This window comes from Toxorhynchites rutilus, chromosome 3 (genome assembly GCF_029784135.1).
Source record: "Toxorhynchites rutilus septentrionalis strain SRP chromosome 3, ASM2978413v1, whole genome shotgun sequence".
Lineage (NCBI taxonomy): Eukaryota > Metazoa > Arthropoda > Insecta > Diptera > Culicidae > Toxorhynchites > Toxorhynchites rutilus.
The window spans coordinates 86,524,611-86,596,699 of NC_073746.1; the positions used below are offsets into that span (position 1 = coordinate 86,524,611).

The 72,089-nt window shown below is 36.8% G+C and overlaps 1 protein-coding gene across 2 annotated transcripts; it reads right to left on the bottom strand.

Annotated features, from left to right (window-relative positions):
• Window positions 1-15,767: 15,767 nt before the first annotated feature.
• On the bottom strand, window positions 15,768-47,126 carry LOC129779368 (protein quiver). 2 transcript variants are annotated; one of them, XM_055786795.1, is made up of 4 exons: window positions 46,309-47,126; window positions 41,039-41,089; window positions 39,513-39,659; window positions 15,768-34,505 (listed from the first exon to the last, which is right to left on the bottom strand). In XM_055786795.1, exons 1-4 carry the CDS (start codon window positions 46,340-46,342, stop codon window positions 34,273-34,275), a joined length of 465 nt encoding a protein of 154 aa, XP_055642770.1. In that variant the 5' UTR covers window positions 46,343-47,126; the 3' UTR covers window positions 15,768-34,272. The 2 variants fall into 2 exon arrangements, with proteins under 2 accessions (XP_055642770.1, XP_055642769.1); XM_055786794.1 differs by lacking the exon at window positions 41,039-41,089 and adding an exon at window positions 40,350-40,403 and having other exon boundaries at window positions 46,309-47,123.
• Window positions 47,127-72,089: the final 24,963 nt, after the last annotated feature.

Here is a 72,089-nt window from a genome sequence, read left to right on the forward strand (position 1 = left end):
TCGAAATTGTATGTATACAATCTGTATGCATATCTGTATCGCATGAACAGGTATATGAATAAAAGCTTTTTTTTTTTCATTTTACCATTTTAAAAAAATCGGGAAACGTAAGAAAAAACGTGTTTCAGATAACCTAAAGAGCTGGAATCGTGTACGCCATGGCACAACATTTTTTAACCCCCTTACTTCAGCTTGTAACTATTCTAATTATGAATATTTTTCTTCCATTCAGTTTTTGTTTTATTGTTAAAAGATAGTCAAACAAATAATGATATAATGGATAGTAAAACATGCTTTGTTTTATTTCTTCGGAGCTCGAGAAAACGTGCGAAACTCGTGCCTCTACACCCAAACTAGCGTTGGCAGAAAACATGTCATTTTTGGCAGAAATGATACCGTTTAGTGTGTTGTTGAGTCAAATGCGCGAAAAATGAGTTATTTTGAAAGCTTAAAAATGGTTTGTATGTATGCGTGCAGACATCTCTTTCTGTTCTCTTTTCTCATTTCATTTGGGATTGTGCCAAAAAAAAAGTCCATACGACTTCAATGGAGATCGAAACTAGGTCGGCTGGAATGCAAAGCTAATTTACACGACCACGCTATCCACATGGCTAATGATGCTTAAGAAGTTTTTCAGCAAATACGTGATAATATTACACCTGATTATAAAATGAAGTTGGGAAGTGTTTTCTAAGAGTAAAAAAGGAGCGCATGAAGGAGAACGATATCTCTCTCGGTCTGGGCCGTTTATGTGCCAAAGCATGCGGAAAGCTTATTTGTTTTTTGTTTCGCTCGCTCGTATTAATCTTATATTGCTGTACCATGTAGATTATACAAATGCTTACCAGTATTTGTGAGTCATGACATTTTCTGTTATGTTATGTCTCATTTTAAAGGGTGTGTCACATCAAATTGCATCACGGAAAAAACGCTGTAGAAATTTAATTTTTAGGAATTATATCTTCAGCTTTCGCTTATAATCAGATAAGAGTGTATAGATCACGTTGGCCATGCTTCACTGTCAATTTTTCGTAAATTTGGAAAAATGTCGTCGAACGAAAAAGAGCGTCATGAATTAATCCTGTGCACTCATTTCGAGAATCCGGAGTTGTCACATCGGGACATCGGTAAGATGCTGGGAATCGTCCAATCCACGGTCAGCAGAGTACTAAAACGATACTTCGAGAACCTAACCATCGACCGGAAGGTGAAGAACGGCAAAAATGGATGCTCCGTCAGTGAAAAAGATCACAAGCGCGTAGTTAAGCAGTTTAGACGTGATCCGAGAAGTTCGGTCCGGGATGTCGCTGAATTTGTCAAGTTCATTCGTCCAGCGGACCAAGCAGCGGGAGGGCCTGCGTACATACAAGGTTCAGAAGGCTCCTAACCACGACGAATGGCAAAACATGGTGGGGAAGACGCGAGCCCGGAAGCTGTACACCGAAATGCTGACGAAGCCGCATGGCCTGGTAATGGACGACGAAACCTACGTCAAAGCGGACTTTCGTCAGCTGCCGGGCCTGTTGTTCTTCTCCGCAGAGGACAAATTCAGCGTTCCGGAGGAGATTCGCAAGCAGAAACTATCCAAGTTTGCCAAAAAGTACATGGTGTGGCAAGCGATCTGCTCTTGCGGAAAGCGGAGCGCCCCCTTCGTGATGACCGGCACGGTAAACGGGCAGGTTTACCTTAAGGAGTGCCTACAGAAGCGCTTACTACCACTATTGAAGCAGCACGAGGGCCCGACCATCTTCTGGCCGGATCTCGCTTCGTGCCACTATTCAAAGGACGTGTTGGAGTGGTACGAAGCCAACGGGGTCACCTTCGTGCCAAAGGAAATGAACCCGCCCAACGCGCCGGAGCTTCGCCCAATAGAGAAATATTGGGCGATTATGAAGCAGGCCCTCCGGAAGAACCCAAAAGTTGTCAAATCGGAGGCGGACTTCAAGAGAAAATGGATTTCTTTTCAAAAAAAACTTCAACCTGACGTTGTACAGAACCTTATGGGCGGGGTAAAGAGGAAGGTGCGAGCATACGGGCTTGGGCTCGAAGTATGAATAAAAAGAAAATTCCAAAAGTTGTTTAATAGTTTTTTATTTACTGTCTAAAATTTTCAAAAGGATCGGTCTACTGGGCGAATTTCTACAGCGTTTTTTCCGTGATGCAATTTGATGTGACACACCCTTTATGTCATAAATTGGGATGACAAACATGAGCTAAAAATCAATTTTGGGTGTACACTAGAATACCCTCTTAAGTCCGAGTACGATTCTATTCCGAATCGTTTCCAGTGGTAAATGAAATGTCAAGGACTTCATTTGGTCGACCAGAGGTTATCATCAATAAGTTGATTCGAAATGTCCACGAAACTCCCTCTTCAAAACGCGAAAAGCTGGAAACATTGATTGAGTTTGGTATGACGGTCGAAAATCTGTCACAGGATCTCGTCGTAGCAAGGCAGCATCTTTTGAACTCTGCGCTCCTCCAAGAGCTAGTTGAAACGTTGCCTGTCAATATTGATCTCCAGTGGGCACAACATTTCGTGTGCCAGCTAGAAGCGAATTTGCAAATGTGCAGCAATTTTATGGCAATGGTGGTCGAATTTTAAGTTAAACGGTTTCATTGTGATTAAACATAATAATACAGATAACGTACTAAAAGCTAAAACATAAAAAGGCAAGTAGCAGTTAGCAATTATCACACACCTTCACCCAAACTAGCGTTGGCAGAAAATATTTCATCTTTGGCAGAAATGATGCCATTCCGTGTGCTAGAGAGTCAAATGCGCAAATAATGAGCTGTTTTAAAAGCTTAAAAATGGTTGTATGTATGCGAGCAGACATCTCTTTCTGTTTTCTTTCCTCATTCCATTTGGGATTATGCCAAAAAAAAGTCCATACGGCGTCAATGGGAATCGAACCAAGGCCGGCTGGAATGCAAACCTATTTTACACGACCACGCTATCCTCATGGCTAATGATACGTCAGCAGTTGTTCAGCAAATGCGTGATAATATTGCACCTGATTATATAATGAAGTTGGAAAGTGTTTTCTATGAGTAAAAAACAGGAAGTGGGTTATATCTATGGTATGACCGCAAGGGTGACGTAGGACTATCGTTGATTTAGAGATCATTTGTTTGAAGTTGAATCTAAATCCATTCTGAATGAATGAGTAAATGAGTATTTGGGGGACTTCGAAAACGAGAGCGTTACGTTGGAGGCACAAGGTTCTTCACAAGGATAATCTTTAGAAGCTTTCCTGCTAACTGCACTTGATTGACAAATCACAAAACCAAATATATTTGGTCGCAGCATCATATGAATAGAAAACATTAAAATAAACTCTTTCGCTTGAATATTTTGAGCAACGATGACATCTTTCCGTACTTTTTATAACCAGCAAACGAAAAGAGTTGCGCACGTGTATGTGTGTGTGTGGCGGCTGTCTTCCCGGCGAACCGTTTTTCGATGCTGATACTCTCTTGGTCTCTTCTCCTTCTGATCGATCGGCTTTTCTGTGCTCCTTCACAGTTAAAACAAACTGGTTGCGTTTCAGGTCAGGTCAGGCCAGGTAATGAATCCCTCGATCCCTCGTCGTCCAGCTCGTCCAGCACGTTAAACTCGTTCAGTAACGATGTTGTCTTGTCGATGTCCTCACGGAAAATGAATGCGTTTCACCACCAGAATATCGCTTAAGTATGCTTTTTGTGCGTGATTGAATCGAGAGAAGGTATGGTTTACGATAGCAATTTGGAAGGCAAACTAGAGGGGAATGAACTCTCTGAGTTTGAAACTTTCGGAGACTGAGCAATAATCGATTGAAAATTATATAATTTTCGCGATACGAAACATTTTTCGTTGCGCACGCATACAATATTGGATACGAAAATATCCTACTGATGGGGAAGAAGCTTTCCTGCTAATTACACCTGATTAAAAAATTACAATATCAAATGTATTTGGTCGCTGTGTTATATGGTTAGAAAACATTAAAATAAACTCTTTCTCAGATTATTTTTCAGCAACGATTAGATTTTTCCATTCCATTCCTTCTTTAAGCGTGATTCATTCTGCTTCGGATCAACGGAACAGAATGATAATCATTTCATACAAAAGATAAAATGTCCAAGAGTTATATGATTGCTATTTATTGACTCGAAAAAATGTTTCAATAGCTTAATGATAGCTTCGAAAACAGGTTATTCAAATCATTCGTATGTAGCGCGCCCACTTGGAAACCCATTAATCTTATTGGAATGTGAGATGGGGAAGCTCATACTCACGTCCAAGGCGCGTAGAAGTATATCCTAAGCTGGGCCAACTTGCTAAAACCACTCTTCAGCCATCTTGGAAGTCTACTGTGTTTTGTTTGTAAACAAAACACAATGCGCTAGTGCCGAAGCTCGTTCCTGATCAGTCTGTCTCTTTCACGCTTCAAGCATATAATTCCCCTTCTGCTTTCTTCCGTACTGTTTTCATATACCGCTCCCCTAACCAACTTAGTGACGAAACAGACTCACCTAGTACCATGGACCCATCTTGCTCACGTCTATGCTGTACTCTTCCAATTAATTTCGTTTTTGCAGGCCGAACTGAAAAAATTTCAGTTGAGTTAACTCTCTTTTACAGTAATGCTTTTGAATCCGGACGCTTTTTAATCCGGACACTTTGCATTACATTCAATATCATACCACAGCCATAACATTTTTTTCATGTTCCGCAGGAAGCGTGAAGAAGCCACATCGCTATCGACCGGGAACTTTGCGTGAAATTCGTCACTATCAGAAGTCGAACAAACTGCTGATTCGCAAGCTACCTTTGCAGCGTTTGGTTCGTGGAGTTGCCCAGAACTTCAAAACCGACTTGCTCGTCAAACTTCGCGGTTATGATACTGCAGGAGGCCTATTCGAAGATACCAATTTGTGTGCTATCCACGCAAAGCGCGTCACATTATGCCCAAGGACATCCAGCTGGCCCATCGTATCCGAGGAGAGCGTGCTTTTAGCTTAACATATAATCAACGGCCCTTTTCAGGGCTCCTAATTTGATGGATTAGAGTTCAGGAAAGTTTTTTGCAGGCCGAACTGAAAAGAGCATTTAGCGAAAATCGTGTTGTCGATGACAATTCGATACCGATAGGTGTCATGGATATGGATTTCGATAGTGAAGAATATGAAATACATGACATGGTGTAGTGAATATTTCCCCATATCGAAGAAATCACTTTGATGAAACTGCATTATAAAATTATTTGTGTACGAATGCCGCAATCGATAGTCGACTCGAAATTTGCGGTGGGTAATGTCCTCGGAGGACTCGATTCCTCCTTTGAGCATTAATAATCTCTCTCTGGCAAAACGAAGTGGTATGATAATCACATTATTCAAAAGATAAAATGAAGATGTTTTCTGCCAATTTGCTTCAACCTCCAAACATCTCTTTCTCCCGTTTGTCGTTATTGCGTTCGCTAATCCTTTCTCACAACACCCATTTCTCGTTTGAGAAATTGTTGAGTAAACATCGTTTGCAAGTGCACGTAGAGCGGGATTCATTTCACCTAAAATAAATTGCCGAAAGACGTGGTCTTATGGCGGGTTTACATTAGGGAGATCTATAGCTATAGATGGATTTATTCACGTGAAAATAGGTGTAAACGGGTGAGAATAAATATGATACACTTATTCGAGGTATATATAACTTGAATAAATTCAGCATATGTAAACGCTTGTGAATTTCTCACTGGTGAGAAATCACTAAAGTTGGATGCAGTTCTACTTCAGGTGAATAAATTCACCGAAAATATGAATATATTCATTATAGAAGTTCACGCTAGTGTAAAGGGTTGATGCGATTTCTATAAATCTCATCATATTTCTTCACATGAATATATCCCTAGTCTAAACCCACCCTTACTTTGATCGCACTTGATTGAAGAATCCAAAACGAAATGTATTTGGTCGCAGCATTATATGAGTAGGCAGCAAATAATCGCTCGAAAATGACATGGTTTTCGCGATGTGAAACATTTTCCGTTTTTCATGTTATGTATCCAATCTTGGATACGAAAATTTTCAACTGATGGGGAAAAATAATATTCAGAAGCTTTCCTGTTAATTGCGATTGATAGAAAAATCACAAAACCAAATTTATTTGGTTGCATTGTTGTATGGATAGAACACATTAAAATAAACTCTTTCACATGAATGTATTTTTCAATTCCCAGGGGAACTGGTAGATTATTTTTCAGCAAAGTGATGATAGCAACGAAGGTTCCGCGCGTGTATGTGTGTGTGTGTGTGGCGGCTGCTCCGATGTTTCAAGCGGAACCGTGGCATCACTCTCCTCCTGATGGATACCCTTCTGGCCTAAGGTGCACAAACAGGCTCTTGGTGACAGCGTTCATCCGCGCTTTCATGATAAACGAAGTTAGCTTCATCACAACAGCGACAACATGCTCCAATCGCTGTTCAATTATAACTGAGTGAGTTTACGAGCGGCGCTCGCTTATATACCGATTGGTGATTCAGATAGCCTGTTTTGAAAGCAATTTTAAGGCTATTGAAACAAGTTTTTGGATGAAAAAGTAACAAGTATATAACGCGTAGACATTTTATCTTTCGAATGAAGCGTTTATCATTTCGTTCAATTGTTTAAGAGCTATTAACGCTCAAAATCTCGGTCTCCGGCGTAACGCTTTCGTTTTCGAAACTTTGATTTTACACCCCGGTATAGAAATGAAAGACGTAGTCCTACGTCAAAAGGAGCGCATGAAGGAGAACAATATCTATCTCGGTCTGGGTCGTGTATCTGGCAAAGTATGCGGAAAGTTTATTTGTCTTTTATTTCGCTCGCTCGTATTAATCTTATATTGCTGTACCATGTATATTATACAAATACTTACCAGTGTTTGTGAGTCATGACATTTTCTGTTATGTTATGTCTCATTTTATGTCATAAATTGGGATGACAAAACATGAGCTAAAAATCAATTTTGGGTGTTCCTTCATCAACATATTTCAGCCCAAGCGTTCGAAAAATCGAACAGCAACTTTGATAATTTTCCATGGCTTTGGAAAGCAACCATATGGTAAGGTTTCGGCATCAAATGCTAGAGCTCAGTCTATTAGCTACCACTTAAGATCAATTTCATTCAATTTTATGTAACTTTGTTGGGTAATAAATTCGGTTTAAAGCAACTGTGTGCGAAAAATGCATAACCTCACATAACCAAACAAAAAACAAAACCTTATAAAATACAAAAATATATCAATTTTTTTCCATAGTATTACTTCAATAAAAGATCACAAATTGCGATGTGGGAAAAAAAATCATTGGATTGAACCTCCTACTTGAACAAAAATGCAATGTTTTTGTTCGGCGATTTTTAGATTTTTTGTCATTGTCATTTTACTCGTCAAACATTGAAACCAAAATTAATTTCATTCATCAAATCCAAGGAAAGTAAAACGCTTTTTTTTATCTAAAATATATATTTTTATTAAGGCTCATATGGCGTCAACCTGATGGGGCCGGGAGTTCAATATTTCGACATTGTTTGCCTTTTAACTATGTTAGTAATATCTAACCGATTACTCGCGGTTAGCTCGAGGTTAGTATTACAAGTGTTTTCGTAATTGTGATGTTGCTGTCTCCAATGCTCTGTACCTCTGCCCGACACGGGATACTTCCTATTGGGATGCAGCTGACCATTAATCAGCAACGCCCCCTAGTCTGTACCCCATATCTAGCGTGGTGCGTCTTCTCGACTCGAGGAATCCAGGATAGAATGGTCACTAGCCGGCGAAAACATCAGCTCGTGTAGAGTTGTCATGAGCGGTACAACCTTTGGCTCTTGTTGAATGATCAGTGGACTGCACAACCTTTGGCACGTGTATCTGTAAAGAGTGTGTGTATGTATTGCCGCGACTAAGTAAAAGTTTATAGATCGGATAGGAGGGATATGAAATAGGGACACAACGAAGGAAACATCATTAAACGTTGACATCGGCGTTTCTGAGGAACAGGTATAGATGAAGCAGAAGATCAGGATCACGGCTACCTAAGACATCCCGGACGGGGATATCTGATTGTCTGCCTTTTGCTCTCAGTGCTCTAGAGAGCTGAGAGCGAGCAGCATGGAATCGGATACACGACCAGATAATATGCTCGATGTCGTGGTAGCCATCGCCACAATCACATAGATTGTTTGCTGCGAGCCCAATGCGATAGAGATGCGCGTTTAGGTTGTAGTGATTGAACATAAGCCGAGATATCACGCGAATGAAATCACGACCGACATTCAATCCCTTAAACCAAGCTTTCGTCGAAACCTTAGGGATAATCGTGTGTAACCAGCGACCGAACTCATCTTCACTCCACATACGCTGCCAACTAACGAGTGTGCCCTGACGAGGAATGTGAAAAAATTCGTTATAAGCAATTTGCCTTTCAAAAAGTGTGCCTTCTGAAGAATCGAAGAGAAGTTCTTTTGTCGCATGGACAGATCAAAATTGACAGAGGAATTGCAAAAGTATGGGAAGCAAACTTTGTTGGAGATGCCCGGTGAAGGGTGCACTTCATGGGTAAGGAAATCATGGTACAAAGACATAAAACTTGACTGAGGAGTCAGTTGGAGTAGATTTTCGAAGTTATCAATCACCAATGGATTCATGATCTTGCAACGGATGAGAAATCTGTTGATAATTCTGTGAACCGAAGAGTAAGCGGGGGTACTCCTGCCAAGACTTCGAGACTCATCGTATGTGTCGAATGCAAACACCCCATTGCTATACGCAAGCAACGATATTGTATTCTCTCCAGCTTGAGAATATGAATCCTGGCAGCTGATCGGAAGCAAAAACTGCCATATTCTAACACTGATAATATCGTTGTTTTGTACAACTGAATGAGGTCTCCTGGATGAGCACCCCACCATGTTCCGGTTATTGTTTGGAGAAAATTGATTCTTTGCTGGCATTTCTGTTTCAAATACGCAATGTGTATTCCCCAGGTACATTTAGAGTCAAAATATACTCCAAGGTATTTGAAAAACATCGAGTGCCTGATCGCCTTACCGGATAGGTGAAGCTGGAATTGGGCGGGTTCGTGCTTCCTAGAAAAAACGACCATTTCAGTTTTCTCCGTAGAGAATTCGATACCCAGCTTGAGGGCCCACGTGAACAGATTGTTCATGGTATCTTGCAACGACTTTTGCAGAGCGACGGGATTAGTACCCGTGATGGAAATAACTCCATCGTCTGCAAGTTGTCTCAGCGTGCAGTTTCTAGTTAGACAATCATTCATATCATTGACGTAGAAACTATACAAGAGGGGGCTTAGGCAGGAGCCTTGTGGTAGGCCCATAAAACTGTATCGAGAAGATTTCAAGCTGCCATGATTGAAAAACATGTGCTTTTCTGAGAGTAAATTGTACAGGAAATTATTTAGAATTGGCGAAAGTCCACGATTATGAAGTTTCTCTGAGAGAATTTCCATGGAAACTGAATCAAATGCCCCTTTGATATCGAGAAAAACGGAAGCCATTTGTTCTTTACGAGCAAATGCGATTTGAATTTCAGAAGATAGCAGCGCGAGACAATCATTCGTCCCTTTACCTCGGCGGAAGCCAAACTGCGTATTTGACAGCAAATTGTTCGTTTCGACCCACTTGTCCAAACGAAGTAGAATCATTTTCTCTAACAATTTACGAATACAGGATAACATTGCAATCGGCCTATACGAATTGTGATCGCAAGCCGGCTTGTTGGGTTTTCGTATGGCTATCACTCTCACTTGTCTCCAGTCATGCGGGACAATATTCAGCTCCAGAAACTTTTTGAACAAGTTCAGCAAACGCTGTTTTGTCAAGTCGGGAAGATTCTTCAACAAGTTGAATTTAATCTTGTCCGACCCCGGAGCTGAATTGTTACATGAGAGGAGGGCAATTGAGAACTCTACCATCGAAAAATTCTCATAATCGCCTTGGAGCAGAATGTCGCGTACGACGTTTTGTGCAGGAACGGAATCGGGACAAACCTTTCTTGCAAATTTGAAAATCCAACGGTCAGAGTATTCCTCACTTTCATTTGTATGGTTCCAGCCACGCAATCTCCTAGCCGTATTCCAAAGAGTGCTCATAGCTGTCTCCCTTGACAAACCATTGACGAACTTCCGCCAATATCCACGCTTTTTTGCTTTAATCAGACCTTTTAATTTGGCTTCTAGAGCTTGGTACTTTCGAAACCATTCCACTAATCCAGTTTTCCTGAATTTTTAGAAAGCGGATGATTTTTCAAGGTAGACCTTTGAACACTCCTTGTCCCACCAAAGTGATGGAGGACGACGTCGGAAAGTGGTAGCAGGAACACGTTTCTTTTGAGCTTGAAGTGCGCTTTCGTAAATCAAACTCGATATAAAGTTATACTCTTCGAGTGGAGGAAGTTCATGCATTGAAACAAGTGCTTCAGATATAATTACTGCAAATTTTCTCCAGTCAATATTTTTCGTGAGGTCATACGCAATATCGACTGACTCACGAGAACCTGATTCATTGGCGATCGATAAAATTATTGGCAGGTGATCACTGCCGTGGGGATCTTGGATTACCTTCCACGTGCAATCCAGGGATAACGAAGAAGAGCAAAGTGATATGTCTAGCATACTTGCCCGTGCAGGAGGGTTGGCTATCCTAGTTGCTTCCCCTGTATTTAAAACTGTCATGTTAAAGTTGTCGCACAGATCATAAATCAACGTGGCACGGCTGTCATCGTAGTGTGACCCCCATGCTGTTCCATGGGAGTTGAGCTCACCTAAGATTAGCCGCGGCTCCGGCAATGCCTCGATGATATCAAAAAACTGATGGCGGCCGACCATGGTTCTTGGAGGAATATATATGCAGAAGTCTTTGCCGTTGATATGTGTCTGGCAAGCGACAACTTCAATGCCTGTCATCGATGGGAGAGTGACTCTATAGAAGGAGTGTGACATTTTTTGATCCCCAATAGTACGCCACCAAAAGAGTCATTTCGATCGAGGCGAATAATGTTGAAATCGTGGAAATTCAGCTCATCGGCTGAAGAAAGCCATGTTTCACAGGGGGAAAATACATCACAGTTAGAACTATGAACTAAAAATTTAAATTGATCTAGTTTAGGGATGATGCTTCTGCAATTCCACTGTATTACAGTGGTCAAATCCTTGACCTCTTGCACTGAATCAGGCATCGAGGGAAATGAACGCTGCTAAAAAACCACATTTTTCTTTCTAAAATGTTCGCACAATCGGAAGCAAACATAATACTATACTTTTAGGAGGATCATTTATATTTAAAGCATTTAAAATGTTGTCCACCAGGTCAGAAAGCGCAAGCAAACCAGATTGTGGCTGTTGCCTCGACCGCGAAAATGGAACAGACGGGGTGGGTGCTGCTCCGGGAACTGCTGAGGACCCCTGGTGCGTAGAAGAACCGCTTAAACCAGGAGGTACTTGCTTCGGTTCATTCTCAGCACGTTCAATTCGAGTTTTCATTCCAACTTGGGAAGTTTCGGTCGTCTTTCTGGGGAGTGATGGAAAAGAAATAATTTTTCTTTTCCTGACGGCACCCTGCGATGTACCGGAACTTCCTACATTGGGAGCGTCAGCAACAGGCTCGTCGTTCTGCAGAATGGAGTAGGGATTGTCCTGAGTCGTTGGAACGGAACTCTTAAGCATTTCTGCATAAGTCCGCTTTGAACGTTCCTTTAAGGAACGCTTGATTTTTTCCCCTCGTTGTTTGTAAACCGGGCATTGAATAATATCATGAGGAGTCCCGCCGCAATGAAGACACTTGTGCTCTTTCGCGCAAGGATTCTCATCATGGTTTTTCTCTGAGAATTTTTCACATTAAGTAAACCAATTCGTAGAAATGATAACCTTCCCTGATAATATTATCAGACCACTTCTCAATTTTTGTCTACATACAATAAACGCGGTATCTCATCTCCCTTTTCCCTCGTGCTCCCTCAGAGCATACGACAGTAATTAGTAATTATGAAATTGATAGTAGTTCAGCCGGATACCGGATATTCGGCTTCTTATTTACGAATATGAAACTGAAAGATAATGCATGTGTGCATGAACCAAAAAAAAATTAAATCAAGGAGAAGGGAGAAGGATCAACATATTTTTGCATACATATAATGAACGATGATAAAATTTTCCGTTTAGAATGAATACCCTTTGATAGAGTGTCTAGGAAAAATATTACAATGCTAACGAAATCGACTTATGGGAAAATATTTCGAACCGATCGCAACCACAATCCTTACATTTGGTGGCCATTCTAAGGAGTGTCAATTATCAAGATTTGTTAAGATTAATATTAATTATTTTTGAAGGCATTTCAGTGAGGCATTTTTCAGGCACAAAAAATGCATCAAAAAATGGAGTTATTCATATTTTTATATCTATGATATGTATTCCATCGCTCTACATTGCGACTGTGTCAGATAATTCCCATTCTCATGTTTTGTTTTGTTTATTTTTAGGTGTCAGTAGGAGCTTATTGAGGGGAGCAAAGGCCGCTTATTAAATTGAAAAAAAGGAAATCGAACATTGATCACGAATGGAATCATTAGAATTTGGGTTATTTTCTTAGGGAAACTTTTTCCATGCAGTCCCTATTCATCGCATAAAAACTGTTTTTTTTCAAACTATGTAGCGAACACTATTTTTTAAAGCTACTGGTGATATTTAATACGATTGTGCGGTCCCTATCCCCCAAAAACAGGTTTGCCTGTACAAACAGAGTAAACTAAATATTACCGTTTAAAAACGTAAAGACACTCCACACTCACTCCGAGTTCCAGCAGTTATTAGTAGACGATCGATGGAGAAGTGATCAACTTTAGAAGAGATGCCAGAGATGTTTAAACCCACACGTTGGGGTCGAACGTATAGAAATTCTAGTTGATGCGAAATCGATAGATGTCAATACCAGTTGCTGCATGGGAAATCTGATTTGACAGGGCGGAATTCTCCAATCGCATCCGTTGAGAGTCTCGTTCACCATCATTGCGGACAGTCGATACTTCTCCGAATAATTCTCGTAAACCTACATGGGAGGGCAAAATCCGTCACCGTGTTCGCCTTCTTGGATGAAGGGTCCTCTACAATCCTCGTCGAACGTAGTTTGGTCGAAGAACTCGGAGTGAAAACGCTATTCTTTTGTCCGCTGAACAGACAACCCGGTATAGCGCGATTTGGTTGGCGACTGATATAGCACGTTTGGTCTCCCAGTGCTGATTGAGGTGTATTGCGGCCTCTTTGAATGTCTTCGAATCCTCCTCTAATGATATTCGAGATCAGTTTTGCTCCATTTGACTGCTCCAAACTCAGCAAGGTTCTGATCGCGCGTAACAGAGCAACTCTTATCGAAGCTGAAGTCCTTGCCGTTGTCTCTGCCTATACCTTTGACATCCTGGATAGCTGTGCCTAGCCGTTGATGTGAATAGGCGCAGATCTTTTCATGTGAAAGGTATGAGTAACTTCTTCGTGTTTCCCATCGCTATTCCTTATTTTATAGCTACGATTGTTTCTTTGGAGTCACCTACAGAAGGGGTTCAGTGCCAGACAAAAAAGGATGAAGAAGCACCCTTGGAACATCTCCATATTTTTCTACAGTATTCTAGACTGCAGCATATTTTCTCCATCACTTAGGTGCAGAGACGTGTTCTGCTAATTAATTGCATGCTGTAGGATCTTCACAACAGCGGTGAGGTTCCGCTGCTTGTAAGCTGCTTATCTGACTATGACAGCGTCGATTATGGCCTGAACTTTGCAGCCATGCGTAATTTTCTTTTATCCTCTCCAAGCAAACCATTTGTCATGACAATTGTCATGCGTTAATGCGAAAACAGAATAGAAACATACGGTATGAGGCATGATGTCGACGCCAACCTCTCTCAGTTTCTATTCTGTTTTCGCATTTTCGCATGACAATTGTCATGACAAATGGTTTGCTTGATCCTCTCTGCTCTTCTGCGAGGATATTGTACTACTTGCAGTGAGCAGCAACATTGGTAGTAGTTATGATGCTGATCAGAATTAACATGACAACGAATATAATGCCATTATATTACCTTAAATATTGTTATAGGATTGTGATATCAAAACAATTACCGACAAACACGAAACGCACGAGCATTTGAAATACTCTTGTTTTCAAATATATTTGCATGAATCATGATTGTGATATGTGAATAAATAATCTGTGAAACTAGACTTTCTGCACTTATAAAAATCTGTTTATTTTCAAAAATATTCCATCTTATTGGACGGTATCATTCTGAGTTCGCCAAGTTCAATCGTTGACGGCTACCTACGATGAAATTGAGCTGACAATTCACTCACTTTTGCGACTTCCCGGATCCCCAGCCACATCCAGACTCGTTGTAAAGCTAGACACTAGAAGTTGCTGAATAGATATGTGATTATTGCAAAATTTTAAAGGAAGGGAGGGATAAAAGGATTTTTAGCATGTATGTACATAGGCACTGAATAGACATATAACTTTAGAACAATTACTTCGTTCGCTTCTGGAAAAGTTTGGATCCATTGAGTCTTGTATGTGAGTGCATTTATTTCTCGAAAAAGTAAAAAAAACTTACTTGAGTGATACTAATGCTAATGCTAATGGAATGTGGTATCGATAGAAGTTGTTGTGTTTGTTTTTTCTCCTGTTTTGTTTTGCTATTGATAGTGAAACAATGTTCATTGCTTCATTTCACAGGGTTCTATAGGAACCACAAGCAAGGGCTATAGAAAAGTAAGCTTTTGAATAGGAAAATACAAAAAATGACAATTTAAAGGAACGATGTACTGCGCATTGCGTGAGCATTTTGATTTGATATCAACGATGAAAAATAGTCATATGAAAACAGCTAGCCGTAGGAGAACCAATATAAACATCATTATGGAATTGAAAAGCAGGTAATAACGCAAAATTATAACTTATCTTTCGACGGAATTGAATTTTTTTCAAAATTTTCTCATTATCTGAACATGGTGTTCCATTTTTTAGCTGAAATATTGATGCCGTTTTGTTACATTTATTACGTATTGATTACAGTATGATGTGGATGCTGACACATTTCAACATAATGATAAAATAAATCCAAAAAACATCTTCTGACACATAACAAAGGTAATGCAGAATTAAAGAACACGTTGGTTTAACACTAAACCTACCAAATGGGTCAAATGACCCATTTGAATTTTTTGTCAAAATTTTCTTGCAAATCAAAGTATCACAACATCATTTGCCTACACTACTTTTCTTAAAACATACCTCGAATGTATTTTTCAGTGTTTACTCCTATCTTGTTATTTTTTTTTACTGAGAAATATATGGAATCTGCCCTAACTACCGCAACGGGTCATTTGACTCTTGCAATCATTTATATAATATCAGAAAGATTAGTATGTGTGGTGGTGTTACAAAACCATTGTATTACACATTTTTTGCTATTGCGAGCTTACAGTAACCATTCCAAGCCACAGTGCTATTTTGCGAGTGCGGGTCAAAAATTGTAATTTTAATATTTTGCTAATAATTGCTATCCCAAAGGGTCGAAATATACAGAAGAAAGATGGTATGCCACGTTTCTCAACAAAAATATATAAATCGAGTCATTGTTCACTAACTATTCATAAAGGGTCACTTGACCCGCTGTGTTAGGAATCGGTATACATGAAACATCGGTAGGTTTAGTGTTAAGGCTTGTTTTCTTGAAGGCATAGAAGTAAGTGATGTCAACGTTTATTATTGTTGTTCACTAGAGCGTTGTGTCGATGGAAACGAAAATAACACTTAAACAATGGAACTTATTGGTTCATCATGCTAGGATACACTCGACATTTCAAGGATACAAAATTGATGGACCTGTTGAAAAAACTAAACATTTTCAGAATACATAAATAATATATTGATACTCAAATATACTTGTGATATTAAAGTGTGTATAATCTAGTACACGATGTACGCCAATGCATTTACAAAAAAAAACAAACAACGGGACTCTATCTATTGATTCAAGGAATTTATACACACCTGTTTTTGCTCGTTGTAAACTAAGTGAACCATTTCGGACGTGATTTTCTTTACCAGAACATAGAGAAACACCAATTACAAAGTGTCATATTTTCAGAAGTGTTAAATTTATATCTTAGCCTTCAAAATTCTTTATTTATTATTCCAATCGGATAACATTTCCAAGTTTTTTTTTGTTTCTTATTAAAAGTTAGTGCATCAAATTTTACGATAATATATCTATTCATATATTAATTTATGAGTATTCTATAGTTCAAACAAGAAACAGTTTTTTTTCTGTCTTAGATAAAATTATAATTCAAACAGATTTTTCGAATATCGGATTTCGTTCAGTTCAATTAAATTATGGATGATTGTTTTTGCCATTAAAAAAATACACAACCTAAATGTGGTGACTACGACATATAACAATTTACACGCAGTTTAGTAAATTATCTGTAACATGTTGTTTTCCTCATTATCATCTAGCTCTGGTAAAAATTTGGCAACGAAGAAAATGGAATGGCAGCCAGTGATAGGGAAAAACAATTCCTCTGAGGTCGCCTTGGATAGCAATCTGACAGGTGATATAATTTATTCTATTGTTAAAATGCGTTAATCTAAATTGAAACTGATATTAAATTTGTTCTCAATCAAGGAAAATCTGTTTGCTTCGATTTAAGTTGTTAAGTATTGAAAGTTTGAAATACGTTCAAAAAATCCGAAGAACTGAGAAGCAAAAAGAAGTAAAGCCTAGAGGGGAACATTAGTGGTAATAATATAACTTCTTGATCATTAGTTTAATATAAAAACACTTGCTGTAATCTAATATATTTCTTTCCAGCTTGATATCATACGGTAATTGATATTATCTTCTCCTAATTGATCTCATTTTTTTAGAGTTTACAAATATAAATCTTGCTGTTGGATAACTACGGCTATATTTATCACTTCATGGAGAGCTGTGTTGATATGATGAAAAATATCATGACCGTGGCTACATACGTGAAACGGGTGTCGATGTTATTTCGCAGGTGATGCTACCGAATATTTGTTGAGATACTTGTGATTTTGGTGAATTCTTCAAGATTGTTTCCAACTGTCCTAAGAAATTGACCGACAGTTGTTCACGATTTATTAATTACCAATTTTTTATAGCATACAACGAATGATTTATTCAAAATTGAAATAAAAATAGTATAAGCTTAAACCGCGTTTTGAAGTTTGTATAATAAAAGCGTCATAATGTTTAAAAACCATTGGAATACAGCCTTGACCGTTTCGATAGTTTCGTCAAAAACGACAAAAATGTGAAGTTCATAGTTATGTTAAGCTGCGTCGAGAATAACATAGTTGATTAAACTTGAAGTGAATGTTTATTTCCAATGAATTTGGAACTTTTGATTCTTCAATTACAAAACCATGGATTTCACAATTGGCCACAAATTGTTGGTTGCAAACTGTATGAAAAATTAGTGATTACTAAGCTACGATTCACTATAAGAGTGCACGTAGATTACGAGAGATTGAGCTTGGTAGGATTATAATTTAAAGTCTTATGCTTCCGATAAATGGTGTGTAAACCAGACGAACAAAACTGCTTGAATTCTTATGTTTTTGGTTGCTGTAATTAACACCAAAAACTGTTTGTTTCTCAACAACTCCTTGGGGCGAAACATACTTTTTCAGTAACTGTGGGAGCATCACTTGCGGAAACCGACATACAAATGCATTTACGATTTTATGAGGAATATATGTGCAATTTTGTGTTATTCATTAACAGCTATTGACGGATTTTCCCTGCTATGCTCGATACTATTCTATTTACTCATCAAAACATAGATGAAAACGCATTCACTTTGGTTGCTCGATCACAGTCTTTATCGCAAAAAAGGTTGAAATTTAATGTTCATCTATTAGAGCTCATGTGAATGTAAAACTTCAATTGTTGATTTTTATGTCGCTATTCAATCAAATAGGGGAGAATGGTCCTAAACCCACTGGTGGTACGAAACCGATCGCTTTTCGAACACGTCGAACAAATATATTGCTAATTTGGCTTCTGTATTTCTCTAATAAAGGGTGTTACGATTAAAAAAACTGTCGACTCGATAGGGGACCCCGACCTGGAGGACAAAAGACATTGATTGACATTTGCATCAGGACAGACTCTAACAGGGTAGCAGAATTCGCATAGTAGAGAGCAGTTCTGCGAAAGAAGCTGCACTAGGCAGTGAGGTGCTGAATACTAGAAACAACTGGTTCGATGAAGAACGTCAACAGTTGATCTAAAAGGAGGATACAGTATGCACGAGAGTGCTGCAGCACCGTACACGAGCGAACTAGGAACATTAACAAGTCAATCGCAATCGTCAGACCTAGGTTTTCTGAGCCAAAAAGCGCCAGCAGGGGAACAGAGACTGAGACGAAATGGAACAGTCTTTTCGTTCAAATGATACCTTGGCCTTTTTGTTTTTAAGAGGCTTCGTACTGCGTGCTGAAATGTGCAAGGACCTGGACGGTGACCTTCTTACAAGCGAGGTGGTCAACCGGTGGATGCAGTATAACAACGAACACATCAACGGCGACGTAGCAGCCAAGTTCGGAAGAGATTTGGCCTAGAAGAGCCCGGACTCGACGATACGCTCCCAGCAACCACATATGGAGTTCTTCGTAGTCACATTGGTTGCGCATTGGCTCACTAAGCGATCGATCGTGAGTTCAAAACTCAGGGCCCTCAATTGACCATCTTTGTGTTCTATTATCGAATAACTACGTCCACGCAACAATTATCAGCGATGGAGATCGATTCTCGGTCGGAGTCCTGGCCTCTCTCCATCCATACAAGCTTTGTTACTTGTAACAAGAAACATCGGGCTGCTGTGCTATTAATAAGACAACAATCATATCAACTGTCTTCATTGTCTGTTACAACTGAACAATGGAACATGGGCGAGGAGTACTCTTACGCTGAAATGGCTTTTGTGTAATTTACCATATGTATCGATACGATAGATATAAAACATGTAAACGATTAAATCCGACTCTGTAACAGCTAAAATGCTAATGAGCCAAAGTAAACAAATGAGATAAAATATAGCAAAACACCAATCACACTGCGTGGAATATTATAATCCCGACAGCGCATGCACGAATATGGTTTCCCTAATAAATTAGTTCGATTTATCAGAGCTACCATGGTACCAGCAAGAAGATCCAAAGACGCATCTTAACAGAAAATTGGGCTTTCTTCGGACTCTGCAGATTCTTACGATCGAGTCGAGTGCCCCATCGTAGGAAGCTGACCCTGTATGAAACGCTGATAAAACTGGTAGTCTCCTCTACGGACACGGACTGTGGACATTGCTGAGAGAGGACCAACGAGCACTTGGCGTTTTTGAACCATTTTCGATTGCGTTCAGGCATCGGACGGAGTATAACGCAAGCGCTTAAATAATTAACTACAAAAAGCTTCATAGAGAAAAATCCATCGTTATCACCGCAAATATAGGAAGATAACGATAGGACATATATACACATGATGCCGGATGCTAGCCCCGTTCAATATGTTTTTCTCAACAGTCCAAATGGTACCCGAGAGAGAAGAGCACAGCAATTTAAATGGGTCGATCAGGATTAGGTAGATCTGCGGAAACTACGTCGCTTAAGCAATTGACGGAATACAAATTACGTCCAGGCTTATCAAATGTACTGCCTCACGACAGTATTCCGAAGGCTGTCACCTTCTTTTTTCTATGACTGTAATTCGATTGATCTATTAATGATTCTGATTCGGTCTATCGGTAGCTTAACTAAATATGTGCTTTGTGTTTTGTACTATTCAAATTAAAACAAAATATTTAATTCAAAAGTAACAATTCACACGCATTCTAGTTTAGCCAAATTTAGATCGTAACACCCTTCAAAACATTCATGGTCCACACGAACTGGTTGAATTGGAGGTGAAAGTGAAGGTGTCTCACCATACAATTCAATGCTGAGAACTCAAAAAACAAATATTTTAGGTATCTACTTCATGACCTTTGCAGTCTATGGAGTATGTCTATGATAACCATACATTGAATTATTCAATGACGTTTGTTTTATACCCATCGAGAAGGTGATTTTTTTTCGGAAACATTGTAGTCATCTCAGAAAAATACATTACTCTCCGTGTCTGCTGCAGTTATTGTTTCAGAATCACTGAAATTGAAGTATTTGAAGTCTTGATCTAGTGATTTCTAATTTGGACTTTTAAAGTTTGTATCCGCCGTAATTCAGACACGTTCAAAACACTTTGCTGTTCAAAAGCATTTGAAATATTGCAGTCATGAATGGAATGTTTTATACTAACAGAAATGTGTGTCTGTAAGTAAAACAGGATATGTTTGATTTTGACATTCCATTAGCAAGATGAAATTTCAAGATGGCGATGAATGGGAAAAAAGGGCGCGAACGGACCGAACGAACAACCGAAATGAAAATCTCTACCCTTTAATTCGCCAACTTGCAAAAACAACTGGATTTGCCCAAATCTACTATTGACAGTGGGTTAGAACATGTTCGGAACGTTTTACTATCGAAAGAAAACCAAGAAGTGACAAAAATGAATGTCGCCAGAATTCGACCAAAAGTTAAAGGAAAGTCCTGGATTGAAGCTCCCAACTGTTTATCTTTGCAGTTAGTCACGAAATCTCGTGGAAAACTTTTTCTTGAAAATTTTAACACGTTAAGCCCAGCGTCGGTCCCTAGGGACTAACGTTGAGCTTTTTGGTAGGAAAGTGCTGACTGACTGGGACTGACAATTACAAAATAATAAAATAAAAATATATACAGGTTGTTTTCAATTTTTTTACAAAATGTGACTACTTTCTTTCGAATTACTGACTATTTTCTATCTATTCAATAAGTATCTTCGGGAACTGGGATCGACACTGATATTGTGCAAACGCTGTTGATGCGCGCTGAGTGGAAAGCGCAACATGAAAAAAACGGGGCTTAACGTGTTAAACAGCTCTTCGGACTGGGTTTTTATTCTGAAATGGGGAGGAATGTAAAGCCTGAATATCATTGGACGAAACAGTCGTCGAATTCTTCAAAAACATTCTTGTTTGACGAGCAATTTGAATTTGTGACAGGTTTGAATTCAAATAAGTTAGAATCTGGAATCACTGTTCATTTTATAGCAGCGGTCGTAGTAGGCGTATCTGAAATATTTTGACAGCAAATTGTTTGAAAAACCTTTATCTTTCGATGGTTAACATTTCGAGTTTATCCGTTTTGTTTTTTAAAAAGTTACATAGGATGGAAGCCTAGAGAAAAAAATTGATTTTGGACACCCACATTAAAAATCTGGCGTGGTGGGGTACTAAAATCGCAAAATCGCTGAATGTGGCTAAATCGACCGTGTATGGTGTGCTGAAACGTTTCCATGAACATAACGAGACTCTCGGACTACGACATCGCTAAAAACATAACTCTAACTAAAGTACCAGGAGAATGCGAGAAGGTTATCGTAATTTCCTTGCCAGAATGTTCTTGATTTGGCAAGTGATTGCAGCTGTGGACAGAACTCCAAGATTCTCGTTATAATCAAGACAATGGACTTAACAATATGTAGGGAAGAGTGACTGCAAAGCAACAATTTATTCCGTTTTTTAAGGCTCACAAGTGAAATTTTGGCCAGATTTGGCAAGCCACTACAGTTGAGAGGTGCTTCAGTGGTACCGTGACAATGGGGTCGATTACATTGGAAAAAAAGCTCAATCCTTGCCCACAATTTCACTTAATCCAAAAATATTGGGCAATTGTCAAGCGGGAATTGAAGAAGGGTGCCAAAGTGACTCGGGATGCTGCAGACAGAGAGAGAACGTGGAATAAAATGGTTGCTGAGATTGACCAACGGAGAGTCATAAGTACGAAAATTCATCAAAACTGTAACTGAATATTTTTTTAAAATATTTTTTTCGTACTTCTTCTGAAAATTACAATAAATTATCTGCTTTTTGATATAAGAACATACAATTTTGTGATTCCGGATTCTAAATGCTTTATCACCCTGTGGTGACTATTGACATGAAAATTTACCAGGAAAAGTGCTCGCTAAAACGATTGCTGCCTTTCATCAAATGCCACGATGTTTTTTTGTACTAAAACATCTCAATCCTCCCAATTAATGTGGTAGTACACTATGGAAACTTTAAAAAATTTAAAAAAAAATCCTAGCTTAAAATGTTCTCTGGGATGTTTACTTTACTGTAGTTTTTGAACCAGGTTCGTCCGATGCTCCGTTCCAAAGTTACAAGCCGTTTAGTGGACCTAAGCCTTTGCGTGAGATCGCGGATCCAAAATTTAAAACGCGTTTTTCTCGAAACCATGTTTTGCAATCTGGTGGGAGTTCTATCTCCGGAACAGTCCATACGATTTTGATGGAATAGTTTTTCCCAGATTCTCCACTAAATTTTCTGTCATCGTACGTAGGGTTTTGAAAAATAAAATTTTGGTGAATGTTTTTGTCTCGCATTTTTTTTTACAAAAAATGTCGCCGTTTCGTCAAAAAAAAATTGTTTTGAAAAAATCATATGTACGAAAAAAATCGTTGGTTGAAATCGGTCCACTAGAAAAACTTGTGGAACTCCCACCAGTTTAAAAGGTTTTGGCTACAAGAGTTCAACAAACTGATTACGACTAGTTTGTAAGCCATATCCCATATTTATGAAATGAATATTTACTTTGAGCATCATGGCTGTTTAATTTAAATTTTTGTTCAGATTTTTACGGATACAGGCTTTATTATATATTTACTTGTGATGGGAATCGCAAGCGTTAGGCATTGTTGTATAAATTTGAAACGAATCTGCTCTGGAACCGAGAATAGAGGGTCGATCAGTAAACCATCCGAAATTTCAGTAATGAAACAAAATAGTCAAAATTCGACGAAAATTTGTCAACAAACGAAATTAATTATTTCATTGTTTTGAAAATCACTATCTGATGTTTGATTGATGGGTTGGATTAAACGTGAGATCGTCATGAAAGTTATATGCCATCTACGTCTCAGATCGGAAACTTATTGATTGATCTGTTTAAAATAAACTTACATCCGTCGTAGATATTCTAGCATCAATCATCGTCAATCACTCGTAGCAATTGTTTATTGATTACATGAGATAACTGGGGTGCATGAGCTGGAGCTATCAGGACTTTAGTTTACTCTCAAGGGTCATGAAACTATCGAATCTTGATAACGTTAAAACCATAGAGAGATAGTTAGAACAGACAACAGCGATGACGTAATAACATTCTCACAAAAGATCACCCCACTCATTTTTTTCGCGGCGCAATAATTTTAAACATACACGGAACACCGATCAGAAATAAAATCGTTTAAAGGAACCGGCATACATTAAGAAGTTTGGTGATCATATTAACCCTTTCACGTACAACATCGAGTCTCACTCGATATGGAATGATTGTGCCAAAACGTACAGTCTCGTCTCTTTCGTGGCACGCTTGCCTATCACAAGGCACTAAGATGCTCAGCACAGTAGTGAAATTACTCGATGCGTGACCCATCGAATTGTTTGCATTTGGTCCGCTCTTTTGAAAATTAAATCGTACGAGAAGGGGTTAAGTTCAGTTTGTTTTTCACTAGACCGACGGAGGAGCACATAAACTAATTAATCGAGAGATACGGAAGGCACTTTGCGTGGAAGTAGGGAATACATTACAACACTATTTTGATTTGCTGGTACTGTAACCTATTTTGATTTGCTGGTACTGTAATCAATAACTTTTCTCAATATTCTAAAACTTCGTTTGCTTCTGTAAACTTCCTTTATGAGTGTTAAAACGAGTGTTTGTGGAAAAAAATCTAAATCAACATCAAAAAATAATAAGTACCGTAGGGAAAAGATTCTAGATAAAAAAAACTATAAATATCGAAATAGGAACACCAAGCATAAAATCTATCGCTGAGTGTAACATGCATTGAATGTTAATATGGTAACTTACATTCTATCAGAAGGTGTACTCAATCTAAAGCATGGAACACACAAGCAATCGCATTCTAAACATAAAAACAACAGAAAATGCACAACATCAATCGAAAGCATGCAATATTTCAGCTTATTTTTGTTTTGTTTGTTTTCTTGCACTATTCTGAGCTTCAAAGTCGAATATATAAAAGGAATTCGTAGAAAAAATATTGTCAATTAAATTACAGAGCAAAGGTTTTATGTACACAATTGGGAAATGAGGGACGGAAGCAGAGACATAAAGTGTGTTAGGTGGATCACGTTTTCGTAATCAAAATGGTCATTAGTGGCCAATTTGTTTGGAGATTCAATTCTTCTCCATGATTCTGATGTTTTGGAAACAGTTATGGTTAAGCAGTTTTAGTTTGTGTGCTTAAAGGATGGGATAACAGTGAGATGGAGAACTATGTTGGGAATTGAATTCAAGTCTAATTTTGGCAATTGTATGAATAAAGGAAGGGAGAAGTTCTATATGAATCTTGTTTCTTGGATAAATCTGGATCAACATGTCAAAAGAGCCTATCTTCTTTGATCGATTCTCTTCATCCACATTCTCTTTCATTAATAACTCAGCATTAACAGCATTTACTGATGTGTTCGACGATAACTAGTGTGAAAGAGAACCTCGTTTATTAAACTACATGGCAAAACTGGAGCCAAATCTGTCCGAAGGCCGTGATTATCGAAAGAGAAAGTCGATGAAAAGCATCGATCAAAGAAGATAGATCCTTTTGACATGTTGGTCTAGAAATGCTTGATTTTTGTGAGCAAAAGAGAAATGACACAGTGCGCTTAGCCGTTTCAATTATATAACCGGAATGGAAGTCGATGATATATTCTAAATTTTGATTTGAGTATGGAGGAAGTTATGTTCAAATTGACACAAAAATTTCGAGCTCACATGGATGTAAAAATAGTTGTCTACATCCAGTATTCAACCTTTTTGCATTTGTCACCATCCTAGCTTCTCGAAAACTTGTAATTCTTCATATGTTTTTTTTTTCTTTCGATGAGCCGCGTAATGTGTAATTTAATCTGATGAACCTTATTTTCTGCATACATTCTACCAGCCATTTCGAACTTTTTGATCGGCAATTAGCATCTAGAAGATCAATGCGGGTAAATGATTGCGGTGAGTGAGAGAAGCATGTATTGTTATGACGCATGAGACAAACAGAAAAACTATTTGTGTTCGCTATGGGCGGAATAAAGCCAATGGCCATTCGTTTGATGGAATTAGGAGCTATTGATATTCCTTTCAACAGGTGAAGAAGAGTACATTTTCAACGTCTTTTGAGCTGTTTATTACAGTAAATTGTTTATTTTTTCTCCTGCTCAAATTAGTTGTAAGTTCTTTCCAATATACCAAAATACGTTCATGACTTTTGTTTAACAATAATAAAATTTCCAAAAATTAGTGTATATATTCATTCCACATATTTATATTACAATCGTCTCTATAGTTTAGCGTATTTCGTTTTTTTTGCTTTATCATTGAATGTTCAATATTGTATGTTCCGAAGGGGTAAAACGTAGCATGAGAGGCGTCGAAAATACGTTAGTTGTTTTATTCCTATGAAACAGGTTACTTTTTTGTTGCTTTGGTCTGTTTTCTCTGCTTTCACGAATATCCTCGAGTTAATTAGTATGAAAACATACATTTACAGTGTTTTATCACTGACATAGTATATAATCCAATGGGGTACATACTTTCTTCAGAGGATGTGCATTTCTGACTAATAAAGTTGCTTTCGTTTAAGTCTATTTACGTCAATATTTGTTTGGTATTCTCATCTGTCAATAGTTTAAGCTTGGTCTCTTGTTTAAATTTTGTGGATTTATTCTCCGAGATGCTGAATATTTTCCAAATAGAAGCAAGAACAAAAATAAATGTACTACGAAATCGAGTACTCCATAATATTCCCAGTGCAACTACTTTCATTTGATTTGTTTGAAGCCCAGACCTTTCCAATTTGCTATGCATCTGACTCAACATTCAGGTTCACTTGGTAAGCTAGCAATTCTATTGTTTTATAATTACAAACTTCTTATTTGGAAATATCCCCGCTTTTTGAATTCTACTGCTGCTGTTGGTTTTTGTATCCAATACTTACGTATGACGTTTGGATGAAGTGGAATTAAAATGAACAACAAAATTCGTTAAATTTTAATAATTAATGGCATTTCCACATTAATTCCGTGATGATCAGAATTATCCACATAGTAATTTAAATCTGAAATCGGTATCAAACTATATTAAAATATCTAACATTTATTTCAGAGATTTCAGAGACGAGTTCAACGCAATCTGACGATTTTTACTTCATTGTTTGACGCTGGTTTCATTTTACCGAATTGCAACCGAACTCTTCTTCTCGGATCAAGTTTATAGTATAAAACCCTGTTCGAATGGCCAAATACGCGACTCATTTGCTAAATAACTACTTGTGTACGTAACATAATGACGCCCTCCATTTAGTTTACTGTTTCCTTCTATCACATTCATGGGTTTCACGAATCTATGACTAAACAAAACTAGATTTAGCGCTTTAACCATATGCAGAACGAATCAAATGATGTAAATGGAAAAGTACGAAAGTACGCATTTATATGGATAAGACGCACAAGTTTGGTAGGTTGTGTTCTGCGAATTTAGAGACGAGCAACATATGAAATGGGTTGTAAATTATCGTCTATTTTGAATCTATCACATTGTTTCCATCCAATCAATACCCCTGTTACAGTAAAAAAATAGTTAAATTTGTATAAAATTACTCCAAATCAGAATTCAATAGTTCCAATAAACATGTAGATTTTTGTCTTTCAAGCTCTATTCTGGGCTCACTTTCACAGACCCATTGGAGGTTGGACTTCCATAGAAACTAATTTAATTTTCGTTTTACCTCAAGTAATCACCCTTAATTATAACTGTGATTTCGTTAAAAGCAAAGAATGTAAATGTTAGCAAAAATTGATTTCCTATGTAATATTTCTTTTTTTTTTTCGTTAGCCCCATTGTATTCTAATGCAAATTGAGCCTCTTATGTTTCATTGTATTTTATACCTTATTATGCTTCTTTGACATTCCACATTTATGCTTGTTCACAAGTGTGACCACAGACTGCATTCGATGAGAATGAACTGCACAAACAAGTTTGCTTCTTTCAACACTTGAGAAAAATCTTGTTTTGACAAAAACTGAGACGGTTACGTCTAGAAGTTTGGAAGAGTCGAACTTAAAACTTTTCCTTATGATCAAAACTGCTTGGTCTAAACGCGAGTAATCGGTCTCCTGTCTTACTTACCATAGCTATAAGTGAAAATGTCAATATGCAACAGTATAAAAAATATAGTTAAACATTTGGCTCTCTTAAACCTTTGTAACTAACCCTGTAAAAATGAACGGATGTAAAAAAAAATCTTGGATCATTTAGATCGAATACAGTCTACAGTAACTATGCCCCTATTCCTGTACCTAATTCTTTGACTTCAAGATCAAATACATTCTCGTTGTTTTCATCATATTGTTCTCCCATTTGCATGAGAATAACTTGCGCCAAGTTGTGGCTACAAGACGGACGTATGATGATATTATAAGTTTTATGTTGGTGGTTATAAATATTACTGTTGTCTCATTAGATGCTGAGAATATGGATGGGGAGACGCATGCAAATGACACTGTCTACGAAAGTTGGTATCTATCCGCTTTTTCATATGGATTAAACAGAGGATGTATTTACAGAGCAGTCAAATCGGAACAATTTTTGATGGCTGTAATTATACACAACAATTATAATATGGAGTTTGTCATTGAATACAACTGTCACTCCTCACTTTTCCGATTTTACTTTTAGAATATTAATGTAGTGAATCTGCTTGTCCTAGTTTTTTTGTGTTGTTCTTTTCTTCAATGAAAAATGTGCTAACGATTCCTTCAGCGAAAATTAATTTGCACATTGGATAGCACTATGACAATATCATCGTGATTGCGCTATTACGCAAATTGTTGCCACTCGTCATAACACATGTGCATGTCATCTTTATTTTTTACATAACCTAATCTGTGGAATGATTTTACTTTTTCATTTGAACTTTTAAATGTTGTTACGATCAAAATTTGCTCGACTTAAACCTGATGTGTTTATTTAATCATGCATTTTAAAAACATGAACACACCTCATTTTGAAAGTGTGTGCGTGAAGAATGACATTTGTCAAAATCTAATGGAGGCTTTCATTATCATTGTGTTCTGTTCATTCGAAAGTGAAAGGATGTACTAGACATATTTTTGTTAAACGTAAACGATTTGCTGTCATATTTATGCCCATATAAACCCTCGAACACATTTTGCTGATCGAGCTAAACTACTAAAATAAGGGACTATTTAACAAAATAGTATGGTTTTTTCTGCGTGACATAAATATTGAACCGAGCGTAAGAGGTGATTTTTTAAGATTTGTTCAAAATTTAACAGATTTTTTACTGAATTGACATGTTTGATTTGTCACCAATTTGTTATGAAATTATTAAGGCATTGTTCTTTTGAACTGATCGTCCATCGCCTTTGAAGAACTGGCATTCAAATCACTATCAGCCAAATGACATTCAAACTAAAATCAAATGAGGCGGAATCAAAGAACAGTTACGACTACGAACGGGAGGATGAATATGGCGTATTTTCATTGCTCTTTCGATAGAAAGAAGAGAAAGAGATAGAAAGAGATAACATATAACATTAAACTGACGGTAGTTTTCACGACTGTGCATTCATTTCTGATGTAACTGTTACAGGCGAGGCAATGCTCATGGTCACGTTCATGGTACATATTGGGCCATAACTCTCGGGCAAGGGAGCTATGTGATTGTTACTAAAAAGTCGTCCGTTTACAAGACTGTTTCCAATATATTAATAATATTTGCATTAACCTGTATTGCTGTCATATTTACGGCCGTACAAAAAGCACAATTATACTTTTTGTAATGTAATTTACATCCAATCTGGGCGCCTGTTCTTTATTGTGTGAACCGAAAATTTATGTCGGTTTTTAGAACAAAAAAAATAAATACATTTTTCATACCTCGAACCAACTTTACTGAATTTTTAGTCCATCACGATTGCTGCTTCTCAAACTATTCCTCATCACAGGTGAGTGAGAAGTACCGTTCTGAATCATATTTCGGACAACCTCATATTTCGGACACTTTATTCTAATATCTTGAAATGCTTAATGCACTGATGATATAACTATCAAATTAATATCACAATTGCTTCTTTAGGGTAATCCCTTGGTTTCACTATCATTTCACATGAGCACTACATTTGAATTGTAACATAATCGACAGAAATCTTACAACACTACTCATTATCGTTTGTGTTTGACCTTTCCTCAGCGTGAGCACGTAGAATTTACCCGTTCATAAATATTTAAATTTCTCCTGTGTTTCATCATTTCTCATCATCGTTAACAGTTTACTGTGATTGCTTGGTAAGTGTTTCGCAGTTGACTATAAAATATAACCAAGTGTAATGTAATTTTCGTCCAAAAAATTACAAAATAAAGTGTCCGAAATTTGAATTCAATCTGTCCGAAATTTGATTTAGTGTCCAAAGTTTGATTTTTTTTCGTTTCATTTGAAAAGCATTTTATTCAATCAAATAGGTACCAAAGTAGATAGATTAAAAGCATATTGAACTAATTTATTAAAAATATCAACCAAATAATACCTATGCATAAAGTTTAGATCTGTTTTCTGCATCATATGCCTTAAGCGTCCGAAATATGATTCAGAACGGTAACTTGGATGACCGAGTTATTAGAAGCTTTCAAAAATGTTATATATAAGAGGTCATTCCGCCAGTCACACCACGACGTGTCAATCGGTGCACATCGATAGGCAAAATATAGTTCCCACCTATATCATTTATTTTTTTCATTTATTTTGTTTACATAAGAATAAGAACGCAGTAATTTTTTTCTGTCTAATTCATTATATTCTTTAAAAGTTTCACTTATGAAATATGTACGGAACAAAAGTTTTACTTGAAAGAACAGACAATCAATATGTAGAGGAAAAAAACAGTGACAAAAAGTGAGGAGGTGATCTGGCGTAGTGGTAACATCCATACCTCTAACGCAGAGATCACGAGTTCAATTCTCACTCCCGACATTCTTCCAAAAATGGAAGTAAAAGTGACGAACCAGCCGAAATGTGTTGAAAATCACTATAATAAAGAAAAAAAAAAGTGACAAAAAGTGCTCACTCCGAAATATGCTATCGATAAGGTTTCGAAGACCCCTCGATTGTGTGTTTCAACCGAGGTGGGTTTTATGGTACAAGGTGAGTCGAAATGGGATTGTTTACCTTTAGCGTGAAAGAGAGAGGATGATAACGAGCGTTTGCAATTCTGCATTCTCCCAATAATTTTAGTGGTATTTAGCAGATACTAGTACTATATTCGAAAATAAACGATTCGCATATAAAAAACGGAACGTTCACAGAGTTTACGTCGAATTGAAAAGAGTTTACAAACCATGCAGCAACGTATATTGCTTCGTATACAAACAAAACACAGTATATTTTCAAGATGACTGCAGAGTGGTTTTGATATATTGGCTCATTGTAGGATATGCTTCTAAGCGCCATAGTTTTGACATTTTGACATGTTGTAACATGTGGATTTGTACCGGAAAATTGGGTGTTCGTGATAAATATGCAAAACAGTGAATCGCACCGGACTATCGCTAGAAAGAACAGTATCAGCAAGGTAGCAGTTGAGAATTTTTTATCTGAAACTAAAAACATTTGGATCGGTGGGGGATCGCCCAGACAGAGGAGGAAGCGTACAACGGATGCAAAAAAGGACGCCAAAATCATGCGCAGAGTTAAGAAGAACTCGAAAGTACCTGTCCGCGACATCCAGGAAACATTTCAACTATCAGTTTCCGGTCGAACTATTCGTCGTCGTCTCGTAGCAAAGAGATTGAACAGAAAAATTGCCCGGAAGTGTCCATCGAAAAAGGTAAATGGCTTGAGTTTGCTAAGAAGCATGCTGTATCTTGAACTGTTCAACCGAAAGCGACGGGTTTGTGGCGCAGATTGGGTGAGAAGCTTTAGGAGCGCCACATTCAAGGCACAATGAAGCATGGAGGAGAAAATTATGTATTCTGGGGGTGTTTTTGGTGGGGTGGAGAGGGAAGCCTTGTGAGAATCCACGGGGTAATGACGGCAGATTCCTATATCAACATCCTGCGGGAAAATATGTAGGTTTCGCTGATTCAGACGGACTTCGAAATGAGCTGATAGGGTTGACAAAACTAATGTTACCAATAAAAACGACTATTTGGAGTCCTGGGGCTTGAGAGGAACTCAAAAGACGATGATGAGATGGGCACTTTTTTTTGTCTGTATTAAATTGACTTTCAACACTTTTGGTTGGCTCGTCACTTTTACTTCCATTTTTGGAAGAATGTCGGGAGTGAGAATTGAACCTTGAGCGTGAGAGGTACGATGTTACCACTACACCAGATCGCATCCACGAGATGGGCACTTTATTGAGCAACACTACGTTCGACTGGTTCATTTGGATATTAAATCTCGGGGAGAAGCAATCAACTGGTTCTAGTGGTTCGTAAGCGATTGTTGAGTAAAGTTAGTTTATGTTTGTTTGAATCTCTTATCGATTCTGAGCATCGGTATTCTATTTTCTACGAGTTTGTCGTCATAATTTGTTTCGCCGGAGTTTTTAGAATAGTTTGAACAATGTGAGTTCTGAACTAAAGCCATAACCCATAACACAATAGCTATAACAATAACTCAAAATAAACACTTTAGGATAAACTGCAAGACGAAAATATAAAATGTAAAAAATCCGATACAGAATATTAAAAAAGTCACATCATAGTTTCAAATACAGTCCCCTGATTCAACTTTTACTGGCCACTAGAAAATTCAAGAAGAAAAAACTGAATTGTGGAATGCAGTACAGGAAGCGTGGGAATTAACCCTTGTCAGCAATTGCCACAAATGCCGAAAAAAAATCTAATGTCTATTTTTCATTTTATTTCATTTCAACATGATTGTTGCATCTTTTCATCAAGAATCAGCAATAAAATGTGATAGTCAGATAAATAAATTGAAAAGCAAAAGGAGATACTTTTCTGCTTGTCACTATTATTTTTTTCATCACTGTATATGTTACATGGGTAGAATATTTTAATTCCGTTCGACTCCAAAGTGGCTCCACGACTCGACTTACCAAATAGGGACCATAATTTTTATTCAGATCAGCTGTCCAGATCATTCAACAACTACCAGCGACACATTTTAGGGATAGGTAATGGAAACGGTTGAATCTATCATCCTTTTTAAATATTTCAAAGACTTATAATCTTCAACATTGCAGCAAAAAATGATTGGAACATTTTGTTATTTTCTCTATCACTTGATGTCTCGAAAACGTTGGACTTATTGATGAACAACACTGCAACAGAGGCTTCTAAACTATGTCCATTATAGAACTCTTGTATCCTCGGCGTGTCATATTTGTTCTATGGACGGATTATTCGATTCCTTATTTTTCCAAGACTATTAGCATGAAGTAATATTTATAAGTTGGTAAAACAAACTATCATCATGCGGAGAAAAGTTGTGTTTTGAAATTTAGAGAAAAAAAAAACAAAAGATTGACATGCAGCGGCGATAATCACGTGTATGAATTTCATATATCAAGGAAATCGTTAGCGCATTCCATCTTCACTATTTGTATTACGGCTATTGAGAGAATATCATTTCCACGGTATTCAAGCAGAGTAATATCGATGTTTGTGAGATTTTTTTTTCTCTCCACTTTTGATGATATGAATTAGTGACATGAGTTGATTCTAGCAGCATTTACTTTTCGAGTGACTTCATGGAATCTAGGTCTAGTATTGTTCGTTTGGGAGTAGAAAAGGGTATATCTAACTATGTACATATGAAACGCTTGCTTAGCTACACTATATTTCAATATGTTCAACGAAGCTTCAGTGTTCAACACAAAGAGGTAACTGTAAACAAATGTATCTTTCGAACTCAAACGAACTTACTCAAACACTAAAATGTTGAACGAGAAAACTAACAATTCGAAAGTTACGTACAATCTACGGTTTGGATAAGGTTAAGAAAGTTGAACAATTTCATTACGTTCAATACGTTCTGGCTGGCATAGACTTATGCTAAGCTGCTATTGCTTATTCAAAACTTTCTATTACTATCGAGCAACGTTCGATTATTCTTCAGCGATTAGTTGGAATTGCCCAAATGGATATTTGTAACTCTACTACTAGTAACAAATGTGAGAGGAAATCGAACGGAAACTATAATCAATCCACTAGATATATAAAAACTCATATGTATGGAGATATAGATGTTATTAGTTATTAGTAACGTTCACTCGACTCGACTGTAGCGAGTATAGTTTCGAAAAACGATCAATGAAAAAAAAACAAAACAAATAAAAATGTTTTTTGCTCACATGCAGTGTTACCTATAGAAAGATTAGAAGGTTGAGACTAATATACTAATTGAGATAAAAATGTAATATGGTTAGTTTGAACTATTTTGAGTCGACGGGTTGTAAAGTGGATTTTATTTTCATTTCTTTACGAAGTATAGTAACAAATGATAAAATGAAATCAGTTAACAAAAAGTGTAATTGTTGGTGTGAAACGAATGATTACAGGAGCTAACCCGAAATGAATTAGAAGTTAAATTCATTGATCTCGATGTGTTGTATTTCCTTTTCCAATGGTACGCATTTGTTTGAACGGGAATATTTGCGAGAGTATAAGATGAAACGGGAAGAAAATGAATTCTAACGGAGTTAACCCAAATATCAACAAATATCAGAATGTTTCGAATTCCAAGCAACTAGCACTTCTGAGCTTTGTTAAAATAGAAGGAATATATGTAGTGTTTTTGGCGTGTGTGTCAAAATGTTTGTTAATTGTTTTCGTTGCTTGCATACGAATTTTGTATCGGTGCTATAGTGCTAGAGGGGATTCGATTTCAACTGGGCCTCCATGTGTCATTTCCGTTACGAAATGGGTTTGCATTTTGTTGAATTTTATCTACCGACTCCTAGAGAGTTTATATTTTTACAGACCTACTTTCGAACTCAATAGCGGAAAGGTTTACCGGAATACCCTTTGCACCGAGTTGAATAGTATAATTGCGAGCACGCTACTGATGCACATCTTCACATTCAAGTGATTGGTAAGAAGTGAGCTAGGGCTTGAGTTACACATATCTTCCTCACAAAAACACATATGTCCATTGCCTGAACTTTCCATCATACACACATGATCTACCATAAATAGGTTTATCTGTAACTGGGATGTACACATTCGTCTTACAACTTCATAAGCTGAAATATTATATGTTATTATTCAGTAACGATTCGATTTTATGTTCGGTCACGAAAGGTTTTCGTTCGATTTAAAATGGGAATATGGGAGGAATTATAAGGAGTAGGTGAATTATAACAATGAATACGATCAGATCCAATACGCAGGACGGCGATCGGGAAGCATAAGGTAGACAAGAATAGGAAACAGAGAAGAAAAGAATAAGAAAAAACGAGATTAATATTAAATTAATGAAAAGGGTCTATGGAATAGACATGTTTTCATTCAATCGATGGTTAATGTTCGCTGAAAAACTAAGAATTGATGGTACTTGAAAAACGAATTATACCCATAAAGATGTAGACTAACAATACGAGTGAGTGAAAAGGAAAACAGAAGAGAGATTGGATATCTTTTGCATCATCTAGTATGTACAGTATTGGACAAAATATTTGCAACAGATATTGAACAATGATAAGATGGGCCTGATTCTCGAATACACTACGAATACACTTCACGGAGGAAACGGAATGAATCGTATTCGCGATGACAACGGTACGGTGTCGACATCTGGATACGAGATTAGTTTCCCACTAAATTTATCATTATAACATCAAATTATCTTCAGTTGAAATTTTTGTATGAGATTATTATATCACATGAAGAAAACAAAGTTTTCCACTCACATTGAATACCAGTTTGATACGAAGAAGTTAATTTTAATTTATGATTTTTTTATTTGAAAAGTGCTTATTCTGCCTGAAAACTCATCATTATCTTCGACACTTCACTAACCCGTAAAACGTAGTTAAATGGCGTGCCATTTATTTCGTTTCCACCGTGAAGTGTATTCGAGAATCAGGCCCGATGTGTCATGAACACACATTTAGGTGAGCAATCAAGAAAATTGACAAGAATCTTTTAATCCTTTAGATTTACGATGTCAAGCACTAAGATAGCTCTCAACAGATTTGAACTGGAGCTATGAATGAAAACTATCAATGACAAAAAGTCCGGAGTATCACAAAAAGTGATTATGGTATCGAAAATCAACCACATCTAGACTATACTGCAAACTTCGCTCGACCGGGAGAATTGCTTTTGACGACAGAGGGATAATGTTCCACCAGCTTCAAAGATGACTCTATAATCGTCAAATGCATTCATTGATTGGATCCTACTTCTGTCAAAGTCATCTTCCGAAATGTAAAAAAAACAGATTGTTTGTATTGAATGGCAATTGTGTAATGTGCTAATTATAGATATGATAAACATGTGACATGTACACGATTCAAATTCGGCTCTGTTACAGCTAAAATGCTAAAAAGTCTAAAATAAACAAAAGGGATAAAAAAACCTTCTAATAAACAGTTTTAGGATTGTGCATGATCAGTCGCAAATGTTTTGTCCAATGCTGAATGTTCTCTGAATATAAAATGTATGCCAAACAATCCTATTAATTTTTACGACTCAACAGTAGAAAGGTTCTATGATTTGTTACCATATTTTTGTTTTCTTTCCGAAATCGATCGCTGGAATGTTTCGATGCCCCCAATGTGCATTTCGGGAACATTTCAAACTAAGTAAACAATATATCTGTCATACATAACAAAATATTTATGTGAAGCAATCGTGAAAAGCCTGGTCTGTTCAAAAAGTATAGCGAATTTTAATTTCTGCGGGTTACGTATATTCGATTTCTATTATATATTTGCGGCATTTTGTTGGTAGTCATGTCTCTCATTTATGTCGATAATTAGGCCATTTTGAATGTTTAGTAAATTTTCGACAGCTCCTTGACTTGTAAGTTGGGTTGCTCCATGCGACGAATTTCATGCCAACTAGTCTTAGAAGTTGACAGCACCATCTCAGATTGCACTGGAACGTTGTGGATGTAAAGGTCATCTAGGCAGTTTTGTATACTCGAAATCTCAAAAAAAAACTTTTTGAAAGGGAGCCAAAGTTTTTTTTAATTCAATTTATACACAATTTTCTAACCACAAAACTATAATCCGACTACCTACATTTAGGTCAAAGAAGGAAATATAGGAAATTGTTTCAAGTTTCCTAAAAAAATCAGATTTTTCTTTAGATTTATACTGAAAAAAATATTTTAAAAATCAAAATTCATTTTTTTTCAAGAATGTATTTTTTTCAATTCTTTAAAAATGATGCATGTTGACATACTCTTATAAAAAGAATTTTTGGGAAATTGAAATCAAGAGCTTTTGCTAAGCTGACCAAACGTACCGTTTTTCCGAGCTTCTTTGATTGTCCCGTCTTTCTATCAATTTGTACTGTATTTTCAGTATGGATTATTCCTTCTTATTATTTTTAATACATTGTTTTTGAGTGAACATTTTTGAACGCTTTTTGAGGGATTGTGGTCCTATTTTCCATAACATGAAAATGTGCTGTTGTTCTATGGTAAATTTTTACCAGAGTTCAGTCAGACCTTTCAAACATTTATTGGAAGTATTTTTGGCTAGTGAGTTACAGAATATTTTTAAAAGCCTTATTGATTTAGGGAAAATATAGCCAAAACAGTCTGCATCAGTTGCAAATCGTTGGGTAAATATTTTCAGAAATTGCGAATGAATTTCTAGAGTGTAAGGAATTCGTGAGGTTTACTGATCCTATATCGTGTCTACCTGGGAATACCAAACCGATTGAATGGATTTTTTCTACGAAGAAGAAAATGTGGACAACGGCAAAGTCGGAATTTCATTGCCAAACAGAACTTTGATCTAGAAAATAACATCTTTCATGATAAAATTTCTAAAAATCATAATCTTCTTCGCCAATTTTTTCCATCATCTTAATATTTCTTCACTGTAGAGAGCGAATTAGCCTATAACAATTTTTAATTCACTCAATAATTTTATTGTAAATGTATTGGGTGTGCAATCTAATTCGTTCCGTTTCTACAAAATGGCTCAAGGTGCTATAATTATTCGATGGCGGCAGCTGATTTTTGCTGAAACGTGAAGTGTCTACATCTGTGAACCAAATATTGTTTACAAGTCATTGAGTTTTTTACAATAAGTTCAATTTTTACTGAGTTGAAAAAGTCAAGTTTCGTTGCAAATAAGTTTCCATTGAAAGAAAAGTGCAACTGAAGCACATCGAATGCTTGTGGAAGTTTATAATGACTGCACCACCAGATAGATTTTTTAGGGAACGGTTTGGACGATTTTAAAGTTGTGATTTTTGGGTGTTAAAGACAAAAAGCGTCCGGGTCAACCGAAAAAGTTTGAAGACCATGAATTACAGACATTACTCGATCAAGATTCGTGTCAAACGTAAACAGAGCTTGCAGAATCATTAGAAGTAACTCGACAAGCTATCTCTAAACGACTCAAAGCCGCAGGATACACCCAAAAGCCAGGAAATTATGTTCCTTGCGAACTGAAAGCGAGAGATGTCGAACGGAGATTTTGCATATTCGAAATGTTGCTCGAACGGCACTAGAGGAAGCCTTTTTGCGTCGAATCGTTACCGGGGTCGAAAAATAGATTCACACGACAATCCTAAATGCAAAAGATCGTATGTAAAGTCCGGCCAACCAAGAACATCAACACCGAAGCTGCTAAAAACCTGGTCAAACGATCAATGAAGACTTCTATAGGCAACAATTAATCCGTTTAATGCGACTGTAGTCGAAAACATCCAGATTATGCGACCAGACGCGAGTCGCTAATATTCCATCTATCCATCTATTCCAACTATCTGGAGAATAGCGGATGGAATATTCTGGTTCACCCGCTTTATGGCTGAGAGCTTGCTCCTTCCGATTACCATTCGTTTCGATCGAAACAGAACGCTTTGAGTGGAGTACGCTTCACTCCAGAACCAAACCAAGTATCAAAAATTGGCTGGATTCATTCTCGGTTTCAAAAGGTGATCGCTTCTTTCGCGACGGATTCCGTAAATTACCAGAAAGATTGTAAAAAGTAGTGGCTAGTGATAGCCAATATTTTGAATAATGTATTAACTTATTTTATTATTCAAATAAATGTGTTTTTCATGCAAAAAAACCGAACCGAACGAATTGAGTTGCAGTCCCAATATTATGTCTTTTTGTTCATTTTTTTTGTGTTGCCGTTTTTAATCCTGAGTTATTTGGTCAGCCTAGTATTTGCAGAATATCCGCGTCGGTCCCCGACTCAGCTCCCAAAGATGTTTATTGTATAAGAACAAAATAGTCATAAATTTAATTAGAAAGTAGTCAAACATCGTAAAACATCCGAAAACAAACGTAATACCCCCTAGAGGCCGACACGGGGCTCAACGTGTTAAAGGATCAATGTTTTTACACACAATGAGATGGTGCTGTCAATGGTTAGTTGAGTTGACGTGAAATTCGTCATGGTGACGAATCATGGGTTTGTGGTTGTGATCTAGAAACCAAGCCTCAATAATTCAAATGGAAGCTACTGAATTTTAATTGGCAGAAATCGAAAACGAGTAAAACACGCGCAAACAAAGCAGCTGTCAAAAATTAACTGAGCATTCAAAATGGCTTAACATGTCACCATAAGTGAGAGACATGAGTATCAACATAAAATAATAAAAAATTGAATATATGTAACCCACGAAAATTCAAAAGTCGCAATACTTTTTGAACAGACTTCGTACTTATGTTAAACAGGCACAAAGCTCCTAAATTTCCAGAATAGAATTAGACACACTATCCCATAAATAACTGGATATTATAAGAGTTCAGCATGCTATACTGACACACAATCATTTATTTTCCATCGCCAATTATTGTTCTTCTTAGGAGCTCTGAATACGATATCTCATCTCTCATAACTGCAGAAACAAACGATTATAACAAAATAACATGATGTTACATGAAAATGCTATCTTTAACTAAGCGGAAAGACACATAATGAACCCAGGCTTATTCTAAACTGTTTCGAAAAAATAAACGAAAATTAAATAAACTTCAAATTACAGATAACGGATACATGTACAGCATTTGATGATGAAATTGTAATTCATCTAATTGAGTGAGTACTTACGGGTCCGCGAGTGGCGCACCATTTTGACACAGCATCCGTTGCAGGTCATTAGGGGCGGTTGATCCCGAGGAAGTGCCGTATAGTTGAATGGATCCTTGCAGCGGGCATCTGTCCAGCTATCGCATTCATAGCAGTAAATTGAGCGGGCTGGTTTCGGTTTCATTTTGTGGTGATTGGCGGAATTATCGCATTGTGGAAACACAACAAAATTGTTAGAAAATTCTCGAATGGCTTTTAATGAATCATATCAAACATGTCAAAAGGTTCCAGTTTCATTTCACTCACTTTTTTATTTTTAATTATACTATGGCCTCAGCGATCAATAATTTTAACGTTTAAAAGTCTTTAGTTGCAGGTGAACCTTTTCACACGTTGTCGACGGCGAAAATCTTGCACATACATGCTTTATAGTATATATTTATGAATTTTCTATAGCCACTTACATTCCCTAGATGAAATCGTAATCGTAGAACTTCTACCTAAAAACTCGTAATTGCAGCCGATATGTATTCGACACAACTATTCAAACATGCTTAGGAACATTTATTAACTATGAATAGTAAGTAATGAATACATAATAAAAACAAATAATTAAAGGCTATACAAAGAAATAAAAACTAGAAAAAAAAGTGCTGGAATCAATACAAGAAGCAAAATTCTACGCAGACGCAGATACAATGAAGTTTACCACAGCGCTGATGACATTATACCATGAGTAATGAACGTAAAATCACATTTTCTGAACACAGTTTATAAATAATTCATGCTTACAATACAATACAATCAATATACACAATGAGTTCGGCTAGTCATAAACTTAAACTTAATATTGCTTACTCTGGCATTCTGCTGACACCTGTGGAATCCAAAACCAAAACACTCCTACTAGCGCTGCGGTTGGCATGTTAGGAAAAAGTATATTTTAAAGCAGTTAAGTACAGATTTTAGCAAATGAGTCGTGAGCGGTTTGGAATGTACACTTTCCTAGCAGGGATAATTTGGGGCTATGAAACATGAATTTTGAGAATGAGATAGCTCTATTTATAACTATACGATATAGCAAGATCGGGTAACTAATGGCGCCATTGATAATCACATAAATCGTGACCAAAACGGTAGAGCTGAATGGAGCTTCTGGTCTATTACGGCCTACTTCTTTTCGTAGAAAAAAGATCTTTCCACATGCTACACGTGAACACGCGTATCATTTAGCTTGGAATACATTCAAGCTATTATTTTGAATCAAAATCTCAACCAGGTACTTATTTTAGCCCCTTTGCGTTTGATGTCTCCATAGTGGGGATAAAGTCGGTCTCATACAAAATCTGATTTAGTTCAATATTCGGGGAAACGATCTACATAGTCATATAGCTAAACAAAACCAGAAAATATATTAAAGAAAAAACAAGAAAAAGTAACTGAAATAAGCTCGAACAACAAACAAATGAGTTATAAATTAAACTCACACACATTATGTTTTACAATTTCAAACGATAAAAAAAGATATTAATAAATTATGAACTTACATGGAAAACAATTATCGGATGAACTGAACTGAACAGATGCAAAGATGATTCCTTTTCGAGACAGTAATGGAAAGTAAAAGAAAACAAATGTAGTGCTCGTTGAAGTTTCCGATGGTCATTTTAGTTTGAAGAACTGTTATTTGTAAGGAAAGTTTGTTAAAAATGCGTTTATTTGTATACAATCTCATTCTATATACGAATACACACTTTGACGTAGGACTACGTCTAACCAGAAGGTATAGAGTGTAAAATGAAAATCTAGGCACTGAACAAGTTGGAAAAATGAAAGATTTAGAACGAGTATAGCTTGTGGATTTCTTAATAGATCGCAAAGATCTTTGCATCAATTGATTGAAATATTTCTACGCTTCTATCACAATGAATAACATTTTACTTTTCTTGAGATAAACAGTTGAATAATTGTGAAATGTTTCCAAATGCACCATGTGCCTAATTTTAAATGGTCTAATTTGTGCTCCTCAAATGGTTTCGACCAAAAGGAGTAACCAGCGGAATATAATTCGAATACAAGCAATGAATTATATTGCAAGCCACTCCCTATGTGATTCTACCGCCAGTCGAACGAAATAAATTTGGCTCTTGCTTTCCGAGAACATCATTCATTTGCTAACCGCGAAGGAGAGTTCATATGCTAAGGCCATCGTTTTAGCATGTAGCGGTTGCAGCAGCAAGAATATCATCAGAACGACCAACGAGTCAACATTTTGTTGTCGTCAAATGGGCAACCGTAACCCATCGCTTTCATGTAATCGATCCAGCACGCAGTGATGATACTGATGTGAAATTGCCTGTGGCTGCATTCAGTTTGTCTAGAAAAGTACATTGGCGCTTTTCAGGGCCACCAAATCTTTCACAAAAGAATTATTAAAAGGTATTTACTATACAATACGATGCATTCTAAAGTGATATCTGAATAAAAAAATATCCGAACTGATTTTTGTTTGCCTGGGGCAGTCTGTGTTAATTTAGACGTATTTTTAAGCTTATCGGTGTTTGGGGTCCGTCAGATTGATCATTCAGTTTTTACGAATTCGTGTATGGTTTCAAATCTAAACAGGAGTCAAAGTACAACACATTGCAAGCCGGATGGATTTTACAAAAGCGAAATCGGTGTTCATTGTTATAGTTAGCACCAACACGATCGATTTCGGATTTTCTATTGCCGTTCTACAAAAGATACTGAATAGTATAATTTGTGAATTATTTGTCTAGTTTGAATGTTTTTGGGAGCGTTGGAGATTTTACTAATAAGTACAAAAAACTATTAGGATATTCGATAAGTTATTTAAATTAACAGCCTCTTCGGTTATGTACCTACAAAAAATGAAATGTAGGAAATATTGAAGCTTTCAATCAAAAATATCGAACAAATTAAAAAGCAGAAATTTCACCGAAATAAAATTATGTTGAAGATTAAAAATATTTCTTCTCAAAAAAATGTGTTTTTTAAATTCAGAACAAAAATTATATGAATAACCTATATACTTACCAACCACACACCCATACATCGTATGAAAGGCACTGCTACAGGGAAAAAGTTTTCATAACAACAACTTTTTCATGTTTTCTTTGAAACATTACTGTTCATGTTTCACACGTAACATTTTAGTGTGTGAATTATCGCGTTTGACATATTCTACATTTTGGATTTTGAATTTTGTAATTTTGATTTTTTTTCAAAGAAAACATGAGAAAGTTGTTGTTAGAAAAAAATTTTCCCTGTAAATGTGCCCATCATCCGATGTATGGATGGCTTGTTAGAAATTGTAAGGGCTTTTCATATAATTTTTTGACATTTTGAAAAAATACGTTTTTGAACAAATGAATTTCAATTTAAAATATTTTTTTTCTGCTTGTAATTTTTTAAATATATATTTTAGTATTTTTTAATGAAACAATTTCCTACATTTCAACCTTTGACCAAAATGTTGCAAGTATTGTAGTTTTCGAGTTATGAGTTTTTGTAAAAAATTAAGAAAAACAAAAACAATCACAAAACAAATCTGGAGTTAGACATTGAAACATATCTTTCAGGGAATAGAATAAAGAAACAGTATAAAGTGGTCGGTGTTAAAGAGTATAACGTCACAAAATAAAAAAACGAGTTATTAGTTGCATTAGATTGAGCATTTCGTAAGCTACACCTCACATTTATCAGATTTGGAAAATCTAGCATACAGCAGGAATAACGGATCGAAATTGTTATGATTGATCAACGAAAATCCCTCATAGTATGCAATCAGAGCGGACCATGTGCTATTAACCATGGCGATATGGCTCTATACCGTGTGCAGACAGAGTGAACCATGTGTCAATAGGTTGTATAATGAATTTAAACAATTTTAAGACTCCAAATTCAAACTAACAAAACTTTTTCTTGAAACTAGTAGGTACCTTGTTGAAATGTACTTGAACCCGTTCGCGTAGAAAGTATACATTTCGATTATATTAAAAAATGAATTAGTTCACTCTAACTGAACGGGTCAATGAAAAATGCTGGTCTTCAGTGTTGGTTATCGCAAAATGTACTATTTCAGAGTGTGGTTTCGACTGTAGCGATGACAATGAATTCGAATTCGACCATTCAATTGAGGAATGCTGCCAAAAATGATTGAAAATGGGAAGTACAGTCAATCGCAAAATTGAGTATAAACCTCGTGTTGGTTTGTGGTTTTTGAGTTTTTCGGGGGTAAGAATAAATAATGAAAAGCGACTTATATTTATCGTAAAATAGATCCCTTTTACTCTCATGTAGTGATAAGAAAAAAAATTAAAATGATCACATTTCTACTTCATGTTCAAAAAACAAACAAAAAATCTTCAATTCAGACTTGGCAAAATTAAGTCTACAGTTCAATTTTTTCTTAAAAAGAAAATTAAAATCAGTTCAGAAATGTTAACAGATAACAAAAATCAATCCTCTAGTATTTGGTATGGTCTCCTTTGGCGTCCAGCACTGCCTGCAAGTGTCGAGGCGAGATTTATGGTCACTGTAGACGGAAAGCTCTCCCAGATCTCCTTAATCGTCGTTCCGCTTTGATCTCTGGATTTTTTTTTCTTCAGACAGTTCTTGATTCCCCACCATAGATGCTCAATAGTGTTCAAATCCGGTGATTGCGGAGATGTTTTGAGTTGATTGGGACATTATAGAGTAGGCACTCTCGCACGATGAGATCAGTTTGCTTATCATTATCCTGTTGAAAGTAGTATTCACGAATGAGACCCAATTTCTGCACGGGACACTGAAGGTTACATTTCAGGAAGTTCAATGAAGCCATCTTGTCCACCGCCGAACCGATAAACTCCATGGTTCCAGTACCAGAAGCCGCCATCGTACCATACATCCTCTGGATGCCGCCGCCGTATTTTACTGTGGGAACCAAATGCTGAATCTAGAGCACCGATCCTGGTTTCCTTCACACCATCTGTCTTCCATCCGATTGAAAGAGATTGGTTTTCATCTCATCCGTATAAAGGACCTTGTTCCAGAACTCCTTAGGTCTGTTCACATTTGCCTTAGCAAACTGTAGTCGTTTTTTCATATTCACTTTTGAGATGAAAGCCTTTTTATGAACAACACGACCTCTCAGATTGTTCCTGTATGCTACTCTCCGGACAGTGTCTGCGCTAACAGATCTTCCAATGGTGCCGGCTACTTCGGTAGTCAATTTAGGAATGTTTGTTTTAGGGTTCTTTCGCAATGTGCGCACAATTACCCGTTCATCATCAGAAGACAGGATCCGTTTGCTCCCTCTACCCGGATATTCCCACTTGTTTATGATTTTCTTTGCTGTATAGTGAGTTCTTCTGACCATAACTGCTTTTTCCTGTAATGTCTTCTCACGACAAGCCTCACTTATTATCATTGTACGTGTAGCAATATTTATGTTTTTCCTTTAACTTGCTAGTTTGATAAAAACTTTTTCAAACAACAATAACAAACAAAAACCAACACTGCCCAAGCAGTGGTTAAGTGTTGACACCAATCACTGACGAAAAAAAGTACTCTAATTCGCAAAGATCTTACTTGTAAGGTTAATTTGTCAGGAGAAATTGAAGGTGTACACTCAATTTTGCGATGCCTAGAATAGAGATTGTTTTCAATTTTTAGGAATAAACAATTAGAAGAAAACTTTTCGTGGAATTTTATTGCACGTACAACTAGTCAAATGTGTGAGTAATAAATATGATCAAAAGAATCAATGGATTCAAAATATTTTATATTAAATAAATGAAAAGTATCATCAAGTAGCATTTGTACACATAATTTTGCTTGACTGTAAGTATGGGAAGGCATATAGCTGTCTGTTTGGGCATGAGACTTGATGCAATTATCATAAGTCACAGTATTTTTTTTTATCCCATTTATTTATTCAAGGCTCATTAGCATTTTAGATGTAACAGAGCCGAATTTTAATCGTGTACATGTCACATGGTTATCATATCTATAATTAGCACATTACACAGTTGTCATTCGTCAGTATTCCTTCTATACCATTACATATGGTACATTCACACAGTAGCCATTTTTAGGCGTAAGAATATTCTTTCTGTTCTTCCATTATCCAGTTGAACCACCGGACAGCGGAGACAGTTGATTGATCATTGTTGAGCTATTTATAGAACAGTAGCCCGATGTGTCTTGCAGAGCAGAGCAGTTGTATGGATGGAATCTATCTTATTTCGACCGTGGATCGATCTCCATCGCTGATGATTGTTGCGTGGACGTAGCTATTCTGTAAAACAACACAAAGATGGTCAATGAGGGCCCTGAGTTTTGAACTCACGATCGATCGCTTACTAAGCGAACGTGCAACCAATGTGGCTACGGAGACCCCCAAGTCACAGTATTGTCAGAGAGTAGCTAACATTTCTGGGAACAATGCTTCGAAGATTACAAAACACTAAACATCATGTTTGTTTTTCTCGAAATCATAAAAATGTCAAATGGTCCGGTCTGACTTAATACCGTCCAACTGATGTGCTGAGAAAAATAAATCACTTCTAAACACGAATAACAATCGATCCACGCCGAAAGCGTGTGTTTGTTTACAAATTCTTATCACCCTCTCCCATTATGTATTCGAGAGCGAGAGAATGTTTATGTGTGAGCATGGCTTTTTGGGCTGATATTGAGTGACGAGAGAATGCTCTCTAGTATTAGGAGAACGTGACTATTGAGAATAATCTATAATTAGTGAGATGACATTAATGCAATTCTTCAAAAAGAAAATCTAATTTCGCTTTACCTAGTGTAATCATAATCCAATTCTTTTTATCCATGGTGATTTTTTTTATTAATCGCAGCAACCAGTTGTATCCAGTTATCTCGGACGATGTGTGTTCCTTTTAAAGCTTCGTGTGTACAATCGCTCCTTTGATTCTTGTTTTTCCCCTAGGGATTAAACATCCATACACCGTTTCACTGTGAAATCTTTGATTCCACAAACCTAATCACTCCGTTTCATCGGTTCTTCGCTGTTTCCCTATGTTCACTACTTGACTAGTTTCCGGAAGCAGATCAATTTTCCACGGCCATGTGGAACAAGTGCAATATTGAACGTCACTTCTATTTTCCCCTTGTCAAACTAATTTTTCACTGCATAATTCGATCCACGGTATCACGAAGAAAGCGCTTTCATTGGTGCACTATTTTCAGCCTTATGTAATTAATCAACACAGTGAATAAAAATGGATAGTGTCCATTGAAATGGATGTTGGATTCTTAGCTGTTCAACCTTCAACATCCGCAATGCGACATTGCAGAAGCTAATTTTCCTCACTTTCACCGTCGCGAGATCCCATCAGAAATAAATTTGAAACACGATCGCTTTGTTTTCACAAGTCCATATATTCAAGGTTTTCGTCTTTTGCTATTTTCCAACTATATGGCGATGAAACTAAATTTCCCAAAAGCAGAAGAAAATGAAAAAACTAAAGTGTTCCTTTCTTCCTATTTTCCTTCCGAGGAGAAGAACGTCTCATTGAAAGCACTCGATGATTCGGCTAGGTCAGCACCAGTGAAAAGCAGCGACGAGAGTGGCGACGATTTGATACAGTCTCGTATTCGATGCATGCTGCCGCTTGCGCGAGGAAGCAGTAAATACATTTTCGCGAAAGAGAGAGGCTTCCCTGGTTCCGTTTTGGCATCATCTCCATTCAGGAGACGGTTTGACTCTCGCTTATATCATTATGAGAGATTGTTTGTGACAGAATTTGTGTATATTTTCCCGTGGGTGTGACAGAGAAAGAACCGGCCTGTGGGTTTCGCTATAAAAGATTTTCCGGCAACGAAATCGTCGTATTTTTTATTCATACAATGGTGGTAGGGAAATAATTCGTTCAACACGTAGAGTGTCACGGTTTTATAGCGTTTGATGGACATTTTTAAACTATTAAGACCATCGATAAGTAGTAGTGGAAGGTATTTCTGTTCGAAAGGGAAAGCTTATGAACTTATATGCGTATAATATTTACCTTTATTATCATATATTATACTCACTGTCATGTTTCAACAATATATTTATTTGAATCAGTACAGGTCGGACTCGATTATATTTGATTCGATTATATACAATTTTGGACTCGATTATATACAGTTAGAATTTTTTTTATTTTTCAAATATGACTTATTTTAAGAAAAAAAAAGTTACCTTTCAATGTTAAAGTGAAACTGTGACTTTTATATGTACAGTGGGGTAAAAATCGTTATTTTTGAAGATTTTGCTTGAATTTTCACCAGGAATTGTTTATATCGATATTGCAGCGAAATTAAGATAGATAGAAGTTGGGTGTCAAAAAACAAATTGTAGAGCGATTAGAAAGCTCTAATTTAATTTATATAAACAATCAAGTTCAATATTAATTTTTGGATAAAATTAATTATAACCCATTAAAAATTACTAACTTTGAAGCTTTTCACTTTTGAAATGTTATTTAAATCCACTTATTTAGATGTTTCACAACTATATCCTGTACTAAATTTTCTCATCTCTCTAATGAAAGCAACATAATCGTCTTCTGTAGCATAGTTTCTATTGTAGAGCCAGTTTGAGGCAACAGAGTCCGAAACAAAACAAAAAGTTCTATAACTCTTGTCATTGTTGAAATTCGAACATATGCGTAGAAGCATTTTTTTATCAAATATTATCCTCTATCACCTTCTGAATGAATTCGGTTTTTTAATATGAGAAAGGTATTATGACTTTAAGGGGATGAATCAAAAATTAAATTCTTCCTTTATATTCAAAAAACCAAAAATATAAGCATAAAAACGATTAAAAAACGATTTTTGACTCGATTACATACAGGATTCGATTTCTTTTCACTGTATATAATCGAGTCCGCGCTGTATTGCTATCATTCCAACATAGATTATGCACAGCTGAAATTTTTGAAATTGTTAGAAGTAAGCTTCAGAAGTATGCACAAATTAACTGAAATTAATGTCTTATAGCATAGAATATTGGATCTCTCTTGACTCGAGGAAACCAGGGTAGAATGGTCACTGGGCGGTACAATCTTCAGCTCGTGTAGAGTTGTCATGAGCGGTACAACCTTTGGCTCTTGTTGAATGATCAGTGGCCTGCACAACCTTCGATCTGTGTATCTGTAAAGAATATGTGCGACTAAGTAGAAGTTTATCGATTGGATAGGAGGGATATGATACAGAGATACAACGGAGGAAACATAATTAAACGTTGACATAGGCGTTTCTGAGGAACAGGTATAGATGAAGCAGAAGATCAGGATCCCGACTACCTAAGATATCCCGGACGGGGATATTCGATTGTCTGCCTAGTGCCCACAATGCTCTGGAAAGCTGAGAGCGGACAGCATGGAACCATAGAATATTGATCCTAATTTGATTTAAAAATTGAATTAAAAAAAACAAGTTTGTTTTTATTCAAGCCGTCATACAATCACGATAAGGTTCCTCGACTCGTGGCCTTGTTTAAAATGATTTCAAAGAGTTCCAATATAATGATATATTCATATTCAATTTTCATATTCATTTTTTGTTTTACCCGTTGCTCTCATGTTATCTTAACTATTTACAAACATAATTAATTTTTTAATCAAAAATATCTCCCATGATAAAAAAAGCTTGAGGTGCGAAGAATTTAATTTTGAAATAACGATACGTTACTCTGAACGCTATGAGCTACAACAATGTTACAAATAGGCAGATAGAATGGTGCTTTTTCAGTACCATTATAGTAAATTAAGTTTTAAACTCATTAATAAATTCCCAAATTTTATTCTCAATTTATTCGTTATTTCAACAAAACATTATTTATTTTCAATGTAAAAAATTGCATTTCTATGTAAAAGGTTACATTTGTTCACAAACTACTACTACAATACCAACGAATATCTCACAACAATGTGATAAGGGAAGAAAACTTTCGAAGTTGCAATCAATTTGGTCGATAAATCATTCATCTTAAGTAAATAAATGATTGTTCATTCTTCATGGAAGGAAAAAGCCACGATGAGCTGTAAATCACCAGAAATATGTACACAGATCGTACGGCAGATGATTTTTATAGATTGTTTACAATCAAAAATATATACAACTCGGCTAATTGATACGTTCCTGAATTGCATAAAATCGGAGCTAGGAAAATCGTTCAACTACCAGGTCTAATTGGAAACGAGTGTTTATGTTGCATACAAGATTGGACAAGAGTTATGAAATGGGGACGCACCAATATTTTTATGGAGCATGATGGTGCTTAAAAAAATTCAAAGATGAAAAGGAATGAACATTCTTCTTCTTCATCATTTTCCGGAATCCGGGAATTGCACTCATCTTCCTCTTCCTTTCAACTTCGTCTTTCCAACATAATATGGATTGAGGTTTTCATTCGGAGTATCAAAAACTTTGATTGCATTCTTACCAGTGCCAGTCTGAAGCACTTAGCTTGGCGAAGGAATGCCTCCTTCTGAATTACAATTGAACTTTAGGTTGGAAGCCTGATTTGAGTCAAACAAATATGGAGCACTTGGCAACAATGAGATTGTTGAGTGATTTGTGAGAGATTGCCACTTAAATTGTTGAATGTAAATTATCTGTAAAAGCTCATAAAAAACAGAAAGAAGTTCTTATTTCTTCTTGTTAATTTCGTCTACTACACCTACAGACAAGATGAAAATATACACGTTGATATGCAATGCTAAAACTTGAACCTTTGAATTATTATTTTGGTGTCTAGCAGGAATTCTTTACTTGAAAGGTCTAAAAGGCATTAACGGCGCCCAACTCAACTCAACTCCTCTCTTCTCTTTTCTCAGAATGCGACCACGGGAGAACCCTTTAAACCATTTTTTTAGACGCAAACCCGATTGTCTCTTCGGCTTTCCCTTCCGTTATACACTCAACAACAAAAAGTAGAAGAACATAGTGCGAAGTCGAAAATTTTAAGTGATTTTTGACATGCTGTAGCTTCAAAATCAACGATTATAGATGAGATGTACATCATTTTAAAGCTCAACTCCAACATGTATCAGAATATTTTACGTACACACATTTATCTTGGTGTGTGTGTGTGTGTAGGTTAGGGTGGCAATGGATGTATGAAAAAAAATCATCATCGAATTTCAAAAACCGACCATGTGCAATTTGTTTATTGACCCCAAAAAAAAATGTTATGCAAAAAATGCAAAGTTACAGCTCAATCGGACATGCCTCAAAACACTTGAAGTCTTGATTTTATGGCCACTCAGGTCAAGTCCCGAAAGGTCGATTTTCGGTAAAAAAAATTTTTTTCGTGATAACACCATATCTGCGTTCTATGCATTTTTAAGTCATTTGACATAAAAAAAAATCGATTTTCCAAATTTCCTTTATTCCCTCCTTGGAAGACTTTCGAGGTTTTTGGTTATAGATTCTGTTACTGTTTAGTTTTTCAAATGTGTTTATTTCGTTCATGATTCAATTATCCAAACGGAAAGCTTTTATTCTATTTTATTAATTAGTTTATATTATCTTTTGCGTTAATGCAACTCAAAAGTCAACGCAGTTTTTGTGTCGGAATTATATAAATAGGAGTGTGTGGAGCGTATAATTTTCAAAAATCTGGAAAAGTCATATTGGGATATAGCAGTGAGCCAAAGGCCGAACTACTCCGTGTGACGGTTGTAATCAGGAAGAAAGAATTTATTTATTGTATTCTACAGAGGTGTGTCAAAGTGACTGTATATTCTACAAGAAGTGAGTTAAAGTGACATTACACACTGCTCGATAAGTCGCATGTTCCTTCAAGTCAAAATAAAAATCAAGAAGAAATCAGGATAGTTCATTGGGTTCTCCAAAAAGTTTGTGCCGATTTTTGGGAAAGCAAAAGCATCCTTTTGACTTTTTTGAAGGCAGAAAAGAATTTATTCAATTCTCCAAGCACAGTCTTGTCCCACGATCCTTCACCATCCTCCAAGAACATCTTTATTTTCTATTCGAAAACTATTCAAGGTATTATTTATGCGGTCCATAAAGTCGATGTTTTACCCTTGAGAAAACTTTGCAGGGGCCTGAACCTGTGATAATGTGATGGTGCAATATCCGACTGTTAGTTTAGCTTGTGAGATAGTACCTCCCAGCCAGACTCCAAATTGATTTTTCATGTTTTCAAGTGTCAAGTTTCGCATTGCCCTGATGGGACAAGACGTCTACCACATTGACTAATTCTGATTACATATTACATATTCTCATATGGTTTTTGAATCATATCTATTGCACTTCGATAAAATCTGCCAAATGTCTGTAAAGCTGTCATTCTATAAATATGATACTGGAGTGTGATAAAAATAAAAATAAATTGATCTCTATATACTATCCTCAGTGCTAAATAAATCAATTCGCATTAACGGTATTGAGCTTCATGTCCTGTCATTGTGAAGCGAAAATAATAATGAATTCTTTAGGTCTAATAATCGCAGCTTTTTTGTTTAAAAAATATGAACAAAATTTCATACATTTATATATATGGAATACACTCGACAAAAAAAATAGAAGAACAAAGGGCGAAGTCGGAAATTTTAAGTAATTTTTGACATGCTGTAACTTCGTGAAAAATCAACGCATATCGATGGAATGTAAATCATTTTGAAGCTTTCAGGGAGTAGAATATTTCACGTATCCATTCTTATCTTAGGGTGTGTATGTGTAGTGGGCAATAATATCAGGAAGAAATGAAAAATCGATTTTTGTCTGTTTTTTCAAAGATTTTCTGGACTAACACTCTTTTTGCTAACCATCTCAACAGCAAATCAAATTAACCTTATCAACCAGCTTTTATTTGGCATCTATATCGTTCCTGTAGAACCTTCCTATACAGAGATATTTCAGTTTGAATGAAAAATTACGCCTTTGCCTTTGATGATGAATTTGAATATTTGAATAATAAAAAACACCATCGCACCGAAAATCGAAAGGTAGTTTTGAAAACTCCAATAAATTCTGCATAATAATATGGTTATAATTTTATTATTTTCTACATATCCTATAGTTACACTTATGGGGCCTATTCTATCAAATTCCTTTTGAAAATCCTATTCAATTGGAACGAGGAAAGTGTCACCCATATCTGGGTGACGGGGCGACGAAAGTGTTAATCGCAAACCGTATCAGAAGCAAGGCCCGAAATCTTCGAAGATGGAAGATGAAGCCCGACTCTACTCTCAGTAACTTCACTTCGACTAGAACTGCCTCGTTGCCGTCAACAAAAAATGAATTGACTAGAAAATGATATGACTAGCGTTGACTAGCGAGGATGACTGATGAACTAGTCCAGTCAGTAATTATTCTAACTGAACACAAATCTGCCTCTTCATTCAGTTGACTTCAATCCACATTTTCCCTAGGAACGAAATTGTTACCCGCGTACGCTATCTTATTTTTACGTCCATATAAAGAGGAACGAAATCTTGATTTCTGATGCAAAAAAGTAGTTATACATGGGAGAGAGAGGAACGAATTCGTTTTGGGGGAAGTTACTTCAAAATGCAATGAGGACAATTTGACTGGAAGGAATGAAATGAGATAGTCGAGTCGTAGAGGGGGAAAGTGACTAAACGCCCGATTGACTGTTTAGTCGTTTTGGCGGAGAAACTGCGTGTAGAAGCCAAAAGTCATTTCCGACTGATTACGGATATATACAGTCAGATAGGCAGCTGACTATCCTCAGTTGACTATGACTATGCCGAGCCCTGATCAGAAGTACAAAATCTAATGCGACTCTCGGAATAAACGATTCGTAACTTTCGTTTTTATGACTCTTTGGGTGAGGAGTGCGTGTATGTGTGGAAATGCATATTTATACGTGTGAGTATCACCACTCCTTACAATCCCCGTACCTATAAACGCATGAAAATGAAAGTTACGAATTGTTCGTTCTGAGAGTCGCTTAGAATTTTGTACTTCTGGTACTACTTGCGATTAAATACTCCTCTAATTTACTCCAAACTTTGAAAAATCGGCTGAACGTATCAATATGGAACGTTCTCAGATGTTTGGGGAATACACTCAGCTAAAAAATTGCCTGCAAACATTAGAACTTACCGCGATATTTGCAGATTTACAGGGGATTTTGTAAAGCACTATAAAAATACTGTTTTTGGAACTTCTTTGAAATCGTTGCAAGGGGCGTAATTTTTCATTCAAACTGAAATATCTCTGTATGGAACGTTCTAGGAACCAAATGAAAGCTGGTTGATAATGTTGATTGGATTTGTTGTTGGGTAGCAACAAATTTTGTTCGTCCTGGAAATCTTTGAAAAACAGAGAAAAATTGATTTTTCATTTCTTCCCGATATTGTTGCCTACTACACCTTCACACATTAAGATAAAAATATGTACGTGAAATAGAAATAGATAAATCGAAAGAGTAACCGTGCACTTGTATAGCAAACCGGAGAGCTTTTCCATGTAGGATTTATGACAACTTTCATTTCTAACCAGGAAAACCTCGGCTGGGATCCAAGCATAATTGTTACGTATAATTTTTATTCTGATGAAGTAAAAAAACGAAAATCAGAAAAATTCAGAATCATTTCAGAAAATCAGGCTAAATTTAGTGTTTGTCAGGATATCAGGAAACGTGCCGAAAAGTCTGGGAAATCCTGAAAAATCATGAAGTTTGGCATCTCTGATTGTACCTTACTAAATAGTATAGCCATAAGTGCTGTCGGACGTTTGAAAATGCATAACTCGAGAACAAAACGAGATCAAAAATTATTATCAAAGGTATTAAAGTATCTAAAATTGACACATTTGGTAAAATTATTCGAAATGGTTCCCTCTTTTCTCCACAAAGAGTCGTAAACACCTGAGCCAGTCGTTAATCGCCACACGGATTGTTGCTAGTGGAAGTTCGCGGAGAAAAAATCTCAATTATGTACTACTAATAAAAATGACGCAAGTAATACCAACGTTGAGACGACGAAAGTTCCACAGGGGATGGTCATGCCATTCAAGAGACAACATACAAAAGTGGTTTATCTGGACATATGGTATGCGTTAAAAATGAACTAATTTTGGATGGCGATTAAATGAAACTACGAACGATAATTCAATAGAACAAATTTTCCTTAAATTCTACATTCATTAAGTCTTTTACAAACATGCTTCAACGCCCTTTTCAGTTGCTGATGAGGAAGACCGAGAGCAAAATAGCTTCATGTTTCCAGCCTTGGCCAGGGAGGTCGGAGTAACCAGCTAAACGGTGAAGAGGTATTTGGCCAAAATGAACATGGTCATGCGGAAACGTCAGTCGACCCAGAAGGATCGGCTGAAGGTGTTGGTAGAATATATATTTCCGGTTAAGCGCGGTGTCGTGGTGATAATGAATGACGAGACCTACTTGACGCTGGACGGTAACGACTGGATACCTGGAACTTTTGCCCCCTTTTTATGATGTAAGCGATGACGTCAAATACATCATCCATTGAATACTCGAAGAAGGTCCTTCTGTGGTTGACGATCAACAAGAAGGCAAGTTTCAAGCCATTGTTCTTGTGATGAAAGAAGCGGTATACAGTAAAGTGACTGCTGGAAATTGCCGGAAGATGTTATCAAGAACTGTTACATGAAGGAGAATGTGATCTTTTGGGCCGACCTGACCACTTTTTGGAGCGAATGCCTCCAGCAAGTTCACCAAAACTAAAGCTTGGTCGTCCGTACACTTTCTTTCAAGATTGTGATCCTAAACATACCTCGAAAAAGATCGACCTGATTCTGAGTGGCGTGTGAGGTGAGATGACAATTGTCACGTGATTCCACCAGGCATATGCCGTGAGAAATCTCACTTGAATGAACCCTTACCATATTCTCGCTCTCAAATCTACGTAACGTTTTTCACTTGAATTGGGATTTATAGGTGACAATAGTCGATATATATTGATGTGTCGACAGCGCATAAAAACAAATGTAAAATGGAAGAGAAATAGTAAGCGTAGTTTTTGCTCCTAAAGTATCGATAGTAACGGTATGGTATGGTATGGTAAAATCAATTTATTTTCAACTAGCTGTACCCTACCACGCTTTGCTGTGGCACATTGTGGTTGCATGGTTGAGTTGAATTTTTATTTTTTTTTATGTTGTAACAGCAATCCTAGATGTGTTTGGTTGTTTTGTATATTGTATCATAGTTTGAGCTCAATTTGTTCCGTACTTTTCGAGTTCGAGTCGCGCACACAAACGCACAGAAAACTTTTTATATATATAGAGATAGATGAGGGAAATCGATAAATTTTAAATCACTTCGAAACACAATTTCAGTTCATGATTTTGTGAAATACGTGGAAAAAAGATGTTTCCTTCACATAGAACACATATTCATTAGTTAATTAAATTACTTCACATTTATTTAAAAAAAAGTATTTTTTATTATTCACTTTTCCCTACTACACAGTTTGAACTTAGAATTATAACTAACTGATGAACCGCTGCTCCCTGGTTTTATATTGTCAATTTGGAATGCGCCAGTTGGTTTCCCCGAAATGCAAGTGGCGCGCGTTGTCGCTCGTCGGTAGTGTTTTGTGTTTAATTTCTCCGGTATTGGCAGGTGTTTCTGGAACTGGTGCTGCATGTTTTGGCTGGCATCGCTGGGTGCATCGGTGGATTTTCTAGAATTAGATGTTGCGGCTGGAACTGGTGCTAGCTCTTGTTAACTCTTCCCCCTTCTAAATTCTTTGTCCTCAAAGATTAATTCTTCTCTCTGAAGTTACCATACTGAAGTAGTTATTTAATTCTTCCAATCTTTTGTCGGGAATATCTGGATATGATTTTTTTTCTGTATTCGTAGGATTTTCTTCTGGTGCTGAAGGTTTTTGTTGATTTGGTATGATGATCTGCATTTTTAATCTGAATATCGTTGATGTAACTAAATACATCGCTCCTATGATTATTATGATACATATCATGCCAATGCATAGGGAACCAAACAGATTCAATCTCCATTTGAAGGATTCATTTTGTAAGTATACATGTTGTAACATATTTCTGTGTTTTAATGTTAAATTCGTTAGATATTCTGGTGACGGTACTTCGATGATATTCTTTTCTTGAACTGATAATCCAGTCGTTGGTCGATAAGAATTCTTATCAATTTCGATGATGAAGTTTGCGTAGATATTATGGTCCAGATGTATTTCACAATGCTCGAATTGTATTAGGAAAGATTTAAGGTTTTGTGTGTGATTGCTGCAATTAGATTGTAGTTTTGTATCGACATTATTAAGTAGAATAGTAGCATCATTAATTCGTTTGATTATTCCGGTTGTATGAACTATTTCATAGTTGCAGTCTGCGTGTTGAATATGAACCAAATTGTTGATACATTGGTTAGGTAATTGTAATACATCAGTATCACATATGAACATATTGGATTCTGCAGAACATTTCTTTGAAGTCTCGTATATATGAGAATAATTTTTAATAATATAGTTATTTTTCACTGATACTCTCTTTTTGTTCTGAATAAGGGGCTCTATGTATTCATAATCATATTGTTCATTTGATAATTGCGGTATTTTCAACATATACATTATGTATGTTTTGTTCATAATGATATGTACGATTGATTTTGATAATAAGTCTTCATATGAATCAACATAGATATTTGCTTGTTCCAAAAATGTCTTTGTTTTTAAATAGTCTTTGATGGATAAAATTCGACTGCTCGGAATTCCATGTTTGGCTAGCAAAATGGCATCTTCTAGTATTTCAATTTGATGTTGGATGATATCAATATTCAGTATTATTGTCAAAAGATTCAATTCTATTACATGTTGTTGTTGAGATTTGTAGTCCAATTGCAGAAGATCATTAGTTATTTTACTGATGTGTTGTATTCTTCCATTAATAGCATGATTGATGAGTATTTGATCATTATTATTTGTAATCAAATCATTCATAGTTTTGTTAATCATTCGGAGGTCGCTCGCATCAGGGTTCCCTGCTATCCATTTCCAAAACGTTCCTATTTTGTCCCATCGTTTAGTGCGTTGTTTTTCTGGATTGATCTTCGAAAATGTTTGTTGTAACAATAGGTTTTTATTTCTAAGGAGTGCATACAATTGATTGTTATAAACTTTTTGGTTTACTAGTTTATCAAAGTTATCTATTATATCTTGGAATTGAAATAATTCAATAAGTTGTATTACTCTTACATATCCTAATTTCAATTTTACTTTTCCTAAACTAATAATTGCGATTGGATTATTATTTAAATCATGAATTTGAATATTTCCATATACGAAGGATAAACTAACATATCTGTAAAAAAAACCAAAAAAAAAATGTATTGTTATTCATTGTTATTAATTTTTATATATTTTTCTTAAATTCGATTTATGAACTTTTCTTCCCTGTTCATCTATAATATATGTTTTATGATTTTCTAAAACTTTTATTAACTTGTAACGTGGTTCTCTTTTCGATATAGAATTGGTTTTTTCATACACATAGCTTGATATAGGAAAATCTATATAAATTGGATCATTGATTTTATTATCTTTGTTCTCATATAATTTTATTATTCGATCTATATTCTTTTGTTTTTGTTTTGCGAAGTCTTGCATTGATAAATTCTCTATATTAACTCCTGTATATACATTTTTAGGAGTATCATTAATGAATGAATGAACTGTATTATTATATTTATGAACGGCTATTTGAACTAAATCATTAATTGGTAATTCATTAATTGTACTTGTATTTCTAATACATCTTATTATTTCTCTAATTGTAGAATGAACTCGTTCGACCTGACCATTCGTTTCTGTATGATTTACTGGAGTTTTGAATATTTGTATCCCTAGATTTCGTATTTGTTGTTCTATAATTTCAGATGTAAATGTTTTTTCATTATGTATTACAATAGTTGCTGGAACATCCCAGTCATATATTAAATCCATTAAAGGTTCTTGGACATCTAATATTGATCGTGATTTTATTGGTTTAACTTTAACAAATTTGGACAGTTTGTCTATTGATGTTAAAAATATATTATTTTGATTAAAAACAAAAATATCTATGTGTACTATCTCGGCTGGATAGGAATGAATTGGTGTTTTCACTGGTAAATTTCTTTGAGGTTTCCTATCGTATTTTTCTATCTTACATATTTCACATGTATTGACAAATTGTTTTGTTTTTTTGTTCATTTTAGGGAAATAACATATTTTAATTAATTGTGCAACATTTTCTTTAGCATTTCGATGAGCGAATTCATGTATATTTTTGATTTTTACAATTTATTCATTTTCATCAGTAATATTTTATACCTGTTTTTGTGAAAATCTAATTTTCATTCTTTGTGGATTATATGTATCTTTATAAATTTCTTGAATTAAACCCATTATTGGTTTTGTAGTCATTATTCCATTTAATATACTTGGTAAAAGAAATTCTTTTAATTTTATTTCTAAATATTGCCTTGAAAAGTGTGGTTCAGTAAAAGTATGTCTTTTATGGTTTCCAAAATATGTTGTGAAATTATAGTTTGATTGAGATCCAATTTTGAATACAAGTTGATTTTTAAATACATTAATTGGAGATTCTGTAGATGGAATATAGCAATTATCATCGTTATCGGATGAGTGTAGTGTTTTTTTTTTTATAAATTCGTTTATTTTTACAGGCTCAGTTGCATAATTTTAAGGAGCCGAAATCTTAAATATATTTTTAACACTATATATATGAACAATTTTCTTAAATCTATGGTTAGTAATGTGGGAAACCGATTACTCGCGGTGAACTCGAGATTAGAAGGGTGACATATTTTTCTCAGGAAAAGGATGGGGTATAAGGAAATTATTACAATGTTGATAATCACACACACTCAATTCTTAAATCTATTCGTACATCTATTGTGAATTTACATTTCATTCTCCTTTTTATAGCAAGCGAACCAATTACTCATAAAGGAAGAAATGGAGGGTATAAGGATATAAGGATAATCACACACGAACATCGATAGATTTAAGGAAAACATATATTTGGGACATGTAATCAAGGTCTAACCGAGCCAACACATCTCTCACCGGCACATTGGGCTGCCTTCCTCTAGCCCGAAGGGAGTTCTCTAAATTCGATCTGGCAACAAGATACACCTCACACGACCAAACAACGTGTTCGATGTCGTGGTAGCCTCGGCCACAAACGCAGATATTGCTGCCGGCCAGATTGAAACGAAAGAGTAGCGCGTCTAACGAACAGTGATTGGACATGAGTCGGGAGAAGGTGCGAATAAAGTCCCGACTCAAGTCCAGACTTTTGAACCATGGTTTAAGGCTAACCTTAGGGATAATCGAGTGAAGCCACCGGCCCAATTCACCTTCGTTCCATTTGCGTTGCCAGTTAGCGATGGTATTTTTACGGACTAAAGAGTAAAATTCATTGAAGGCGATTTGACGCTGATAAATATCGCCTTCAATCGCACCTACCTTTGCTAATGAGTCAGCCCTCTCATTACCCGGAATTGAGCAATGAGAAGGGACCCACACAAAGGTAATGACATAACAGCGTCTGGATAAAGCACTCAAATTTTCTCGTATTCTCTCAAGGAAGTACGGCGAGTGCTTTTCCGGCCTCACTGAACGGATAGCTTCGACAGAGCTAAGACTATCCGTTACAATGTAATAGTGTTCAACAGGTCGTGAGGCGACGCTGTCCAGCGCCCAATGAATTGCTGCCAATTCAGCAATATACACTGAGCAAGGATTCTGAAGACTGTGTGAGGTGCTAAAAAATTCGTTGAACACTCCAAATCCTGTGGACTCGTTTATAGTGGACCCATCAGTAAAGTACATATTATCACAATTGATACCCCCATACTTTTCATCGAAGATCGTTGGAGCGATCCTCGATCGTTGGTAATCTGAATATCCATGGATATCTTGCTTCATGGACAGATCAAAATGCACAGAGGAATTGATGTAGTCAGGGAAACAAACACGGTTGGGAATATACGAAGAAGGATCAACCTGCATGGAGATGAATTCATGATATGAACTCATGAATCCGGAGTGAAAATTTAGCTCGATCAGCTGCTCAAAATTTCCGATCACCAATGGGTTCATGACCTTACACCGGATGAAGAACCGAAGAGATAATAAATTGAAGCGATCTTTTAGTGGGAGTAGGCCTGCCAAAACCTCGAGACTCATGGTATGCGTTGAGGGCATACATCCCAACGCAATACGGAGACAAAGATACTGAATTCGCTCGAGTTTAATGAGGTGTGTTTTGGCAGCTGATTGAAAGCAGAAACTGCCATACTCCATCACTGAGAGAATAGTTGTTCGATACAACATTATAAGATCTTCGGGATGGGCTCCCCACCAGGTGCCGGTAATTGTACGGAGAAAGTTTATTCTTTGTTGACATTTTTTACTCAGATACCTAATATGGGCCCCCCAAGTACATTTGGAGTCGAACCAGACCCCAAGATACTTGAATGACATAGCATGAGTGATCGGTTTACCCAAAAGTTGAAGCTTTGGTTTTGCTGGTCTATGCTTCCTAGAAAAAACCACCATCTCTGTTTTCTCCGTGGAGAATTCGATCCCTAGCCCAATGGCCCAGGTTGAAAAATTGTTCAAAGTATCTTGTAAGGGTCCTTGCAGGTCGGATTCGTTTGATCCTACGACAGACACCACTCCATCATCTGCAAGTTGTCTTAGGCTGCAATTTTGTGTAAGGCAATTGTCGATGTCGCTTACATAGAAGTTGTACAAAAGGGGGCTTAAACATGAGCCCTGGGGGAGGCCCATGTAAGAGACCCGACTTACTGCCGAATCTCCGTGAGAAAAGTTCAAATGTTTCTCACATAGCAAATTATATAACATATTATTCAATAGAGGCGGCAGACCCCGAGAGTGTAATTTGTCTGACAAAACCTCTATTGAAACAGAATCAAAGGCCCCCTTTATGTCCAAGAATACTGAAGCCATTTGTTTTTTTCCGGCGTAAGCCATTTGAATTTCTGAAGAAAGCAACGCAAGACAATCATTCGTCCCCTTGCCCCTGCGGAACCCATATTGTGTATCTGAGAGTAGGCCATTCGTTTCAACCCATCGATCAAGGCGAAACAAGATCATTTTTTTTTCCGTATACAAGACAGCATTGCTATTGGGCGGTACGAATTGAAGTCGGACGCGGGTTTTCCGGGTTTTTGAATAGCTATAACTCGTACTTGTCTCCAATCATCTGGAACAATATTATTCTCCAGAAACCGATTGAATAAATTCAACAAGCGATGTTTCGCCACATCAGGGAGGTTTTTCAGCAAGTTGAACTTAATTCTATCCGATCCCGGAGCAGAATTGTTACATGAAAGGAGAGCAAGAGAGAATTCTACCATCGAAAACTCGGAATCAAGATCGCACCTATCTTGTGGTATATCTCGAACAATTTTTTGCACAGGAGCGGAATCAGGACAAACCTTCCGTGCAAAATTAAAAATCCATCGATGTGAATATTCTTCGCTTTCATTCGTTGAAGAGCGATTTCTCATGTTTCGAGCCACTTTCCATAATTTTTTCATTGACGTTTCTCGTGACAAACCTCCCACGAAATTTCGCCAATAAGCAAGTTTTTTCCCTTTGATTAAGTTTTTAAATTGATCTTCAAGGGCTAAATACGTTTGAAAATTTTCAGGGGTTCCACGTTTCCGAAAAGCTTTAAATGCATTCGATTTTTCTACATAAAGCTTGGAACATTGGCTATCCCACCATAGATTGGGAGGCCTTCGGGAAATGGTGGAACCTGGGATGGGTTTCGTTTGAGCGCGAACCGCGCTGTCATAGATCAAACGAGAAAGGAAGTTATACTCCTCCAATGGAGGTAAACCATCTCTGGAATTGATGGCTAGAGCAATCGCGTCCGCATATTTTTTCCAGTCAATGTGTCTTGTGAGGTCATATGCCATGTTTATAGATTCAGAAGAATTCGACCCAATGGTGATGGAAATTTTGATTGGCAAGTGATCACTACCGTTGGGGTCCTGGATTACATTCCACTTGCAATCTAACGATAGTGAATTCGAGCAAAGCGAGAGGTCAAGAGCACTTGGGTTAGCAGGAGGTTTAGGTACACGTGTTGTTTCCCCAGTGTTCAAAAGTGTCATATTGAAGCTGTTACAAAGATCATATATCAACAGTGAACGATTGTCGTCGTACTGTTCCCCCCAGGCAGTTCCGTGAGAGTTGAAGTCTCCCAAGATCAATCGTGGCTCAGGAAGGAGTGAGCACATGTCAACAAGTTGCTTGCGGCTAACCGCAGCTCTCGGAGGCCAATACAAGCTGACAATACAGAGGTCTTTTCCTCTGATGTTTGCATGACAAGCAACAGCTTCAATCCCTCCAATAGGTGGAAGGTCAATTCGAAAAAATGAGTGGCACTTATTGATCCCCAATAGCACCCCTCCGTATCTGTCATCACGGTCCAAGCGTATAATATTAAAATCGTGGAAAGAGAGATCATCTCGTGAAGAAAGCCAAGTTTCGGACAGAGCAAAAACATCACAATTGAACTTATGAATTAAAAATTTGAATGTATCCAATTTAGGGATAAGACTACGACAATTCCACTGTAAAACAGTGATATCTCCGACCTCTCTATTTGAATTAGACATCAAGAGAGATAATCATTGCAAGGAGGGGCCATGTTTGCATCAATTGTTGCAAAATTGTCTTTAATACTGGAAGCATTGATATGACAATGGTTCTGATGGAGTCGGAAACATTAAAGCATGTGAAGATTTGAGCCACAAGGTCAGTCAACTTTATAAATCCCGATTGGGAAGTTGAACTTGACGGTAAAATAGGGACAGTTGGGGTTTTTGATGTTCCTTCGAGTGCTGGGTCGTTCGAAGGTGAATTATTCCCACGGAAGCCAGGAGGAACCTGATTTTGCTTGTCCGCTGCACTCGATTTTTTAGGCATGCTAACAGAGGGTATAACCGGAGGGGCTTGTACTTGAACTTTGGGAGTGGTCACATTTTTGCGCCGGGGATTCCCTTGGAAGATGTACGGTGTGCCCTCGTTAGCTGTATCCGCTTCCATTTCGTCAACTGGCAGCGAAGCGAAGACATTGTTTGCGGTTAAAGGTTGTTGCTGTTGGGCCAATGGAGAAGCGCCCTTTAAAATTTCCGCAAAAGTGCGCTTCGAGCGTTCCTTTAAAGAACGCTTCTGCTTCTCCCAGCGACTCTTGTAAGTTTCACAAGCCGAGAGCACGTGCGGAGTTCCTCCGCAATATGGACACTTTTGCTCAATCGCACTGCAGGATTTGTCCACATGTTGCTCTCCGCAAGTGGCACAGCGCTCCTTGTTGGCGCAGTAAGCTGCTGTGTGACCAACTGACTTGCATTTCAGGCAAGTCATGGGCTTTGGCACGAAGAGTCGCAGCGGTAGCCTCAATTTGTCCACCATAACGTAGTCAGGGAGGGCGGAGCCAGCAAAAGTGACTCTAAACGAGTCGGACGGCGTAAATTTCGATTCTTTCCCTTCCTGGGAGACTTTGCCGAGTTGTCGGCATTCTAAGATTTTAACCTTAATCAAAGGCAGCTTTTTAAATCTGCCATCTCCTTCCATAATTGATTTGCACGTCAGACCCGTTTCGGTTATCACCCCCGAGATTTCTACGTCATGGGAAGGCACGTAGACACGATATTCCAGGGTAAACCTCTGGTCGACGACAATACCGTTTGCGTCTTTCCGATCAGCTACGACAACACGCAGTTTGGTCGGTCTAACCTTCGAAATTTCTTTCACGGAGGAGTATCTTGCCAGATCTTTCATGATCTGAATAACATTAAGTGCTTTTCCGTTTGGCTTAGGCCTGAAGAAAACAACCCACGGACCAGTTCCAGGTGCATCTTCAGGATAGACCTTGACACGTGGAGAGAAGACTACAGGACGAGAAGGAGATGACGAGGATTGAAGGGGATCGGGGACAACAGAATGGGGAGGCGAAATCTGAGCTGTTGTAGGAGCGAGGGGGGTTGGAGAGGAGGTATTTGCAGGTTTTTTAGAGAGGGGCTTGCTAGAGTTAGCAGACTCGTCCCCGGAAGAAACATCCTCTGATGTAGGAACGCGTTTAAGTGTCTTCGCTGTTCCTTTATTAGAACTTTTTTCAACCAGAGGGGAGTCATCATCAGAGATCTCCATATCTGGAGATCCTCCCCCTCCTTCTGCCATTCTGTAATTGGTACTTATATTCTAATAATTTGTTTTTAATAATAATAATAATAATTAAAAAAAAAATTTAAAAAAAAAATAAATCTTATATCTTATTTATTTCTATTCTCAATCGGAGCGCTTGAGCGCTCGGCACTATCACACACCACTAAGAAGTGATGCTCTCCTTCACACTGCTGTAAGTTAGCAGCGAATCGCGCTGGTATTGTGTGCGTGCAACTGACCACCGATGTCCGACTTCGACTGCGATGGCGACAAAACGGCGATAACTGAAAGCCGGCTGGCCTTGCCAGGCTTTGACGATTCAGCCTTTCTCACCAATTCCGAGTTCACCCTGCGTTCCACGATATCTCGAACAATTCGAAAACGCGCGAAAAAAGCACACCCGGGCGACAAAAAAAAAATAATAACAGCCAACGGTAACCGAAAACAATGCTTCAACGGAGACGCTCACAGCACACGACCGGTTACTCGAAGCTTATGCCGAAGAATGAGTGTAGTGTTGGAGTGAGTGAGTTTATTTGTGTAGAATGAATTAATACATTGTTTTCTGTAATTTTGTTATCAATTTTGACCCTTGATAAAGCATCAGCAACCACATTTGCTTTACCTTTTTTATAGAAAATTTCATGGTCGTGCTCTTCAATATAAGCTTTCCATCTTTTTAATTTGGCATTAACATTTCTAGGAGAAATAGCAAAAGTTAAAGGCATGTGATCTGTGTAGATAAGAATTCCATATATAAAATTTCGAAGTGAGTTCAAAGCCCATACTATAGCTAACATCTCTTTTTCATTGGTTGCATAATTTTCTTCGGTTTTAGATAGTGTTCGTGAAATGAATGAAATGGGTCTATCTCCATTATCTGTTTTTTGGGATAAAACTGCTCCAATTGCTTTATTTGAAGCATCAGTTGTTAATATAAATGGTTCTTTGAAATTTGGGAAAATTAATACATCATTTGAAGATAAGATATTTTTCAATGTTTCAAAAGCTTTAACTGCTTCTTCATTAAATGAAATAGGAAAATTTCTAGATTCATGTTTCGAAATTTTTCGATGACCATCTTCGCCTCTTAGAAGAATTGTTAATGGTTTTGCCAATTTTGCATAATCTTTAACAAAACGTCTATAATAGCCAGATAATCCTAAAAACATTCTTAACTCTTTCAAATTTGTTGGTTGGGGATATTTTTTTATTGCTTCAACTTTTTTGGGATTTGGCATTAAACCATTTTCTGAAACGATAAATCCTAAAAATTCTACTTTAGTTTTAAGAAATTCTGATTTATCAGGTTGTATGCTAAAATTTGCTTTTTTCAATGTTTCAAATATGGTTTCTAAATTTTTTAAATGTTCCTCAAAAGTTTTGCTGAAAATAATTATGTCATCAATATAGACATGACATATTTTACCAATATGTTCCCTAAGAACATCATCCATAACTCTTTGAAAAATGCTAGGTGCATTTTTTAAGCCAAATAGCATACGAACGAACTCGTATTTACCATTATTAATTGAAAAAGCGGTTTTTTCTATATCTTTTTCACTCATGGGAATTTGATGAAAACCTGAAGCAAGGTCTAAAGTGGTGAAGTATTTATTTCTTACTAAATTTGCAAGAACTGTTGATGTATCAGGTATAGGATACCGATCACTAATTGTTTTTGAATTAATTTTTCTATAATCAACTACTAAACGGTATTTTTTTGTATTAGAAGCATCGGATTTTTTTGGAACAATCCATATTGGTGAATTATAGGGAGATTTTGAAGGCCTTATAATTCCATCACTTAATAATTTTTCAATTTGTTTTTCCACTTCACCTCTAAGTGCTTGTGGATATGGATATGATTTTGAATAAATAGGATTGTCATCATTCATTCTTATTTCTGCTTTTATTCCTGTAGTGAAAGACAACTTACCATCCAGTTGTTGAAAAAGATCCTGAAATTTAAGTATTAGATTATTAATTTGACGTTTTTCTATCTCCGACAAGTGTTCATTTTTAATAAGCTGATTTACTTCCTGAATCCTGTGCTGTAATAAAGGAATAGTATATTTATTATTTATCAATAATTTTTCATTGGATATGTCAATTATGGCCTTTAGATCTTTCATAGTATCATGACCAATAATAGCTTCAAAAGTTTTTAGGTTATTCATATGAAACAATTCTACCATTTTATCGGAATAAGGTTGAAATAATCGAGCTTGAGAATATTTTTCAATTTTAATATTTCCTCCAACAGATGACACTTCAAATGGTTTCTCTAAATTGTGTGAAATTGTGGTATACTTAGGATGAATATAATTTTTATTCGATCCTGTATCGATTAAAATTTTCAAAGGATTAACACATTTGCCATAATATAAAAAATATGGCAATGTAGATTTTACACTAAAAAATTAAGTTCGGCATTTTCAGTAGCACATTCTGGGGCTTCGTAATTTATATTGTCTAAATATCTATCGAAACTTGTACCATTAAATTCTTCATTGGCCAAATATGGCACTTGTTCAAAATATTGTTCAGTATCAATGTCGGTTGGTCATTTGTTTGTATATTGAAATTTTTATTAGGTCTATTCACATAGTTTATGTGTTTAGATCTAAGAGATTGATCTACTTCCATTGGTACAGGTTTATCGAAATTATTAACTTGTTTTGGTATAAATGGATTTCTTGGGATTGGAGGTGGCATTATTGGATGTCTGGGTGTATTCCAATTAGGTTTAGGTATAAAATTTTGGCGAGGTATAAAATGTGGCTGATTGTTGCCTGGTACATAGTTCGGTTGAACATATCGTGGTTGTTGAGTAAAATTTGGTCGAGGTGCAAAATTAGGATTAAAATAAGGTCGTGGTGTGAAATTAGAATGTGGCATAAATTTTTGCTGATTTGAAGGTTTAGCAGGCAAAGGAATTGAATTCTTTGGTCCAGTTGATTCATAGTGTCTTGGTTTAATTAAAGATTTTCTAAATTCGATATTCTGAAAAGTTATACAATATGCATACGCTGAGGCTAAAGAATCAGGATTATGATTCTTTATGAATTTACCAACTTCTCCGTCAAGTCCCTTTATAAAGGAATCTATCGCTTTCTTATTAAACATATTGATCATTGCCTTTGATGCCTCTGGATGTTTATATTGCGAATCGTTTTTTATTTGTCCAGCAATGAGTGACAATAAATTATTAATTTCGTCGTAGAAAATTTCCAAACTTCTTCCTTTTTGAGTTGTATGAGATAGAATATCATCTAGCGTTGTTAGATCTCTTTTTTCTCCGTAGTATGTGATAAGTGTTCTTTTGATCGCATTCCAATTTAAATTGACGTTAGAGTTAACCAAAGCATTATTGGCTTCTCCCCTAATTTTTCGCCTGATTGTGGTGCATATTGCGCAAAATTTATTTTTTTGAGTTACAGTACTTGATAAATTCGGCTGATACGCCTTAACTAGCGCGTCAACGTCTCTTATCCAATTTGTGAGTTCTTCATTGTTTCCCGAAAAAATCGGAATTTCTTTAATTAAGTCCGGAATTTTTTCAATTACAGATGGATCTGCTGGAGATCCATCACTATTTTGATATATTAAAATAGGATCTCTATAATCGATAGTTTCCAAGTCCGTGGTCTGTCTGTTTTCCAAAGTTTCAATCCTTTCTAATATTTCTCGAATTTGTTCCGCCATACTGATATTTAAATTTCGAAAATTAGATATTAGGTCCTCAATTTTTAAATAATTTAATTTCCAAAGAATAAAAATTCATATATTTCAAATATATATATTTCAAAAAATAGTTCACCTTTTTTATCACTTTATAATAAATGTTTATTTCTTTTTTTTAAATAAATTAACTCATTTATTTTTTTCTTCACTTTATTTATACACTTTTATATAAGAAAATAATAATAAATATTAACTTACAATATTATCCTTATATACATGGAGATCCGTCGTGGTGTTACACTTTCCCGACACGGATGTATTCTTCACGTTCCTCCACGAGCGAGTTATTGGCTGTCGTCGTTACTGGTGTACAAATCGTGCGGCTGCTACTGCGGTCAAGTGTCCCTTTTTCGTGTTCAAATAACTTAGCACTCGCGAACTTTTTCGTGGCGATTTCACTTTGCTATTTTCAACACTACTTACACACGGCTGTCCCTATTCGGGCGCCAGTTAATTAAATTACTTCACATTTATTTTAAAAAAAAGTATTTTTTATTATTCACTTTTCCCTACTACACAGTTTGAACTTAGAATTATAACTAACTGATGAACCGCTGCTCCCTGGTTTTATATTGTCAATTTGGAATGCGCCAGTTGGTTTCCCCGAAACGCAAGTGGCGCGCGTTGTCGCTCGTCGGTAGTGTTTTGTGTTTAATTTCTCCGGTATTGGCAGGTGTTTCTGGAACTGGTGCTGCATGTTTTGGCTGGCATCGCTGGGTGCATCGGTGGATTTTCTAGAATTAGATGTTGCGGCGGGAACTGGTGCTAGCTCTTGTTAACTCATTACCAGGGCCCGAAATCTTCGACGGTGAAAAATGAAGACCGACTCTACTCCCAGTAGCCCGCTTCGACTAGAGCTGCTTCGGCAGTCACCGCCAACAAAAAATGACTTGACTAGAAAATGAATTGAATAGCGTTGACTAGCGAGGATGACTGGTGAACTAGTCCAGTCAGTGGTTATTTTAACTGACTCGACTAATGAATAAAAATCTGCCTCTTCATTCAACTAACTTCAATCCACATTTCCATTTCCCCCTGACACTAGTTCTGTAACCCCGTATGCAATCTTATTGTACGTCCGTATTGTATAAAGAGGAACGAAAACTTGATTCCTGATGCAAAAAAAGAAGCCAAAAGACATTTCTAACTGACTATGGATATAGTCAGTCAGTTAGTCAGCTGGCTATGTAGAGATTTTCACACTACGAGTGATGAATTGCAATTTGTTTTAATTTCTTGTGAAAACGGTAGTGAATCTGTGAATCCCTCGATCGGATGAATAAGCACTCCGGAAATATTTCCATTACATGAAATAAATTTATTTCCTCAAAAATATATCTATTACATAGATATTATGTTTCATCTATAGAGTCGCGAGTCATCATCACCGAACTATATATCCATTCCTGAAGCCGCGGTAAACGACGGAGCCGGAACCAGAGCAACAATTGAACACTGAGAGCGCAGAGAGCAGCAGCAAGTACGACCAAAACAATGGAAAATGAGGACTATTCCGGGAGTCGCTAGTGACGTTTACACCGACTCTCAGAATACAAAAACATGTATGAACGTATTATCTCGTCGTGAAGCGACTGTCGAAATAAACCCAAGTGTAAAACTTTACAAGATACAATCAATCATTTTACTCTGCTTGTTGAGTAAACTAAATCCCAATCAAATGGCTGCAAATTCGTCAAAATGTCCCGATACACAACGAAAATGTTTATGCTAACAACAGGCCAAGTTGACCTTTCTAAGCGAAACAAATGAAATTTTAGGATGCCAGATATTTTTCTCAAATATATGCGATAAAAATCTGAAGTTTCTGTAAATACGTGCTAATGTCTACACCCAAACTAGTGTTGTCAGAAAGTATATCATTTTCGGCAGAAACCATGCCATTTCGTGCCTTGCAGCGTCAAATGGGCAAATAAAATGTATGAGAGCTTGAAGGAGAGCAATATCTATCTCGGTCTGAGCCGTGTATGTGGCAAAGTATGCGGAATTCTTATTTGTCTTTTGTTTCGCTCGCTCGTATTAATCTTATATTGCTGTACCATATATATTTCACAAATGCTTACCAGTATTTGAGAGTCATAACGTTTTCTGTCTCTAATTTGATTTGGCAACCAGTAGAATGAACAACTTGTCACGTGTAGTTCTTCTTCTCACATACATAAAATGAACCTCTCACGGCATCCGATACGACTGTAGGAATAGAGTGAGAAAAATTGCATGATGGTGATATGACAATTGTCATCTCACCTCACACGCCGCGTAGAATTAGGCTGGACATCAAATTGGGAAAATTTTGTAATGGCCAGCACAAGCTGTCACTCCCACAAAATATTAAACGGATGTCCGGAATGAAGCGGATAGATACATATATTTTACTATTATTTCAATTATCTGACCTCAAAATTTGATCAAGGTTACTTTTATATCACATGACTACGCTTCTAATACCAATAGAAAAAAAAATCATTTTAATAAACTTATTGCATTATTTTGGTGGATTTTTTGAAAAAAATTGAAAAATGACCAGGGATGGATCATTTTTTTTTACATACTATATACGCAAGATATTTTGCGCAGCTCGTCGCGAAGTAGGGCCTACTCAGAGTAAATTGAGAATTTTATGGATGCGAAGATTTTAGTTAACATATTAAGGACCGCAAAGAAATCTGTAAGACATACGCCTAGATACCGCACGTTTTGGGGCGAACTTGTACGCTTGTACGTATTTGTTCGAATTCCACAAATGAGATAGTTTCCTTCGGTGTGAATGAGACGGAGGCGAGCCATCGGTAGGTCTTGTTAGATTCTTGGCAGACCAAGGATTTAACCATTAAGTGTAGAAAACACGGGTTATTTTGTGATCCATCCGTAACAAACGGAACACGAAACACGAGAAAACTCGTGAGCGGTCCGCAACAGATGAGACGCGAAACACGCGAAAACTCGTGAGCGTCTCAGCCTCAGAGATGAATCGTGATTGGATGGAACCTAGGACCAATTATGACATTCCATACAGAGTGATCCAACTTTCTCGTTCAGTATGGGATGAAGGTGGTCCCAATGTTCGTAATGGTTCAATCCTGTTCTATACTGATGGGTCGAAAATGGATAACAGAACAGGTGCTGGAGTGTATGGTCCCAGAATAAAAAATTCTGTAGCTATGGGGAACTGGCCAACAGTTTTCCAGGCAGAAGTAGCTGCAATGATAGAACGTATAAATCTCTGCCTTAAAAGAAATTATAGACATGCCAACATTTGCATCTTCTCAGACAGTCAAGCAGCACTTAAAGCCCTCAATGCTTTCAAGTGCTATTCAAAAATTGTCTGGGAATGCATTTGCCTTTTAAGGCAACTATGTCAGATAAGTTCGGTACACCTGTACTGGATTTCTGGCCATTGCGGTATAGAGGGAAATGAACAAGCAGATGAACTCGCAAGACGCAGCTCATGCTCACCCTTCACTGGTCCAGAACCATTCTGTGGAATTTCTGAATGTGTGTTGAAGAGTGAGCTGAAGAAATGGGAAGACCGGGAAGTAACAGCCAACTGGATGGCTGTACAACTTAACCAGTCAAAAAA

What these genes read in the sequence shown, in the direction of transcription:
- LOC129779368 (XM_055786794.1), bottom strand. Translation starts at nt 46,342, where the DNA reads ATGGATAAAAAGAATTGGATTATGATTACACTAG. An exon ending in TTGGATTATGATTACACTAG is followed by an intron (nt 40,404 to 46,308) that starts GTAAAGCGAAAT and finishes TGCCAACCGCAG; the next exon opens with CGCTAGTAGGAGTGTTTTGG. An exon ending in GGTGTCAGCAGAATGCCAGA is followed by an intron (nt 39,660 to 40,349) that starts GTAAGCAATATT and finishes AACCGAAACCAG; the next exon opens with CCCGCTCAATTTACTGCTAT.